At 41.2% G+C, this 51,766-nt stretch overlaps 1 protein-coding gene across 2 annotated transcripts; it reads right to left on the bottom strand.

Annotated features, from left to right (window-relative positions):
* Positions 1–5,897: 5,897 nt before the first annotated feature.
* Positions 5,898–25,583, bottom strand: LOC311275823 (uncharacterized protein). 2 transcript variants are annotated; one of them, XM_084385074.1, is made up of 7 exons: positions 25,482–25,583; positions 24,084–24,184; positions 23,704–23,898; positions 8,539–8,634; positions 8,279–8,462; positions 6,527–6,721; positions 5,898–6,400 (listed from the first exon to the last, which is right to left on the bottom strand). In XM_084385074.1, the coding sequence occupies exons 2-7, from the start codon at positions 24,180–24,182 to the stop codon at positions 6,360–6,362; spliced, it is 810 nt and encodes a 269-aa protein (XP_084241200.1). In that variant the 5' UTR covers positions 24,183–24,184; positions 25,482–25,583; the 3' UTR covers positions 5,898–6,359. The 2 variants fall into 2 exon arrangements, with proteins under 2 accessions (XP_084241200.1, XP_084241201.1); XM_084385075.1 differs by having other exon boundaries at positions 5,904–6,397; positions 25,482–25,569.
* Between the last annotated feature and the right edge of the window lie 26,183 nt (positions 25,584–51,766).

Genomic DNA, 51,766 nt, shown 5'->3' with positions numbered 1-51,766 from the left:
CATGAATCACTCTGTGTCTGTGGGTTAGCCCCCAATGAGGGTATGATAAAAAAAAAAAAAAAAGTAACTCTTTAGTTCAGGGTCTAATACTCACTATTAACTTGTTTCATTAATATGCAGATGGCTGGGTTTTTTCATCACTGAGGTCCCGAATGTGAGATAGGATAGTCAGGGGGGTCGGGGGCACCCCCGAGAAATGTTTTATTTCTCTGATCTACATATGTGCATTTTAAGATGTTTTGAAGGCCAAAAAAATTGGATAACAATAGCTTTAAAACCATGTCAGTGGGCAGCTGATTATTTTTCTCTCCTCATCAGCATCACACTCCTATTCTCTTTGTTTTTCTCTTGCTCTGTCTCTTCCCCTCCTAAAGCTGAGCTTTGACCGATAGAGGCTTTTCATTTTTGTCTGTCAGTGAAGAAAGTAAACAAAAGGTCAACTTGAATGATTTATGAATCATTTTCTCAAATGCATTAATTTACTGAAAGCTACTAGGAAAGCTAGGTAGCCTATAAGTTTATTAAATTCATTCACAATATGTTCACATTCATTATTGATCTTATTCCTAATACAGGGCCGTAGACAGGGCTTTATAATCAAAGAGGTCCTAACATTTAAGGTTATTGGGGGTTCAAATTTTTTATTTCTCTGATATGTCCATTTCAAGACGTTTGAAGGCCAAAAAATGATAAGAAATCGCTTTAAAAACCATGTTAGCAGGCAGTAGATGATACCTGCTCTCACTTCTTATACATCACTCTTTCTTTTTTAATTTAACTTTTTTAATTTACTGAAGGCTACAAATTGTATATTAATTCTCAACATGTACACATTAATTATTAATCTTGTGCCTACGATGAAAACGGCTTTGTTAATGCTAATGTCCCCTCACAATGACAGTAAACTAATTATTAGTCACGTTACATAGGCCTATTTTCAGTTCAAAATGGCGAAATTCGACAAAAGTATATTAATTTGCCTGATTATTTTTGTCATTCGTTTCACATTTATGACCTAAAAAAGCTATCAAATATGAAATGTTTAGTTTAACTACTTACATCTTATCTCGCTCTTTACCGTAAACTGAAGCGTCAAGTGAGTCGCTCTGCTCAAATTCGCGCTCAGCAGCTTCTTGTGAACATAAAGCCCGCCTACTTTGATTTGATTGGTCATCAAATTTTCTGACATTGACGAGCACCACAGACCAATGAGTGACAGACCAATGAGACTCAGATGAACACACACACAGGCCTCTGTTTCTGACGTTCGCTCTGCTCGGCGCCGCTGCGGATTGAAGATGAAGAACGCGCTGAATCTGATTATAAAAAGACTGAAGCGAACACGATTTCAGATAGCCCGTTGGGCAGGCCGGTTATGCATTTTGGTAGCCCGACCGGAAAACACAATAGCCCCGGGACGTCGGGCAGGTGATTTTGCGAGCCCTGATTCCCCTACATCCTGTGTTATTACTAACGGCTTACGGTCAGATCCCTTCCCACTTGCTAGGTGCACCAGACAGGGCTCTGTCACTGAGCCCGCTCTTGTTCACGCTGGCTCTGGAACCTCTAGCGGAGGCTATCAAATAGCATAGAGGAATAAGGGGTATTTCAATGATGCTTGCAGAGCACAAAATAGCATTGTATGCAGATGACATTCTGTTGTTTTTATCATCACCCAAATTATCTATACCAACAATTCTGTCTTTATTTGATGAGTTTGGTTTAATCTCAGGGTACAAAATTAACTTTAGTAAATCGGAAACCTTACCATTAGGCAATTTTAATACTGAATCTTTGATTAACTTCCCCTTTAAATGGTCTAAATCTGGATTTGTTTACCTTGGGATTAATGTGTCAACTGACCTGAATTAATTATGGAAACTTAATTGTGCCCCGACTATTCATACTGTAAAAAAAGATTTAAACCGCTGGCAAGCTCTTCCTCTTTCACTGCTCGGTAGGATAAGTTTAATCAAAATGAATATATTTTTCCTCGATTATTGTACCCTCTTCAGATGCTGCCCTCATGGTTAAGCAGGAAAGTCTGGAAAGTGCAGATTTACATGGAATAGCAGGAAGCCTAGACAAAAGATTAAATCTTTGCAGTTGCTAGTAGAACTGGGTGGTTTAGCTATGCCTAATATTTTATATTATAATTGTGCTTGCCATGCCAGACTCATTTGGGAGTGGTACAGGTCTTACTGTGATCTGTGTACTAGTGTGGATTCCTGTGCTTGTTTCCCATTCTCTATATGGAGCCTATTTGCTTGCCCCTACAAGCGTGTTAATATTTCATTTCATAACACTTTATTTGTCCCCAAGGGGCAATTATTGAGGCCATGTAGAGTCACGTAAACAATATACATAAAAACATCATACATTAAATAAATAATAACAGTGTGCACGGAGTACATATTAATAAAAATCCACTTCGTGGATACCTAAAAACAAAACAAACAAAAACACACAACTAGTCCATACCATATATAAGAATAAATAAATACGTAATAATAATAATAATATATATATATATATATATATATATACACACTCACCTAAAGGATTATTAGGAACACCTGTTCAATTTCTCATTAATGCAATTATCTAATCAACCAATCACATGGCAGTTGCTTCAATGCATTTAGGGGTGTGGTCCTGGTCAAGACAATCTCCTGAACTCCAAACTGAATGTCAGAATGGGAAAGAAAGGTGATTTAAGCAATTTTGAGCGTGGCATGGTTGTTGGTGCCAGACGGTCTGAGTATTTCACAATCTGCTCAGTTACTGGGATTTTCACACACAACCATTTCTAGGGTTTACAAAGAATGGTGTGAAAAGGGAAAAACATCCAGTATGCAGCAGTCCTGTGGGCGAAAATGCCTTGTTGATGCTAGAGGTCAGAGGAGAATGGGCCGACTGATTCAAGCTGATAGAAGAGCAACTTTGACTGAAATAACCACTCGTTACAACCGAGGTATGCAGCAAAGCATTTGTGAAGCCACAACACGCACAACCTTGAGGCGGATGGGCTACAACAGCAGAAGACCCCACCGGGTACCACTCATCTCCACTACAAATAGGAAAAAGAGGCTACAATTTGCACGAGCTCACCAAAATTGGACAGTTGAAGACTGGAAAAATGTTGCCTGGTCTGATGAGTCTCGATTTCTGTTGAGACATTCAGATGGTAGAGTCAGAATTTGGCGTAAACAGAATGAGAACATGGGTCCATCATGCCTTGTTACCACTTGTTACCACTTGTTACCACTGGTGGTGGTGTAATGGTGTGGGGGATGTTTTCTTGGCACACTTTAGGCCCCTTAGTGCCAATTGGGCATCGTTTAAATGCCACGGCCTACCTGAGCATTGTTTCTGACCATGTCCATCCCTTTATGACCACCATGTACCCATCCTCTGATGGCTACTTCCAGCAGGATAATGCACCATGTCACAAAGCTCGAATCATTTCAAATTGGTTTCTTGAACATGACAATGAGTTCACTGTACTAAAATGGCCCCCACAGTCACCAGATCTCAACCCAATAGAGCATCTTTGGGATGTGGTGGAACGGGAGCTTCGTGCCCTGGATGTGCATCCCACAAATCTCCATCAACTGCAAGATGCTATCCTATCAATATGGGCCAACATTTCTAAAGAATGCTTTCAGCACCTTGTTGAATCAATGCCACGTAGAATTAAGGCAGTTCTGAAGGTGAAAGGGGGTCAAACACAGTATTAGTATGGTGTTCCTAATAATCCTTTAGGTGAGTGTATGTATGACAATATATGGCAATATCAGAAATATGGTGGTGAGTAAGTTATATTTAGAAATATAAATAACAGGCAATGATAACAAATAGAGATTCAAAACAAAGCTATATGGAGCTACAAACACAGACCACTGAGCATTGAGGCAGACAGGATCAATGTGTGAAAAAGAGACCAAATGAGAAACATAACCAAACAACAAGGCCCACAGACCAAAGAATACACCGCATTGGCAAGGGCAACAGCAATGGGCCATGATTAGCACCCTTAATAATTACAAATAAATCACATGAAAGAAAATATTCAAGACAAATTCAGCCACAACAAAAAGTAATACATATGAAAATAGGAAAAGAAAAAAGAACCAAACCCAATAAAATACAAATCAATTAAAAGGATCACAAACTGTGATTTTGACTGTTAAGCTTACATGTCAGCACAGTGCAATATACTGTCTGATAAGCACAATCAGTCAGAAGTGGGATGGAAACAACCATGCTGCGAACCGAGTTACCAACCCAGCCAATCGATGAGTGTCGTACTAATTAAAAAAAAAGAAAGAAAGAAAGAAATGAACTGTGGCTATATGTTTACATGCCATGTCATTATGCTATTTCTACGTCATTGCACATGTGCAGTCCTTTCAGTTTAGGTTTTCAATTTGATCAAGTGTTTACACGTCCTCTCAATCAGATTAGAAAAGGAATAAAACACCTATTTCAATCCGACCGAAATTTCATTCGGATCGAGCTCAATCGGACTGATAAAGATACTTGAAATGCGTGATAATACCAGGTGTAACAGTAAGGCATCTTGGCTGACCACTTGTGATCAGATCACCGAAAACGCATCTTAATACCAGGTATAAACAGGCTTTCTTTTTGCTCCAGAAGTCCCTAAGCCTATAGGGGCCTGTGTAGACCCTAATCTGCCCCTGGTCCCAAAGCATGATTCTGCACGCTTTACCATGGGTATGGTGTTCTTTTGCTGATGTGCTGTGCTGTTTTTGTGCCAAACGTTCCTTTTGCAATTTTGGCCAAAAAGTTCAACCTTGGTCTTTTTTGAGACTGAATATATGGTTTAGCAAGTTTAGCCGAGCTTTGATGTTTTTTGGTCAGAAAAGGTTTCGCTCAAAACTCAGACACGGAGAATATGGGGCATAGGGGTGAATTCAGGTTGATTTGGACACTTTTTTCCAGTCATCTCAATGGCAAAAAGTGTCCCAATCAACCTGAATTTACCCTAGTTGTCACTGCCAGAAAGAGCTGAAATTCTTTTAATGTTGCTGTCAGCTTCCCTGACCAGTTTTCTCTTTGTCCTCTCATCAGTTTTGGAGGGAAAATGTTCTTGATATTGTCACTGTTGTTTCATGCTTTCTCCAGTTGTTGATGACTGTTGTCATTGTGCTGATATAGATATATGGTATACCTAATGGCTTGGAAATTTTGTTGTAGCTTGCAACCAAGATGATGTCAGAAACATCTTTCAAGAACAGCTGAGATTTATTTGGTGTTAATCAGTCACTTCAGGTGACAGGCGTGTACTATTACACATGAGCTTGATTATACATTCTTTCAGTGGGATTGCATAGGTTATTATTACACATTAAAGGTGCAAAAGTTCCACTGTACATGATTGTAAGTTGTACTAACTTTTTTTTATGTTTTAAAAGCTATTACAATTATGACAATATAAAAATTTTTTTGGAGAGTTTATAATGTAATACATTTCTCATAATATAAAAATGATTACATCATGAGCTCCAGATTACATTGAGAAAATAATTACATTATAAACATTTTATTACAATTATTATGTAGCCTAATATTTATTACGTTATGCACAATTTTTACATTATGAGTTGCTAGGGTCAAAGTAGACGTTTGAGGACCATGGCATTATGCAAATGTGATCCGGTGTTACATATGCAGGTCACGGAAGTGAGACTGGAATTCCTGACGACTCGTTAGTCTGTTCTTTCTTCTGGGAGACAATGACTTTATTTATCGTGCACTTTTGACTTTACAACTTTGCAGACCGTTTACATTCACAGACAGCTATATTACTGCATGAAATATTCGAAAAAGCATAATAGAGGCACTTTAAAGAGACATCACAATAAACATTTAAGTTTCAAAGTTGTTTTTATTTATATTACGTAAAGATTGACCAACAAAATGTTTTAACATTTTAATAACATTGTAATTAATGATAGATACTGTACCTGTAGATATATATATGACATTTGTTATTTATGTATAATTTTAACACATCTTTAAAGTAACTTTGAATCTCTTTCAAAATACAAGTGTAAATTTATGTGATCATTTCTACTATCAGTAAATAATGTTATCATAGGATAATTAAAACACAATAAAAAAGTAGGCTTTTATGTGTCCAACATATACCTTACACCATGTAAATGTCAAACACACATGGGTTTCTTTTATGTTTGTGAATAGAAAGGATCAGAAAAAGAAAGGAAATGGAAATAAGATTATTATTTTTTTGTGGAAAACATGCCAACGTTACTACATATCCATATACTACTCTAAAGCATGGTTAGTCCTCAGGTCTCTCTCGGGTCTCATCAGATCAGATACAAGCAGATACTGAGAAGGCAAATTGCTGCTGTAAGTCATAACAAGAAAAGAGAGAGTTATTTGAACTGTATGCATTGAGAAAAAAACATAAATGTTATTGTTGAATAAATTGTGATTAACACAACATTGGAGAACTTTTGAGAAATGTATTTACCACGACTCAGAAAGCTGAGTGAGATGCTGGCATTTGATTTAGCTGTGGTCCTAGCTATGGTGGCAGCAGTAGTGCCAGCTGTAGTGCCAGCTGTAGTGCCAGCTGTGGTGCTTACAACATTAGTAGAATTGACATTAGCTAGATCAACCAGAACAGAGGACTCAAGTACACTTGTTGGTGCTCCCAGCACAGTTCCTTTAAAAGAAATTGCAAAATGATAGTATAATCAGCTCAGAGTTTATGTATGTACAGTTGCAACCAATAGTCTGAGGCCACTACTAAAAATGCTACTATTTTGCATTTTTCATATTTATTATACATTTTCCCCACTACAATTTATATTATATAAACAATTTGAGTTGAATAGTTGAATCAAAAGTTAATAGAAAAAAAAAAAATCATATTTCCTCATTTTGAGTATTTGGTATGCCCACCTTTTCCTTTAATGATAGGAACACTTAAGCTGACATAGACTCCTTAAACAAAACATAATGATCCATGCAAAAAATCTAAAAGTTTACATGGTCATGTTACAAATTTGCTGTAAAAAGTGACCTAGGAATAGTGCAAAGTCTACAATATTGAACTAATTTTTTATTAACTGTTTTACCAAAATAAGTAAATGTTATTTTTAAAGCACATGTAGTGTTCCATTGCTGCACAAATGACATAAAACAACCCATTACAGGCTTTGTAAACAATTAGATAAGCTTAAAATGAATTCTAAAATGGACAGGGAGCCAATCAAACAAGTCCAGAACTGAAGTAATGTGAATCCTTTTTTTTTAGTACCAGTCAACAGTCTTGCAGCTGCATTCTGAACTATCTGTTACATCTGCCAGCTGCGGGTGCCATCATGTACCAGCAGATGGCAGCCTCGTCCCTCACTGTTTCCATAGAATCTGTTATTCCCTGACTTCTTTTCCCAGAACCCTCTGCTCATTATTAGTTTATCTGTTTCAGCTGTGTCTTGTTTCATTTGATCATTACCCCTGTCTATTTATATGCCCTTTGCCTTGCCTTTGTTGTGAAGTCTTGTTTGTTTTTGGTTAGCGTTCTCTGTCAGCATTTCGAGCAGTTCTTGTGTTCCTTAAGTTTATCTTTGCCTGAGTCTTGGAATCCTTGTTCCTGTCTGCATTTCATGGATTGTATGTGTGTTTGGACTGATTACATGTGCTTGACCCTCTGCCTGGTATGGACCTTGGATTATACTTGTTTGAATTATACTACTTTGGATTATACTTGTGATTAAATTGCGTTGGGATTCTCACTCTCTCTCTGCTGTCTTACCACAACCACCAAATCATAATACTCTGCAAGTGTGTTAATGAAGACTGGGGATGTGGGGAAGACCTAGATAATTGCAATGGTCTGCTCCTGATGTATATAAGCATGGAACCTTTTGCAAATCATGAAGTCAGAAATTATTTAAGTTTGAAATTAACTCTCACCTGGTAGAAACTATTTTTAATTGACAAAATGGTTTCAATCAAGTCAGAGATAATGAATCAAATATAACACCCAGATTGGTTGCTTATGGCCTAACTTGCTATGAGACAGTTTCTAGACTTGGAACAACCAAAGAAGATTTATCTATCTTTGTGATTATTGAAAATAATTTTTCAATGTCTTTGACACTTGGACCCCACTGTATTTGAATTACATTATTATTTGAATTATTTTTTTAGTGAAATGTATTACTTTCAGCATTAGCTACATATCCTATAACAACCTGTAAGGTAACAAACTCACCATTGTTTGAACCCTTCCAGATGTCAAGGAAGATGAGAATTTTGGAATTAGCAATGTCGCTGATGTTGAAATGTGTGCCGTTGTCACTGCTTAGGAAGGATTTGACGTTTTCATCCATGGGGATGCTGAAAACACACTGAATCAAGCTTGACTGTATTGAACCCTGGGAATTGTTTACATAAAGCTGGGGAAAAAAAGATTGATTATTTGATAATTATTTGATAAAAAAAAGTACACAAACAATATGCTCAAATCCTTACTAAATCTGTGATCCTCCATGTATTGTTGTAGAGCATTGCATTTTGAAAGACAAAACTGCCATTATTATTGCCACAGACAAAGATGACATGACGGTCCTGCAAAAAGAAGAAAAAAATGAAAAAGATGGGGGGGTGTTGTTATGAGAAGGAGAAAATGGACGTAGCACCAAGCAGACTACTGGCCTTGGCATTTTATGCTGGAAATGGCAACATTTATGTTATAATTTTTACATGGTCCCTTTTTGAATAAATAAAAATAAAACCAATAAAATATCTAAACCTCAAATAGCAGACTGCTTAAACTGTCACGGTGTGGTTACAACAAAGATGAGGAAGGATCTAAATTCAGCAGTAAAACTTTAATAAACAATAATTTAAAATAACAAACACTATGTTTAACAACAAGCAGGAACAGAACCACCACTGAAAACAAACATATGCTGCGTCTCAATTCGTCCTACTTATACTCCTCCCTAAAAGTATGTACACTTTTTGTGAAGAAAAAGTAGAACTTTAGTAGACAAGCTTTGGGACAAACTATCACATAATAAAATAGCACCTTTAACGGATGCTCTCTGTCGGTTATGATTGATAGACCTGTCAATCATCTTGTCAAAGACAAAATTCTCCACATTTAATATAATTTCCTACCGTATCGGAGAGAAATGCAGAAGCACGTTGATCTGCCAGTGCGGAGACTCTCCTCATTTTCATGCATACCATTGCATTTAAAAGTTAATGGTCAAACGGATCTTTATACAAGTAAATGGTGTTGCAGGTGAAATATAACACGGATGACATTACATAAATATTTTTATCAGCTTAAATGTTGATTATTGGCCACTCAAACCCCATTATCTAAACCTCTCTACCGTCGGCCGTGCATATCCGCCATGTTTTGTTGTTTTCTGAACTTTTTACTCATGTTTGTAGTTCTGAACTGGATCCTCCTCCGAAGCGCAATGGGCTGTGGACAATATTAGCTGTTATAGTGAGCATGGATCCACCCTTCGAAAATCGACCAGAAATGGTAGACCATCCAGGACTTCTCACATACTCTTTTCAACATACTATGCTTTGGGACACACTTATTTTATTCTCATATACCGTTTAGGATGGATAGTATGGACATTGAGATGCAGGGTTACTATTAGATGTAAGAACGGACAAGGAACTAAATTAAACAGGGAATAAATGAGTAACTTAACAAGGGGCAGGTGGACACAACTGGTTGCTATGGTAACAAACAACTAGAAAACTAGGCCACACTAGGGCTACGTCTACATTAATCCGGATACATTTGAAAACGGTGTTTTCATTTCAAAACGCTTTCAGTCCACGCTAGCATTTTCTGTATTTAAAATGTAAATTTTTGCAGGACTGTGATATGAGGAGTGTACAAAGTAACATTATCTTCAGCAACAGTGTGAAAGTGAATAGCACATAGCAGGCACAATAGCGGTATAAACATACATATCAGATCAATATGTGTCACATGACTTAATGTGTCATTCTTTTTTAAATACCTCTGTTTACAGTCAATGTGAAAACCGTTTTTTTCAAATTTATTTACTTGGGAAAGCATTTTCAAAAAGCTCCGTTTTTTTTTTCAGGACGTGTCCTGTCAGTGTGGACAGACGGCCAAAACAGAGAGAAAAAGATTCATTTTAAAAACAAAACCGTATTAGTGTGGACAATGCTAAGGGGCCGTTTACACGACACCTTTTTCAAATAAAAACTTGGATTTTATGCATTTTGGCCGTTCATTTACACGACAACAGCGTTTTGGCGGGCTAAAAACGCAAACTTTTGAAAACGGGTTTCAAAGTACAAGCTTTTGAAATTGAAAATGATAGGTGACGTATTACATTTACACTATAGGCATGAGCGTTTGGCGCGAGTGCTCTGTGAAAGAATCCATCTGTGCGAAGACGCATAGTTTTTCTTTACAAAGTGACATCAACTACTTGCCTTGCCAGATCTGTGTGAAAGGGGATCGTTTTGATAATGTTGTCATCTGTACAAAAAAAAAGGTTCCGTTTTTAGTACATTGTTCTCATGTAAACGTACCCAAGTAAGAATGGAAATAAACACAGGAACTGGGAGCATCTAAAACTAAAGCAAAACAGAACCTAACCCTGACATAAACCTCTGAATGCGCAGTCAGATTTACTTTATAGACATTGTTTGTGTATCTGTCACTGCCTGTTTAATTTGTGTTTAATCAAGCCCATAATGGACCTTATTTCAAGCAAAGTGTGAGTAGTTCATTACAGTATTTGGTAACACTTTACAATACGGGTGCACTAATCTGCATTAATTCATGCTTAACTAATGCACAGATAATCATGTGTTCTCTTACGAGAGTTCTCTCGTACTGCGTCTTAGCTAAGACGCTGCGGGAAAAGTCTCTTTTCACGAATATTGAAGCAAAAAATTATCCTTAATTTTAATATTTGTAAAACGCATTTGCCACAGTATGCAGCCATAGGCAAGACGGCTCGTTTGCTCATTGGCTGTTGTACTAGCAAATGCATAAGCCTATCGAGCGCAGGCTGATGCAACATCAGACCAATGAGGCCACTTCCCGCCGACGCGGGCGTGGCCTCGCCCTATAAAGGTAGCTCGAAAAGGCTGACTCACTTGATTTTTCACCTCTTCAGCGAACCTCTCACATCGCTGGATCTCGGATAGGAAGCAAGCGTCGTCTGAGTGCAAGCACATCAGCGGGACGAGCCATCTGAAGTCGCTGGCCTTCGCCGCCTTCCACTGCCGTACCTGCTGCGCTTTCCGGCGCTCATATCCTTTTCTGTTTCTCTGTGTGTGTGTGTGTTCGCCCTGTGACACACACTCGTAAAAGAGCTCGCGTCTTTTTAAAGATGCCTTCCTGCGGCTCGTGCCGAGCCCCACTCAGCGAGGGAGACCGTCATGTCATCTGTGTCTCCTGCCTGGGTGAAGATCATGCAGCGCTCGCACTCGCTGACGGCGGCTGCCCTCACTGCGAGCTTATGCCTTTGGCGACTCTGCGGACTCGCCTGGCACTTTTCTCCGAGCCTGCACTCCCCGCCGCGTTGCCGCGCCGTAAAAAGCGCCGCTCCCAGCGGATTCCGGAGCCCTCTACAGCCCGACCGAGCTCGCCGGAGCGCCCGCTCGCTTCGCCGGCCTCGCCTGTATCACTTCCTGATGCTCAGCGCCCGCAGTCTGCCGCCGCTTCATCAGAGGAAGTCGATTTCAAAGCCGCGTCGGGGGATGAGGACACGTGCTCTCTGTTAGCTTCGGGCAGCGGCGATTGGTCGAGCTCTGAGGATCTCGCGCTCGCTGCTCGTAAGCCTAGCAGACGAGCCAACATCGAGAAAGAGTTGATGCGGGTGCTCTCGCTGGCCGCGACGAGTCTCGGCCTCGAGTGGTCTGCACCAGCACCTCCCTCTCGTACCCGGCTGGATGGTAGCTTCCTTCCCGGTGAGCATGCTTCTCCTGAGTCTAAGCCCGCCCCCTTTCTTCCTGAGCTTCATGAAGAAGTGGCAAAGGCCTGGAACGCTCCCTTCTCAGCACGAACTCGTTCGTCTGTTTCTCCAGCATTCTCCGCCCTGGACGATGCTAAAAACAGAGGCTACCAGTCACTTCCGCCGGTTGAACAGGCGATAGCGACGCACCTTTGCCCGCCCTCTGCTGGACGGCGGACGAAACCAGTGTTGCCATCCAAAGCCTGCCGCACGACGTCATCGCTGCTCGCGCGAATCTTTTCCGCTGCTGGGCAGGCTGCGTCTGCACTACACACCATGGCCACGCTGCAGATTTTCCAGGGAGATCTCCTCCGTAAGTTGGACGAGATGGGACCTGATGCAATCTGCCTCGCGGATTTGAGAAGCGCTTCGGATCTCACCCTTCGCGCTACTAAGTCTGCCGCTCAAGCTATGGGACGTGTTATGGCTTCCGCCACTGTGGCTGAAAGACATCTGTGGCTGACGTTTTCAGACATGGCCGAGTCTGAGCGCACCGCGTTCCTCGACGCCCCGCTGAATCCCACTGGCCTCTTCGGATCCTCTGTCAATGAGTTCATAGAGAGATTCGCAGAGGACCAGAAAGCGTCACAAGCCTTCAAGCACTTCCTGCCGAAGCGCTCCAGTTCTGCAGCGAGTCGTGCTAAGCCGACCCAGCGGAGCTCTCAGCCACAGCCCCCTCCTCCTGCTGCGTCATCACGACAGCAACGCAGCGCGAGACCCCGCTCTCGCTCTACCAGCCGTCGCCCCGCGCCGCGTGGCCCACGGCAGAGGATTGTGGTGAAACCGGAAGCCCCGAACACATCCTAGCACGCCTAGGAAAGCGCCGGTGTACAAGTCCCGCTGCGGCCGGACTCACACCCAAGCGCGCCGCTGTTTCAGTTCCAGGTATTGCGACTGTCTCAGCGTCTTATGCAACGCGCAAGCCCGTACAGTTGCCCGCTTGCCTGCACACAAAAGCCGTTTTCACGGCTACCCAGATATATCCCATAAAGAGTGTATTTTCTGGTGTCCCGGCCACGGCCGATGGTGCTATAAATGTAACGCTGATGCCCACTTCTCAGTGCCCATCCGTACACACAAGCACAGCCCTTCACACAGGGCTCGCGCCCATAAAATCGACTCAAGTCGATCGCGCGCACTGCATAGTAGACGTGTCCACTCCTCAGTGCACACGATCACTATGTCACGCACGTCTGACGGTTTCTGTAAAAACGAAACCTGTGCACGTTCGCTCTGCTCAGGCAGACAACGCGCCAGAAGTAGTAAAGGTGCGCGCTTCCAGCCCACACTTACTCACAGACGATATGAGTCCCACGGGACCCGTTCAGCCCTCCCTCACTCAGCTAAGCGCCATAGTGGGGTCGAGGACGAGCGCTCTGCCCGCTGTCATCAGCGCGCCCCACGCCTCGAATTCCACAGACATAACGCCTGTGTTACAGCACACCGAAGCGCTTCCGTTGCTCAGCCAACAGAGTGCGCTTCGCATCCAACCCTTAGCCATCCATGCAGATGCATGGGCAGTGCTTCCAGGGGTTTCGGAATGGGTGCTAAGCATTATAAAGAGAGGCTACTCGCTACAGTTTTATCGACGCCCTCCCCGCTTTACGGCGCGTGTCGAAACTACGGTGAATTCGGAAGTAGCACACCTACTCCGAGCCGAAATTTCAAAACTGATGAGCAAAGGGGCTATAGAGCCTGTATCTCATGCTCAAAGCGAACGGGGGCTGTACAGCAGATACTTTCTGGTCCCCAAAAAAGACGGGGGCTGCAGACCCATACTGGATCTGAGACAGCTGAACAAAGCATTAGTGAAACGCAGTTTCAGAATGCTTACGACCAGGAAAATCCTCGCGCATATTCGCGAAGGAGACTGGTTCATGTCAATAGATCTGAAGGACGCGTATTTTCAAATACAGATAGCGTCACGTCACAGGCAATACTTGAGATTCGCCTTCGACGGTCAGACATACCAGTATACAGTCCTGCCATTCGGTCTGTCCCTAGCACCTCGCACATTTACGAAGTGCATGGACGCAGCGCTCGCCCCTCTCAGACTCAGAGGCATGCGAGTGCTGAACTATTTGGACGACTGGCTGATTCTGGCTCATTCACGATCAGAGCTCGTGGAGCACAGGACCATGTTACTCGATCACCTCGAGAAACTCGGTCTCAGAGTCAATTGGACGAAGAGTTCACTGAACCCCAGTCAAACGATTTCGTTTTTGGGCATAGTTCTGGACTCACAGTCTATGACGCGCACAGCGCGCGCTCGGCATTCAGCGCGCAGCGAGATCTCTCCGCTGCGACGCGTCCTTCCCGCTCAAGACGTTTCAGAAGATGCTAGGTCTCATGGCCTCAGCATCGCCAGTTCTTCAGCTGGGCCTGCTCCGCATGCGCCCCCTGCAGTTCTGGCTGAAAGCGCGGGTACCACGCAGAGCGTGGACTTCTGGTCGATTGCGTCTCAAGGTCAACCAGAGCTGCGTTACAGCTCTAGAACCTTGGACGGTGAACGACTGGTACCAAACAGGTGCAAGCCTGGGGACTTCCTCGAGAGTGAGAGTGGTGTCCACGGACGCCTCCACCTCGGGATGGGGAGCGCTGCTCGAGGGCAGACCGTTATATGGCCTGTGGTCAGAACGGGAAAAGCTCCGACACATCAACTGTCTGGAAATGCTGGCAGTAGAAAACGCGCTGACACGTTTTCGTCCCCAAATCAAGGGCCACCACGTCTTAGTCCGTTCGGACAACATGTCGGTGGTGTCCTACATAAATCGCCAGGGCGGTCTCAGATCCCGAGATCTGTACAGGTTGGCGGAACGCCTCCTGGTATGGGCTCAGCACAACTTGCGCTCGCTAAAAGTAGCTCATGTGCCTGGGATACAGAATGTGGGTCCAGACAGGCTGTCCAGGAACAACATTCCCGCGGGCGAATGGTCTCTACACCCACAAACAGTCCAGCTGCTGTGGGAGAGATTTGGCAGAGCGGAAGTGGACCTCTTCGCGTCCAGCGAAAACGCTCACTGCCCCGCGTTCTTTTCCAAGAGCGAAAGCGCGCTGTCCCAGAGGTGGCCGCGCCGCCCGCTCTATGCTTTTCCCCCCGTCTCCCTCCTTCCAGAGGTGATAGAACGTGTGAGGGAAACGAAATGCTCAGTGCTGCTTGTAGCACCACTCTGGAGGAACCAACCTTGGTTTCCAGAGCTGATGCAGTTGGCAGACACTGCCCCATGGCCGGTGCCATTGAGAAGGGACCTTCTCTCGCAGGCCAGGGGCTCGATTTGGCACCCTCAACCGAAGTTGTGGGCCTTACACGTGTGGGCTCTCAACGGTTACCCGCTGATTTCTCAGTAGGAGTGCTAAATACTATCACTCAGGCTAGAGCACCGTCGACTCGACGGCTCTATGCCTCAAAGTGGTCGGTATTCTCCAGTTGGTGTGGGGCTCGGGGATGCTCACCCCTCGACTGTGAGGTAACGGAGGTTCTCTCCTTCCTTCAAGAGCTGTTGGATAAGGGCAGAGCCCCATCCACGCTCAAAGTTTATGTGGCGGCTATCGCAGCGTTCGCTGAGACAACGCTCGGTCAGTCGATAGGAAGGAACGATTTGGTCATCCGCTTCCTCAAGGGAGCTAGGAGACTGAACCCTCCCAGACCCCCGTCGGTCCCTGTTTGGGACCTCTCTACGGTCCTGGAGGCCATGAAAGGTTCCCCTTTCGAGCCCATCCAGACGATTAGTCTCAAACATCTGTCATTTAAGACAGTGTTTTTGCTGGCCCTTGCTTCAGTGAAGCGCATAGGGGACCTGCACGCGCTCTCAGTGAGCCCGTCGTGTCTGGAGTTTGGGCCTAGTGACTCGAGAGTCATACTCAAACCTAGGCACGGCTATGTGCCGAAATCCCTCAACACGCCGTTTCGGGCTCAGGTTATATCCCTGTCCGCCCTGCCGGTGTTAGAAGAGGAAGGAGACTTGGGCTCTCTCTGCCCTGTCAGGGTTTTAAGAGCCTATGTGTCTCGCTCTGCTGCCTTTAGACAGACTGAGCAACTATTTGTCTCGTTCAGTGGACGTTCCAAGGGAACGGCTGTTTCGAAACAAGGCCTATCCAGATGGATAGTTGACGCCATAGCGTTGGCATACACCTCCAGGGGTCTTCAGTGCCCGCTGGGTGTCAGAGCGCACTCCACGAGAGGCGTTGCCTCTTCGTGGGCCTGGTCTAGTGGAATATCTCTACAGGATATTTGTATGGCGGCAGGCTGGGCCTCGCCGTCTACATTTATCAGGTTTTATAACCTCGAGGTTCCCGCTTTGCAGGCTAAGCTGTTATCGGTGTAATTGAACACTGAGAATGCAAGCACAGTGCGTTACTACTATCTTACGGGCAGTTTTACGTAAGACCCATATTCCCACTTTAGTCAAGAGTGTCTTGTCTAAGTGATGTCTTATATTACGTCTGCAGACGCAGCCACATATCAGAACGGAGAGTTCCTCCTCTTGTTCTAGGACTCTATGTCAGTCCCTCTGGTGATTGTGCACTGTAAATCCTGGGTCAGCCTCCAGGTTTATGGTTGTTAATCCCTGCACGCACGGCGTCTTACATTGGGTTCCCGCAGCGTCTTAGCTAAGACGCAGTACGAGAGAACTCTCGTAAGAGAACGTACTCGGTTACTAACGTAACCTCGGTTCTCTCTAGAAGAGGGAACGAGTACTGCGTTCCCTGCCGTGCGTACGATTCACTTTGGTTCGCTTCTTCGTTGAAATAAATCAAGTGAGTCAGCCTTTTCGAGCTACCTTTATAGGGCGAGGCCACGCCCGCGTCGGCGGGAAGTGGCCTCATTGGTCTGATGTTGCATCAGCCTGCGCTCGATAGGCTTATGCATTTGCTAGTACAACAGCCAATGAGCAAACGAGCCGTCTTGCCTATGGCTGCATACTGTGGCAAATGCGTTTTACAAATATTAAAATTAAGGATAATTTTTTGCTTCAATATTCGTGAAAAGAGACTTTTCCCGCAGCGTCTTAGCTAAGACGCAGTACTCGTTCCCTCTTCTAGAGAGAACCGAGGTTACGTTAGTAACCGAGTACGTTAATGTATGACTCATGAAGAACTAAACCCATAAATGGCATATTACTTAACAATTAGTTAATAGTCATGTGCCTCAACAAGTAAAGTCATAACATAATGATACATTTGCAAATCATTAGTTAATGATTAATTAAAGCAGACAGCTGGAAGTTGAAGTACATTGCTTTGACCAACTGTGGTAATTAACACATTAATTTACACTTTTAGTTAATAAAATAAGTTATTAAGGAATTAATACATTATGACACATTTAATTAATAACAATTCATTTATTACTTAATCTATTAATCATTTAGAATCTTTATTAGTTGCTGATGCAGTAATCATTAATTAATGGTTTAGTTCTTCATGAGTCATACATTAACACATGATTATCTGTGCATTAGTTAAGCATGAATTAATGCAGATTAGTGCACCCGTATTGTAAAGTGTTACCCAGTATTTTGCTGTTTAACACACTATCGGTCAAAAGTTTGAAATATTTATTTATTTATTTATTATGCTAACCAAGGCTGTATTATTTGATCAAAAATACAGTAAAAGCAGCAATATTGTAAAATATTACAATTACAACAGCCATGGTACTTCAAACTTTAGTGTCACATTATGCTTCAGAAATAATTCTAATGAAGTTTTATTAACTAAGTTCGGGAGGAGCACGTTCAGATAATTAACACAAGTGGAGAGCACTCAGCAATCAATGATAAGAGGGTATATATAGACTCAGCAGTCTTACCTCGATCCATTGACAGTTTGCAGCATCCCCCCACCACCCCTTCTCCACACTTCTAGTTCTAAACACTTACATACGGGGGGAGTACTCTGGGTTCGGGCTGAATTCCGAGCTCGGAGCCCTCCCTCCGGACAGCACGCCAAATACGCATTAATCTTACTCCCTCAAAACTATATGTAAGTGTGAACTCGTGAAATATGTAAATGTATTGCTTTATTATTATTAGGGGTTCAAGCATGAAATGCTGAAACCCTATTGTAATTGTAAGGATTCGTAAAACGCATCGTGCAGGCCAAACCGTAAGGCCTAGAGACTTGAAACCTGGCCAGATGGTAGGCCTCAATTTGGGGACAACCTATCAGAGTATGACCCCAAATGGCCCATAGGTGGCGCTACAGCAACCAAAAGTTCAAAATTGCTCATAACTCTTAGACCGTTTGTCCCAGGATCAAGTGTCTTATATCGTTGGAATCCTTGGCTCGAGGCGGACAAAATGGCTATCTCCGATTTGCTCGCCCTTCAGGCGCCAATTTCGAGTAAATTGCATTTTTTTGAAAAACTTATTTTTGCGAACTTCTCCGAGGTTTTTCGCCCGATCAGAACCAAACCACTGCAAGAATATTCTCTGGAGTCTGACAATCAATAATCATCCAAAAAATTCTAATTTTCAATTAACGGTCAATAAGGGGAACCAAAATATTTGATGGCACCAGGGCCACTTTTACTAAAACGGTTATAAATTGTTAACGGAAAGAGATTTTTTTGCTTAACTTGGGATACATCTTCCTGAGCTCAATTTGAGATCACTTGAAAAAAATCCCAACAATTGGCCACTTGGTGGCACTATAAAACGGTTATAACTTGTGAACTGAAAGAGATATTTTCGCAAAACTTGGGACACATGTTCATGAGCTCATTCTGAGGTCACCTGAAAAAAAATCATGACAATTGGCCACTTGGTGGCACTATAAAATGGTTATAACTTGTGAGTGGAAAGAGATATTTTCGCTAAACTTGGGACACATGTTCATAAGCTCAATCTGAGTTGGCATGAAAAAAATCGTGACAATTGGCCACTTGGTTGCGCTATAACAGTGAAAAAAATCATGAAAATAGCTATAAGCGCACCCAACTGTTAGTCTACTGAAAACTGGCACGCAGTGTCTTTGTCCAGGGTGCCATGATAGTCTATGAGAACATTGGTGTATCTAAAAAAACTCAGTATACGTCATTGGCACAATGCCTTGAAGGAGCCTTAGAAGTTTCAAGCCAGTGTTTTTTCACAGGAGTGACCTCCTAAGACTCCTGAATCCTTGCCGAGTCCAATAATACCAAACATGCCAGGTTTCGCCTTATGGTTTTGTAAGTGTCATTTAGAGCTTTAAAAAATTGTGTTTATCTTCAAAGCCGTTAGTCCGATCGAGACAACAACAAAAAAAAAACAAAGGAAATTTGAAAACATAGGTAAATAGCTAAATAATAACGCCAAAATACTAAAATTATGATAGGAACTGACAAAAAAAATAATTAAATCCAATCAATTTCACCCATGGATCATTTTGATGCTCTCACATGTTTGAAACGAACAATGATGGATTGTGATGAAATTTGTTTTGAATTGGGAGTGGCGAATCCCCGTCCATACTGTCATTGACCATTCGCAAAGACCCGCCCACTTTACTTACTGTTGCTATGTCTGACAAGCGACGCCACTCTCACACCACACCAAGTTCTCACGCAGTGAAAAATACATTGCGGGCTGACAGACAAGTACTTTTGATATGAAACAAATGGCACTTTTCCACTACACAGTACCAGCTCGCCTCGGCTCGGCTCGACTCGACTCGGCTTTGTTTGGTTTTCCACTGTGTAAAAGTTGTACCTGTACCTGCTTCCAGGTACTTTTTTTCGTACCACCTCCGGCGAGGTTCTAAGCGAGCTGAGGCGATACTAAAATGTGACGTGAAAACACGGCAGACTGCTGATTGGTCAGAGAGAATCGTCACTATTCAAGCGCCAGACGGAGTATCCTGAATAAAAAACTGCAAAAACAAAAACATCCAAAAACAGCATACACTCGGTTTCCTCCATTGTCCTGTGTGTGTGGCAGCGGATGTATCTCGCGTAGAAGATTAAGTCACGGCAGTTTCCTGCGGTGTCGCTATGACGACCAGGTACTATTGTGGCGGTACTATCTGCAATGGAAAACGGAGCGAAAAGCGAGCCGAGTCGAGTTGAGTTGAGCTGGTACTGGTAATGGAAAGGCGCCAAAAGTCTCACCTTTCAAATGTAGTCATTTTTTAGAGACATTTAAACAATAAATACCGTTTTGTGACTCTTTAATGTGTCTGACAGATCGCTGTAGACTCGAGGCTCAGTTAAAGCTGCTTGTGAACCGATCATCTCTTCCTTCTAGTTAATTTATAGCATTAAAATAAACATGAATGAACATAAAAGGAATGTTGTTTTAAAGTGCTAAGACGTCAGTACGTACACTTTGTTTTTCAAATTTAAATCCTCCAATGTTAATCTACTAACTCTCCTGACTGCTTTGTGGGACAAAATGGCGGATTATGATTAGTCTGTCAGTCAAACTCCCTGCGAAGGGTCAATTAGAATGCCTGTGCGCACAATCCTGATCTAATCGACAACTTTGCAGTTGCACATATGAAAGTCCGGAAAATCCCGCTATAATGTAAGAGAGCATCTTTTTTATGTATTTGGAGTCCAAATACATAAAAACCTAGGCCTAACAATGTGTTATGGTGCGCTGTCACCAGTGTTTTTTTTTTTTTTTTGGAGCGTAGGCTCCTCCTGATTTTGTAACTCATCTCATCTCTTATATGCTGTGTATGATCATATCCTGCCCTATTCATGGTAGCCTACTCGCGGACATTGCGTCATCAATGTCATCAATTGCGTCATCAAGGAGCCCGCCTTGATAATCCTACTTAAGGGCCGGGTGTTGGCTCGTTACGCCACTGAATATAATTGTCTAAACTCCTTATCAAAATTACATATTTACAACAAATTTGACACATATATATAGGCACACTTTGAGTACTACTAATAAAAGTGGTGGAGATCAGGCAAGACTGTAAGAAGACTCAGGCAAAAAGGTGCTATAACTGTAAAAACGCTTTAAAACCATATATTTCCTATGGCAAACTGCCTGTATTGGCTGCAAATTGACTTTTTCATCTATGATGGCAGTTGTTAAATGCTTGCTAAATAAAAGGTAATGTCTTTTGATGCTTGTGTGCTTAAAGGCCTTAACTGCTTGAACCCCGAAATGCTGCTTGCAGCTTTAATTATTATTATTATTGATGCTCAATTATTAATCATTCTTATCAAGAATGTTGAAAAAATGCTGTCTGTTGTGAGGTTACATTCAGAGACTTGACTTGACTTGACCGGGAAGGGATATGTTCGGTTCACTTATTTTTGTTGTGGCTACAAGATTTTTGTTGTGGCCACAAGTTTAATGCGTAAACAAATCTACGTGACATGGGATTTTCAGAAATGGATATTTGGAATTTATGTAAACTTCTTCTTATCATTCTTATCAAAACATATTACATGTTTATTATTATACTTAGTATAATATATAGACTTTTGATGACTAGCCGGAATGAAATGAAATGAATATTATAGCATACTATTGTTAAATTCCTTTAAAGTGAAGTTAATTCATTTATTGCCACCTACTGGTGCAGGCCTGGAGAAATAATCATAGAATCAAAGCTTTACTGGCATGATTGTCAGGCATTTACTGTATTTATTTGTATATGTATGTTTTTTAACATTTTTTTTTTAATGCTGTCACAGGCATGTCTACATTGTCTACATGGAAATGGAATGGAAGTTATTTTATTTGAAACAGGGACAATGCACAAATAAACATTAAACTTTTTAAACAAGAGAATATGTCTTGGGCCAGGTTATAGCAACAATTGCTAATTTCCACCTGTAGTCCCTGGGCAGGTATGACAAATTAAAAAAAAATAACGATTTTAAAATTTCACAGGATAATGGATAAAGTGATGTCCATTGTAATTACAAACAAGTTTGCAAAAACAGAAACAGGGAGGCCATCAGCCCATTTACATTGTGCTGAATATAATATAAAATATTATAAATTAATATAATATAGCCATGTCTTCATGCTGAGCTGTCTTTATGCCATTCTTAATTATAAATAAAAAGTCAGTTTAGTAAAAATATCCCTTTATTATTATCCCATTTTGCTATGGTCACACAGGTTTGTTTATGTATTAAACTTGTGGCCATGAGAAAAATATGCTGTTCTCTCAACATGGGATCCTGAGGCCACGAGAAATCACCTGTAGGAGAAAAACAAAGCAAAAAAAGTCCAGCAAATCCGTAGCCACAGTTCTCCAATCCGTCCCCTCAGTTTATAAACCATTCTTTAATTGTTCCCTCGGTTTAACAAATCACGTCCACTGATTAATAAACCATACCCGCGAATTTCCAATCCTGTGCTCAGATTTGTAAACCGTACCTTCGGTATTTCAGTCCGTACCCACAAATTCATAATCCATGCACACGCTTTCACAATCCGTTTTGCAAACTGTACTCAAGGATTTGTGGCCTGTCCCTCATTTTAAAAATCTCATCTACAGACACAAGAACAGAACAAGCTCCCAGTTCTGTTAACAATTCTTTCTGTATATTGTTTTATTGTGAATAATTAAGATGAATATAACTGCATTAACTGCATGCTTCTTGGCTATTAGAAAGAAGCTATTTGGCAGTGGGGTGAAACAGACAACAATTTATTAAGAATTATGTGCGTCATAATCTTATTGTCCATCTATTTATTTATGATATTCTAAATACTCTCACTTTTTATAGACTGGGGTTGGTGTACTTTCAATACAAAATACTTTTTACCAGCACTTTTGCTAGGCTACAAAATACATCAAGCATTTCCATGACAACTTAAGTCGGCCAAGGAGCAAAAGCCTTCATTCATTCTTCAAAACCATAGGATTTATTATTAACAATAATCATTATTATTAATAATCATTAGCGCCGACCCGTAGGTGTTCGGCCATTTCCAGAAATTTACATTGAGCGCCAAATGCATCGCTTCATCGACATGGAGAGAGCCTTGAAAAATAATTCCTTCAAATTAGACATGCCACATTAATCAGTCAGGTCAGAAGCGGCCAGTGAGCGGCTTCCTGAACCGACATGAAAGCAAAAGAGCCAGCAGGAGAAGGAAAAAACTTCCAGACTCCCAATCGATCCCAACCTGCCGCCTTGGCGGGACCCGAGCCTCGACTCTCATTCCTCAAGAGATCGTACAAATACTAGATTCATATCACTTGTGAGAGAATCAAACAAGAACAGAGCTTCTTACTGCAAGTTTATCATAATGAGTGCATTCAGCTCCCTCGGGAGTCAAACATTCTCCAACAGAGTAGTATGTTGCACATACAAACAAGTGGCTCTTGAAGACCAAAAAAAAAAGAAAAGAAAAGCTGATAACATGTATTACAGGTGCCCCTTATACTCTGCATGAGATGTCATGGACTGCCGTCTGCCAATGATTTATTGACGTGTGTTTAGATGTTCTTCAGACACCGGTCACGCTGATGGCATCTCTATAGGATCAACACCATGACACAGCGCTGAAGTTCCTCTTCAAAAGGGACCTAACTTACCCTAGACTTACCAGTTTCCACAAATATATTAAGCAGCAAAAACTGTTCCCAACATTGATAATAATAATAAATGTTTCTTGAGCACCAAATCAGCTTTCAATTTTATGACTTTTGGTCAACAGAGGCATTGAAGTGTGTGTGTTGTAAAATATGCTTTGTTTACCTGAGAGATATTAGATGCCACTCCAGCTGCTAAAGCGATGTATCCGGCAGAGTTGCTACTGAGCTGAACAGTAAGCCTGGTGTTAGTTAAGATAACTGAGGTGAAGAAACACTGGGAGCTAGCCAAAGGATCACATCCTTTAGGGTTGTCCAAACACAGTTTGGTTTTCCCACACTCACTGCGGGTGATATTGGACTATGAATAAGAAAAATCAGAAAAAAAATATACATATTAGTGATGCCTTCGTCAACATCAACAGCCTAAACTGCTTTCATAACAATCACATCTTGATTCTAAACAAATTACCTATTTGTCTGTAATTGTTTAATAATGTTTCTTTGAACCAAATAATTGTGGAAAGAAGTAAATGGTATTCTTACAGTCAAAGTTGTTGGTGTTGATAGATTGCTTGAAGCCTCAATGAAAGACACTGCACAGCCTATCACGCAAACCACTAAAAACATCCGCTTACTCTCCATGTCTGAGGAAAAGATTATATATGCATTAAATAAAATGAATTTGAATTAGAATGATACATCTGATATCATACATATTAATGGAATTAACAATTTATGGATTACAATTACGATAAAACATTTTATAATTAAACTAAATGTTGTCTATAATAAATACTATTCTGCAAACAAGCATGTGTTTCTCAACAATTAATTGTTCAAATAACAAATGGATAATTGTTCAAGAATAGAAGGGTTTGATTTAAAATAAACAGAGTTTTAGGGTTCTGAAAAAATGTAAATTAAAGAAACATTACAAAGCAAAAGATTAGATTTTAGCATAAATTTTGTTTCTTCTACTGAAGCACGATCTTGTACAAACCTGTGGTATTCATGCCAAATTAAATGAAATTATAATCGTGTACACTTTCTGTTCAATATAGCAAATAATTATTCTGATAATTAAATTTGTTATGAAAACTATATTTATCTAAATAAATGATTTAAAAATATAAACATTTAACATAACATTTAAATACATATATTTTTCATAACAAATTAAATTATCAGAATAATTATTTGATATATATAATAATTATGTTTTATTTATTTAAATAAATATAGTTTTCATAACAAATGTAATAATATAAATAAATATAATAATAAATAAATAAATAAATAAATATATATATATATATATATATATATATATATATATATATATATATATATATATATATATATATATATATATATATATATAATTATAAATATATGCCCTGGTTTCACAGACAGGGCTAAGATTAATCCAGGATTAGGCTTTAGTGCAATTAGGACATTTAAGTAGCTTTTATAAACTTGCCTTAGAAAAAAAAAATATATATATATTGGTGTGAGACAAAATAATGATACTGACATATTTTAAGATATGTCCGTGCAAGTTGTTTTCTGTTAAAACAGCTCAAACATGCAGTTTAGTCTGGATTTAGCTTGTCTTTCGGGGGTATGTGTATTAGTATATTAAAACTGCAAAACATAAAAATGCAATTTACTATACACTATAACTACACTGTAAAAAAAAGAAAAAGAAATTCATATATATTAGTAAAGTAAACTTAATTTAGTGTTTCAATTGATTTATCCAATGCATTTCTATTTACAAAATCCAAAAAGTTCTCTCACCTCAAGTAAAATTCAACTCAAGTAAAAGTTTTTTTTTTTTTTTTACAGTGGTCTAAGACTTTTGAATATATTAACTTCAAAAATTGGCATGGATTAAATAAACATCAAAATACTGATGAAAATTAAATAAATTACACAAACCTTAATCAAAATCAAACTTTGCATAAGATATGCTTCTTTTACTTCTTCTACCTGTTGATGTCTTCACCAGTAGATACGTTGATCCTCAATCCCTTGGAAAATGAGTAATGAATTTCTTTGTGTATACATTTTACATAGAAGTCAAAGCCCACAAAACCGGATGGGAAATGAGCACACCCCATTGAATGAAAGTGAAAATGACATGTTAAGGTCAAGTATGGCCATACTCGGAATTTGTCCTCTGCATTTAACCCATCCCATTAAATAAATAAATGTTCTTCCTTAAAATACATGGTGCATAAAGTGTGTACACCCCTATGTTAAATTCCCATAGAGGCAGGCAGATTTTTATTTTTAAGTATTTTTAAAAAAAAAATTTTAGGATACTATGCATCCTGATAAAGTTCCCTTGGCCTTTGGAATTAAAATAGCCCCACATCATCACATAGCATTCACCATACCTAGAGATTGGCATGGTTTTATTTCAGTTAGCCTAATAGCTAGTTTGATTTGCATTGAGAGATGATCTTATGGAAAGTACCCCATGCCAATCTCTAGGTATGGTGAATGCTATGTGATGATGTGGGGCTATTTTAATTCCAAAGGCCAAGGGAACTTTATCAGGATGCATAGTATCCTAAAAAATTTTTTTTTTAAATACTTAAAAATAAAAATCTGCCTGCCTCTATGGGAATTTAACATAGGGGTGTACACACTTATGCACCATGTATTTTAAGGAAGAACATTTATTTATTTACGATACATTATTCATTCACAAAGAAAATTGGTGTCCTTAAAGGTTGGATTTTTTTTTTAAATTAAGGCATTAAGTTCAATTTCCAAAATATGATTTTTTATTCCTCTTTTTAGTCAACTTTAGCATGGGTGTATTCACTTATGCATAGCACTATGTATATACAGAGTACAAAAAAAATAAAAAAAATTCTCTAAAATTACAACTTGGTAACCCAGGGGGCCAGAGATGGTTGAGAATTTAAGAGCTGCACTGATTTTGGAACAAAGGTTGCCTTTCTCCTTTGAGTCCTACAACATGGACAACGAAGCCGTCGCCCTGAAGGGAGCCACTCAAAAACAGAGAACATGACATGTGAAGTGTCTTGTAAAATCCTTCCAGCCAATAGGCCTTATTCGCAAACACCGGAAGTAGCTAACCGCGGCCATATTGTTGACATGGCATCTGTCCTGCCCCTAGCTGCACGCAGGTTTGAGTTGAGGGGAGCAGTAGCCTAATGGCTTCATCTTGTCGGTATCAAGAGAAGATAAGCTTGATTGGTGTGGACCCATATCAAATAGACCCAATAGCCTTAAGTAAAGATCCGTCCTTATTGCCAGCCGTAACTTATCCGGATATTTATCAGAGCTGCATTCACCGTGAGACACACGCAATTGACACTTTTCCCACGCTCTCACGCCACACATCCTCACGCACAGAAAAATCGCGAAGCAAAGAGGACACTGAAACCGACAGACTAGACAGAGCAGGTTACTTATGATATTAAAAAAATCTCAGCTCTCAGGTTCTGTCACTTTTATTACGAAATTCAAACAATAAATACCATTTTGGCGCTTGTAAATGTGACGCGACAGATTCCTAGCGGCACGTGAACCGATCATCTCTAGCTAGTAAATAAACACGAATGAACAATGTTGAAAGATAGGCCTACAGTACAACTTACCGAAATGTATACGTTATTCCTCATACATAATATCAATCAAACAAAGGGGTCAATAAAACAGCTGGAGAACAATTATGTCACATAACATTTACCTCAGGAAAGCCATTTAATGACCATAATATATAGGCTATAGCACGTTAGTTGGCTAGAAACAAAGAGGTAGAGAGTATTTTGCTAAATATGTGTACTATATTACATATTTATTATATTTTTACTTATATCATTAAATAAAGTTGTTATTATAATAAAAAACGCATTATGTTAAAAAGGCCCATTGTGAATTTTGTATTGAGTGTGAGACTTGCTCTGGCAATCAGCCAATCTCAGAGCACGCTGTCAAATCAGCAACGTGATAACAATGGGCTCCACCCATCTCCAGCAGGCGGCATTGATTGGCATTAGCAGTAAATAGCTCTGCATGTGAGTGTAGCAAACAGACTCTGCTTTCTTGCCATTGATGTGTGCATGTGCGTATCTTATACAAGTAAGTTGGTTTATGTATTTCAACTCATGTCAACTGTTTAATGAAATGCATTTGTTTGATATTATTTTGTTTACTCATTGTTTAAGGATACTTCACATATAATTAGGGATTTCATTTGTGTTTATGCATTCGCATGATGTTGTTTACGTTTCATGGAATCATTTCTGCTGCATCACATTGTATGTATTTATTTTGTTATTGAATTGTTTTTGTTATGTTATATTGATATATATATATATATATATATATATATATATATATATATTGTATGCTTTGTTTTAGACCACACCCATACTCATGGTCTCAAGAATATACTCATCTGCACTCATGTGCTAAGTTTATTGAAGCATTATGAAATTGCTGTGGAGAAAATAAAGCTACAAAGAAAACTTTCTGCTCCTTCTTCATGTCTCTAACCGGACATCTGTGGTGAACTAGTCCCCCACTGGCAAACTCAAACTGATTGCAAACAACAGTTTTCTTTAGGCCCTATCTTGCACCCAGCGCAATTGACTTTGTACACCGACGCATGTATCATTCCTATTTTGCACCCGCGCAAAGCGGACTTTTCCCTCCACAGATGCACGTCGGTTAACTAAGAAATACACTTGCGGTTAACTAAGAAATACACTTTACACCGGGGCGGTTCAGCGCAAAGAGGAGGCGTGTTCCGGCGTAAACGTTCCCTCATGCTGTTTTACAGGTTTAGAAAACAATTGCGCCACTGACCGAAAAAAAAAACAGTTTAAAGTCAGTGGCGCGTTGCGCATGTTATTCATATGCTATTTTAAGGGCGCATGCTTGGCCTTAATCAATGTAGCGTGTGCACAACGCGCATACACTTTGATTCTCTCATCTACACACAGACGCAGCAGTTATCATTTTTGTAAATCATACATTATTACGATAGATAGATAGATAGATAGATAGATAGACATTTTATTATAAAAGCATACATCTAGCTTACACATTTACCCAAATTATCATACGCCTGTTTAACCGAAGTTAATTTGGGTGTGTTTCTCCATCCCTAACGTCCCTGACGAGAACGTCAGTCTCCTCGGCTGTGAACCGCTCCTGTCGTGCGCCAGGCAAATCCGCCGTTATAATAGGAATCCGCTTTAGAACAAGCGCGCCTGCTCTTAAAGGGAATGTGAGATGTCGCTCTGATTGGTTTATTTCACGTTACGCCCAAACCACACCTATGAATAATGAAGCTACTTCAGACCAACCCCTTTTAGAATTGCGCCAGGCGCAAGAGTCATTTATCCCGCCGGGAAAATAGCAACAGCGCCAAGACCCGCCCACAAAGTTACTTGCGCTTTGCGCTTTGACACTTGCGTTTCAGATCGTTAAAATAGGGCCCCATATCTCTCTCTGTATGTTTACAGCATTAGGTGAGTTGTTTTTTTTCTTGAGAAAAATGAATGCCTATCTTGTGTAGCCTACCTAATATTTATCCAAATGATGGGAACAGACTTTGCTGTGGGGAAAGTCTCTCCTGCGCTGGCTCAACTCCTCTGTCTCCTTCCCTTTACATTTTCTGACAGTCGGTATATCATAAAAACTAACTCCGGGGTTCTTATTGCTGTTGTTAGAACAGCCGTGTATTACACAACACACCATCGCGCTGTTTAAAAAAAAAGAAAAAAAAAGCGATAATGCCATGTATAATACCGACGCTGACTCGCTTGTCAATTGACAGTCTGACAGTTGCCGTGGTTTCTATGTCAACAACATGGCCGCCGCGAACATTGATGACGTAGATCGAATAAGAACTATCTCAATGTTTGCTGATCACTTATAGTAGAAAGAGCTCTAATAGGGAGTCCAATTATTTTTGAGAAGACTTTAACCGTGCGCTCCAGACTCTATTTTGGAGGCTAATAGAATGAAACCAGCAGACAATGGGAAATGTAGTGACACTTTCAATGTAGGAGTAGTAGAACATGATAAGAATGTTCTTACTAACTCCAAAGGAATTGAGCTTCCTTAAAAGGTACTGCCGCTGCTGGAATTTCCTCAGTATCTCCTCTATATAGTGAGGAAAAATCTGATACTTTACAATTCGATTCAAGTTTGGCGACAGATCTCAAGGTTCTTTGGGAGAGGTGAAATTATGTTTATGCCAGTCCAGTTTACTTGAATCAGGACTTTGCCGCGGGCTTAGGTTCGCCTATCTTTAAAGCATGGCACATGAATGGGATTCGTGTACTGGGGGACTTGTTCCAGGATGGCTCCCTAATGTCCTTCCAACAACTGATCTCCCAAAGCAACACCACTTTGGTTATTTACAAATTTGGCATTATGTTTTTTCAAAGCAAAGATCTGTGCTGTATTCACTAGCACTTAGCAATTTGGAGAGTTTCCTCTTCAACACAACTAATGCTGCTCATTTTTTATCTAGGTTTTATTCTTTTATATGCCTCTGGACTCTTGAATACAGTGGCTCACAAATGGGGGGAAGAACTGTGCAATGAATATATACACTGAACAAAATTATAAACACTTTTGTTTTTGCCCCCATTTTTCATGAGCTGAACTCAAAGATCTACGACTTTTTCTATTTCTTCAATATTTTGAAGATTTTCTGTTAAGGTATTTCTATTTCCCTCGGGAAGGCATGTTGTACAGTGATCATGCTAACACTGAATAAACATCAAAAAAAAAAAACTAAAAAAAACATCACACAGTCATAGTTAAAATAGGTTCATACGGTCAAGTATGGCCATACTCGGAATTTGTCCTCTGCATTTAACCCATCCAAGGGTATGTTTACACAACAACGATGTACCTACTAAAAACGGACACAATTGATCTGGTTACCATGAAAATAGTGTCATGTGCTGGACGCTCACTGCTGCTTCAGCCGTCACACGGTAGAAATGTCTAAATGGCAGTCTCTGATACTGAGCCGCGGCTCTGGGAAAAGTGACCTTCAGTTCGATTAGTTTTATTTTAATATTTTATTTTATTTCAACACACAACTAACAAAATCTAATTCCTAGAAGTTTGTGTTTTGTTGTGGCTGAGTGCAATATCTGCTAACTCGCAATGCTGTTCAGTTTTCTCCATGAATGATGATGTGAGTTACAATGGCAATTCTGATACAGCATGAATGACCTACAATTGCAACATTCTCCACAATCATGACAGAAAATCAAAACACTCACTAGCAGTAATCCAGCGTGATCTTCCTAAAATGCAGTCCAAACAAGACAGTTACTTTAGTGTATTTCTTGAAAAGTTTTCATTAAGATATGTTTTACATCCTGTAGTGTAAAACTCAGAGAAGGTCTCAGGTCACAGAGTTCAGCATGTCTCACTTGAGCAGACACCCAGCACAGCTGTACCAACCACTATGGAACATCAGATGTTTTAATATGAAGATCCATATATCAAGCGCACTGATGCAAATTACAGTTTTCTATATGTTGCTTTGATGATAAACCAGGTGACGGCTCTCCACTGTGGATCCAAGCAAGAGATGATTTATTGGGGAGGATGGGTGAACAATAATTAAAAATGAACTAATGAATGCTCATTGGCTGAGCAAAGTTGGGGGTGTGGTGTAAGAAACTGTATACAAGTGAGGGTCTTGACTGAGGTTGTTAGATGTTCTAGAGGCATCTCAGCTTTATTGTGTCCACCAATAAAGACTACGTTTTTGGAATCTGGAACTCTGTGACTCGAGTGATTTCTTAGAAAAATGAGAAGACTTTTTCCACGACATTACCCAGAACTCAACACGGCGTGACATGCCATTCTGTGGCCTGAAATGGTGCAATAGTTGATTCTTTCCCAAACATTGTGTCTTTCTGAGAATGATCTTCACTGAACTTATTAAATAAAACATGTTGTGCATTTATATACAAAATCTTCATTTTGAGTTAATTCCTGAACTACTGAACCCCAGCAAGCAAGGTGAAAGTGTGTCTTCAGAGTGGTGAGCAGCGATAAGCAACAAGCATGTGATCTATGTGATGTATTTTTTTTCATAGAAGTCAAAGGTAACCAAAATGTTTTGGTTACCAACATTCTTCAAAATATCTTCTTTTGTGTTTCACAGAAGACAACGTTTTTTCCGGGGTTATGAAACTCTGCTCCGGAGCAGGGTTAGTACTGCTTTTACAGTGTTAACCCCACATTAGAGTGCCAAATCTTGTAAAGTGAGAAATTAGTGAATGATACAGCTAAATGCTAATAGCAACCGGCAACCATATTCACATGCTTTGGACAGTCACAGAAACATTGTACATAACAGTATAGTTTCAGCATTTGAAGAAGAGGCTATTTCATTCATAGCTTTATAGTTATGGATATCCATTATGGATATACTTGTGTGATAAAAAGAGTGTTTGGGATATAAATTATTCAATTTGAAAAAACTACACAACACTGTTTTGTACAAGATACGTTTATTCATTGTTGTTTTTCCACAGATCAAAGTCACATGGAAGGTGCACATTCCAGTGTGACTAATGTTAATTATTCTCTGTATCTGTAGTTCTGTAAACAAGAAATCATCAATTGCAAGTAGACAAACGGTGCTTTGTTTAATAATAATTTTATTTTGTCTTACCTTCTCCTCTGAGCTTTCTAATAGGAGAGGCCCGCAAACAGGAAGCCACATACACTCACCTAAAGGATTATTAGGAACACCTGTTCAATTTCTCATTAATGCAATTATCTAATCAACCAATCACATGGCAGTTGCTTCAATGCATTTAGGGGTGTGGTCCTGGTCAAGACAATCTCCTGAACTCCAAACTGAATGTCAGAATGGGAAAGAAAGGTGATTTAAGCAATTTTGAGCGTGGCATGGTTGTTGGTGCCAGATGGGCCGGTCTGAGTATTTCACAATGTGCTTAGTTACTGGGATTTTCACACACAACCATTTCTAGGGTTTACAAAGAATGGTGTGAAAAGGGAAAAACATCCAGTATGCGGCAGTCCTGTGGGCGAAAATGCCTTGTTGATGCTAGAGGTCAGAGGAGAATGGGCCGACTGATTCAAGCTGATAGAAGAGCAACTTTGACTGAAATAACAACTCGTTACAACCGAGGTATGCAGCAAAGCATTTGTGTAGCCACAACACGCTCAACCTTGAGGCGGATGGGCTACAACAGCAGAAGACCCCACCGGGTACCACTCATCTCCACTACAAATAGGAAAAAGAGGCTACAATTTGCACGAGCTCACCAAAATTGGACAGTTGAAGACTGGAAAAATGTTGCCTTTTCTGATGAGTCTCGATTTCTGTTGAGACATTCAGATGGTAGAGTCAGAATTTGGCGTAAACAGAATGAGAACATGGATCCATCATGCCTTGTTACCACTGTGCAGGCTGGTGGTGGTGGTGTAATGGTGTGGGGGATGTTTTCTTGGAACACTTTAGGCCCCTTAGTGCCAATTGGGCATCGTTTAAATGCCACGGCCTACCTGAGCATTGTTTCTGACCATGTCCATCCCTTTATGACCACCATGTACCCATCCTCTGATGGCTACTTCCAGCAGGATAATGCACCATGTCACAAAGCTCGAATCATTTCAAATTGGTTTCTTGAACATGACAATGAGTTCACTGTACTAAAATGGCCCCCACAGTCACCAGATCTCAACCCAATAGAGCATCTTTGGGATGTGGTGGAACGGGAGCTTCGTGCCCTGGATGTGCATCCCACAAATCTCCATCAACTGCAAGATGCTATCCTATCAATATGGGCTTGTGATAGTGATTAGAATTTTGTACATATTTTAAAAAAAGTTATGAGGTGGAAATGACTGGGTGTTGTGGAAATGACAATGAATGGACGTCCATGTAGAAAAACAGAAAACATTTATTTGAAACCCATTTAACAAATCATTAGTCAGTAGTCTGTTTGGTTCCATAACCAGATGAACAGTTACAGTCTTACTGTAAACAACTTTAACCACAAATAGTCACATGAAAAATGTAAGTTACGCATAAATTGTAATTGTAAAATTGTAACATTCTAATTGGTTAGATGAACACTGTTTTGAATTTTGGAATACTTAAAAAACACCTAAACTTTAGTCATGTCAATGCATTGTAACATGAACTATAAAGCATCTTGAGCATGCACACGCTGTATGTGAGTTAGTTTGGTATTGTAAAATTCTAATCGGTCTCTTAGATGAACACTGTTCTGAAGAGAACATTTAAAAGACACCTTAATTATACCATATCAATTATCATATAACATGAACTGTAAAGCACCTAGATCACGAGGGCTGTGCATGTATGAGAGAGAGAGAGAGAGAGAGAGAGAGAGAGAGAGAGTGTAAACATGGAGGTTTGTCCAGAGGGCAATTATGGTGACCAGACGGTATGTGTGTGAGAGATAATGTGCATGAAAGTCAGGTAGTGTGTGTGAGAGAGAGAGAGAGAGAGAGAGAGAGACAGTTTATGAGAGAGGGAGTGTGTGTGTGTGTGTGTGTGTGTGTGTGTGTGTGTGTGTGTGTGTGTGTGTGTGTGTGTGTGTGTGTGTGTGTGTGTGTGAGTGAGTGAAGAGAGAGAGAGAGAGAGAGAGAGAGAGAGAGAGAGAGAGAGAGAGAGAGAGAATGTGATTCAAGGTCAAATCTTGCAGATTTCTTTCCAAACTTCCGTCTTAATCTCCTTGTGCCGTTTTGTAGGCCTGTACCTTAAGACCTTTGTTCATCTTCTCCCGATAATTTCTTTGATTGGTTCTCCATTGTCTCCTTCTTTTGCGTTGTTCGCGCTTTGACAAATCTGCAATTGGCTTTACAACCCCTCTTTCTTTTTTCTTTATGTATCTCTCCCTGTCTCTCTTCAGTCGCTCTTCATATTTGACAGGGTCCTTGTGAGAAAGTGAACCTCACTTCTCACTGTTACGCACTCCCGCATTGACTGTGAATGGCGTTTGCACACGCACACACATACACCCACACGCTCCTTTATAAAAATGATGCCTTGCTTAGGCTAATTGTGTTATTTTGTGAAGGTATATGGATGGCTAATGAACACGGGGGGGGGGGAGGTTGTGTTTAAAGAGAAGGCTGGCGCGGGGCTATGCGCCATTAACGCATTCGCGTTGATTTGTTTGTAGCGCGGTTAGTCCGCGATTTCATTCACAACACTCAAAACTAATTTGTCACTGCTTATAACTTCCTACTTTACCACCTCCATGACATGTAGTGCGGTGCCCACTAGTTCATGTCCCATTTACTCCCTGTTTCTGTCTAAAATCCTAGTTAATTCATACATATTATGACTCACACATTTCCTGCATCCCGGTCCGATTCGACTGCTCCTATGCGGATGCGCGCGCCGCTATAGGGGCGGTATTTATTCCTGTCATAGGGCAGAGGGTGCAAAGCATTGTTCACAGGGGTGTTTGTTTGTAATAATGTTTTGTATGTATATGTGTGGTGTGAATAGGTGGAGTAAATGTTGTATTAAATGGTAGTGATATGATGATAATATTTTGTTTTCATGTAATGTTTATTTTCTACTTAACTTATAGCTTATTTATGGCCTTAGGCTAAAGATAATACCCTGAATGTTGGTATGGTCCAATTGGCCCTGAATGGGCCAATTTGGCTTAATGCTTTGGCCTATTTAAGATGGCCTCATTCTGCATTAGAGAGAGGGAGGGTGAGTACTAGCTTGTTGTGAGGCTATGTACAAAGTGTTTACTATACTATTGTTGGAGGTTAAAAGCATTGTGCTATTTCGATTTATTTTTGATTATTTTGTTTTCTTGACTTCTGAGTTAAAATATAAATAAACTTTATTTTATTTTTGGAACAATTGAGATCTGGTAGCCGTCTTTTCCACCTCCACCATCGCAAGCCAGTGAGCCTACACATCCCAATACTTGGGGTGACGCTCGGTACCCCACATTTGGTGGCAGCGGTGGGATGGTACGCTGACCGACACTGGCTAATAGAGGAGGAAAACGACACCAGTCCCGGGGGAGAATGGCATATCGGCGGATAGCCAAAGGTGACCTGAAGGAGGTTGAGAAGGAGACAGATGAACTCCCAGATGGTGATGCTGGGACCCAAGCATTGGGCGGAGACCAGACAGAGGGGACGGACCTAGCAACCCTGCGTCATCTCCTTGAGAAGACTCTGCAGACACATGAGAGGGAGGCGTATAAGCAGGAGCAGCGCTGGAGGAGTGTGCAGATGCAGCTGAACCAGTTAAGGGATGATGTGGAGGCAGAGAGGAGGCATCCGCCTACAGCTCCACCAGGGCCTCAACCAGGAGTGCCAGTTCAGCCGGCAGCACAAGCACCAGCGGCACCAGCGGCGCCGGTGGCACCAGCACCGGCACCGGCACCAGCAGCTCCAGTTCCAGCTCCGATTCAAGCTCCAGTGGCGCCGGTGGCACCAGCAGTACCTGCATCTCCAGCGGCCTGGGCCAGATCGGCCATTCCAAGGTTCGAGGAAGGGGACGACATCGAACAGTACCTCACCACGTTCGAGCGGCTGGCCACAGCTTACCGCTGGCCTAGAGAGGACTGGGCAGTGTTTCTGGTGCCATACCTCACTGGGAAGGCCCGCAGCGCCTATGTGGCCATGGGTATGGACCGGTCGATGGAGTACGACAGTGTGAAGGAGGCAATACTGCACAAGTATGAAATCAACGAGGAGGTGTACCGGAGGAGGTTCCGTGAACCGGATGTCAGGCCAGGAGAGACCCCCCGTGAGCTGTACACCCGCCTCAGGGATTTATTTCAGAAGTGGATTAGGCCGGCAAATAAGTCGGTTGAAGAGATTGCTGAGATGCTCATAATGGAACAGTACCTCCGCACTCTGACACCGGACATTCGAGTCTGGGTGAAGGAGCACAATCCCCAGAATGGTCAGAGGGCGGCGGAGCTGGTGGAGAACTTCATGGCAGCCCGACGGGGTCACAAACACTTCCGTCTGGAGTCACAGCCAAGACCAGCGGCCCGTGGTAGGTCTGAGGGCTTTGGTCAGGGGAGTGGTGCAAAGGCTAGTGAGCTCAGGAGAATGCCTGCCCGTAACTATTTTGTCCCAACCAAGCCCAGAGATAGCCTAGAGCCAAGAACCGGAGGTCCTGTGGTATGCTATTTTTGTGGTCAGGAAGGACATATAAAGCCTGAATGCCCGAACAGGAAGCCCAAGCACTCCAGCCATAGCTGTATTCCCCGTCCAGAAGAGGGCGATATAGGTTTTAAGGGAAGGCTACAGACAATGCCGGTCCTAGTTAATGGGAAAGATGCTACTGCCCTGCTAGACACAGGAAGTACCCAAACACTTGTGCAGCCCCACCTAGTGGAGAAGAGGGACTTTGTGCAGGGTAGGAAGCTGAAGGTTCTGTGTGTCAATGGGGATGAACATGAGTATCCGACAGCCGAAGTATACCTATATATTAGAGGCCAGACATACCAGATGATGGTTGGTGTGGTAGAGAGGCTGAGCCATCCTGTTGTAATAGGCCAGGACATTATTGTGCTACCAGAATTAGTGCAGTCCAGCAGGCCAGTGAATATAGTCGTTACTCGATCCCAGAGCCAAGCACAGGACCCTGAGAAAGATGAGACAGATGAGTCGACTGAGCCAAATAGCCTGTCAGAGTTGCCTTTTCCAGAGGGGGAGAATACCCCTCCAGCCAAAACAAGGTGCCGAAAGACCAGAAGACAGCGGAGGCAGGCTAGGCTAGTGGGCGCCATGGAGAGAAATGAAGAGCTACAACTTACCCAGCCAGTGGATGATTGGGGTGAGGTCCCAGATAATTTTGAGCAGCTGCAGAGAGAGGACCCCACTTTGCAGAAAGCTTATGACAGGGTTACACAAGTAGATGGTATGTCCACTGCCTACTTCACTGTCTGGGGAAGGCTATGTAGTGAAGGAGGGATTGCTTTACCATGAGCCAGGAGAGGGCAGAGCAGAGCAACTGGTGGTTCCTAGGCAGTGGAGGGAAAGGGTGTTAGCCATGGGGCATACCATCCCTTGGGCAGGTCACTTGAGCAACACCAAAAGCTATGAGCGTATTGCAGCCAGGTTCTATTGGCCAGGGCTTTATAGTGAGGTGCAGCAATACTGTAAATCCTGTCCCGAGTGCCAGTTTACCAGCAAGAGGAAAACTAGCCCTTACCCCCTTCAGCCACTGCCGATCATAGAAGTTCCCTTCTCTCGCATAGCCATGGACATTGTAGGGCCCCTGGAAAGAACCCAAACAGGGTTCAAATACATATTAGTCATTTGCGACTATGCCACCCGCTACCCTGAGGCGTTTCCTTTGCGCAAGGTTACGGCTGGTCCAATTGCGCAGGCCCTGTTGCAGCTATTTTCTAGGGTAGGCATTCCCCAGGAAGTTCTAACCGATCAGGGCACCGCCTTCCTGTCAAAGACATTAAAACAGGTGTATAGCTTGCTAGGCATCAAAGGCATCCGGACCACCCCATACCACCCTCAAACAGACGGGCTGGTTGAACGCTATAACCAGACTTTAAAGGGCATGTTGAGGAAGTTTGTAGCGGCCAATGGTAAAGACTGGGACCGCTGGTTGCCTTACTTGCTCTTTGCCTACCGGGAGGTCCCCCAGGCCTCCACCGGCTTCTCGCCGTTTGAACTTTTGTATGGGAGACAGGTGAGGGGGCCTTTGGATGTCCTGAGAGAAGCATGGGAGGGACCTCAGACCCCCAAGTCCCACAGTGTCCTCATGCATATCCTCAAAATGAGGGACAAGATGGAGGAAATGACTGAGCTGGTACGGGCTAACCTGGAGCAGGCCCAAACGCACCAGAAGGCCTGGTATGACAAGACTGCCAGGCAGAGGCACCTCAACCCAGGCCAGAAAGTTTTGCTTCTTCTGCCCACCTCGGAAAACAAACTGCTTGCTAGGTGGCAGGGTCCGTACGAGGTGGTGCGGAAAATGGGTCCGGCCACCTATGAAATTGACCTTCCTGGGAAAAGAAAACCCAGACAGACCTTTCATGTCAACCTCCTGAAAGAATGGCATGAGAGGGCCGTACAGCCAGGATTACAACTCCGGGTGCAGGCAGTGATGGAGGAAGAGGAGAGTCCTGAGCAATTCTTCCCCACCAGTCAGCCAGCATCTACCCTGGAGGTATCCCACTTGACCTCCCAACAGCAGAGGGAGCTAGAAGGAATCATCCCTCCTGACCTATTTCAGGAAAAGCCGGGATTTACTTCTGTGGTGGAACACTCCATTCCACTCAAAGACACTACCCCAATACGCCAAAGGATGTACCGGGTTCCTGAGCGTCTTCTGCCGTCTCTCAAAGCCGAGGTGGAGGAGATGCTGGCCTTGGGGGTAATTGAGCGCTCTTCCAGTGAGTGGAGTAATCCTGTGGTGCTAGTGCCCAAAAAGGATGGCACTATGCGCTTTTGTATTGACTTTCGGCGGGTGAATGCCCAGTCTCACTTTGACGCTTACCCCATGCCTAGGCTCGAGGACTTGATCGAGCGCCTCGGCAAAGCATCCTTCATCACTACCTTGGATTTATGCAAGGGATACTGGCAGGTACCTTTGGCCAGGACAGACCGCCCGTACACTGCATTCCGGACCCCGCAGGGTCTGTTTCAGTTTGTGGTGATGCCATTTGGCCTGCAGGGGGCGCCAGCCACTTTTCAAAGACTTATGGACATTGTGTTGGCAGGGACAGACTCTTTTGCTGCTGCATACCTGGATGACATAGTGGTGTACAGCGCCACCTGGAGGGAGCATCAGCGTCATCTAGGTGAGGTATTACAGCGCATTCAGCGAGCGGGACTGACCATCCACCCAAAAAAGTGTACCATAGCCCAGGAGGAGGTCAAATACCTTGGCCATGTTCTGGGTCGTGGGGTGATCCGGCCGCAAAAGGATAAAGTCGAGGCAGTACAGGACTGTCCAAGGCCCCAGACAAAGAAGGAGGTTAGGTCAGAGCCCTGACTTTGGAAAGCACTTCACTGTCCAGACTGACGCATCTGGTGTTGGTCTTGGGGCGGTGCTGCTCCAAGGAGAGGGTGACGACAAGAAACCTGTGGCTTATATTAGCCGGAAACTGTTCCCGAGAGAGACCAGATATGCGGCCATAGAACTTGAGTGCCTGGCCGTGAAGTGGGCGCTTGACACTTTGAAATATTACTTGCTTGGTCGAGACTTCACCCTAGAGACTGACCACCGCGCCTTGCAGTGGCTAGGGCGCATGAAGGACTCCAATGCTAGAGTCACCCGCTGGTTTTTAGCACTGCAGCCCTACAGGTTCACGGTGCAGTACAGAGCGGGCAAGCAGAATACTGTTGCAGACTTTCTGTCTCGCCACCCTGTTGGCGAGACTCCAAAGGGGGAGGGAAATGTGAGAAAGTGAACCTCACTTCTCACTGTTACGCACTCCCGCATTGACTGTGAATGGCGTTACACGCGAGAGCAGGAGAGACTCTGGACATTTGCACACGCACACACATACACCCACACGCTCCTTTATAAAAATGATGCCTTGCTTAGGCTAATTGTGTTATTTTGTGAAGGTATATGGATGGCTAATGAACACGGGGGGGGGGAGGTTGTGTTTAAAGAGAAGGCTGGCGCGGGGCTATGCGCCATTAACGCATTCGCGTTGATTTGTTTGTAGCGCGGTTAGTCCGCGATTTCATTCACAACACTCAAAACTAATTTGTCACTGCTTATAACTTCCTACTTTACCACCTCCATGACATGTAGTGCGGTGCCCACTAGTTCATGTCCCATTTACTCCCTGTTTCTGTCTAAAATCCTAGTTAATTCATACATATTATGACTCACACATTTCCTGCATCCCGGTCCGATTCGACTGCTCCTATGCGGATGCGCGCGCCGCTATAGGGGCGGTATTTATACCTGTCATAGGGCAGAGGGTGCAAAGCATTGTTCACAGGGGTGTTTGTTTGTAATAATGTTTTGTATGTATATGTGTGGTGTGAATAGGTGGAGTAAATGTTGTATTAAATGGTAGTGATATGATGATAATATTTTGTTTTCATGTAATGTTTATTTTCTACTTAACTTATAGCTTATTTATGGCCTTAGGCTAAAGATAATACCCTGAATGTTGGTATGGTCCAATTGGCCCTGAATGGGCCAATTTGGCTTAATGCTTTGGCCTATTTAAGATGGCCTCATTCTGCATTAGAGAGAGGGAGGGTGAGTACTAGCTTGTTGTGAGGCTATGTACAAAGTGTTTACTATACTATTGTTGGAGGTTAAAAGCATTGTGCTATTTCGATTTATTTTTGATTATTTTGTTTTCTTGACTTCTGAGTTAAAATATAAATAAACTTTATTTTATTTTTGGAACAATTGAGATCTGGTAGCCGTCTTTTCCACCTCCACCATCGCAAGCCAGTGAGCCTACACATCCCAATACTTGGGGTGACGCTCGGTACCCCACAGTCCTCTTTTAGTCTGTCCATATGTGACCCCGCCTGTGAAACCCCGGCTAAAGTCGCAGAATCGAATTATGAGTTTACAAGCGTCAAAGTAGTCATAGCCATAAAAATGACCAAAATAGTCCATGTGCGTTTATTGCTGTAAATGATATCAGTGGTCTCCAACATGGTGCCCGCGGGCACCTGGTAGCCCGCATGGAGACTCTGAGTCGCCCGCCGAGCACGTTCTAAAAATAGCCTGAATTGTTATCTTTCATTTTCTTTTTTCTTTTCTTTTTTCATGTTAATGACATAAAATGAGAAAATAACTAAAATCATTCAATAATTTAAAATATTTAGAATCTGCAATACGCATTACAAACCGAACGATACGTTGAACTATTTTTCCTGCTGACCAAAATTTAGAAAGCTGGCGCGAACACAACAACGCTGCCCAACATCAAATGCAAACTCAATCATGCGCTAATCATTTGTGCTTCTGCTTCACTGACCGTTGATCAGTTTGGACCAATGTCAGTGCAGCGCGAGCCGATCTTGATCAAGCGACACTGTGACTACACAGAGATACAGTAATTTGAATTCATTTCATTTCAAGAAGCATTTGAATTCGCCACAGAAATAATAACATCGCTGCGAGATCTAGTGAGAAGCATTCAGATTTCTCCGTTATTACCCGTAGATCTCTATTAGATCAAACAGCGCTGCCGTGGAAACCAGGAGAAACATTGTGCCATGAAATAAGAAACATTCACGATGGATTTAATGTAGGTTAGTAGGCTAAAACACTAACTGTCACCATGGAAGTTTGGCAGGAATAGTAAAATGCTTTCAAGTACATCACATATATTTTCTAGTAGGCTACTTCAAAACTCAAATATGATCATATATTTAAATGTTATTTTTAATGTGATGACCAAAACATTATTTTGTTCATCTTTCAAAGATTACCCCCCATTTATAAAACTAAAAGTTTCTAGATGTAGGAAAAAAACACACTTATTTAAAAATAAAAAAGACATTAATTTCCACTCTCAAATATTTATTTTTTAATCATTTTGCTTTTGAATTATTTCGACATTATGAATAAAATTGCTGCCCTCAAATGTTAACCTGGAGCCTTGCAAACTTAAAAAAAAATAATAATAATAAAAAACCTTTGTTTATAACTAGGCTACTACAACAATACATTTCATTTTTTATAAGGAGCGGTTTTTGTTTTATATGTTGCTAAGATGACACCCAGAAAATGGGTCAAGTATAGCTCCATCATTGTTCAAAGAAAAAAAAGATCATACTTTATGATGTTAGTTTTAATAAAAAAAAAATCTTTAAAAAAATAGATTAAAAAATCAAGGAAATTTATCTGGCATTTCTTTCTTTTTGCTGTATCGAAAACGTACCGAACCGTGTCATCACTGTATCGTATTGAACCGAACTGTGAATTTTGTGAACCGTTACACAACTAATATATAATTATAAATTCAATTGTCATAATATTTAACAATATTACTGTTTGTTGTTGTATTTTTCAAAACTTGAAAGTGTGTGTGTGTGTGTGTGTGTGTGTGTGTGTGTGTGTGTATGAGTAGCCTATATCAAACAAGTAGCCCTCTAGATTATTTTATTCCTTCAGGGAGCCCTCACTCACAAAAAGGTTGGAGACCCCTGTGATAGATTATACCAATAGTTTTGAGATGCAATACTTACATTTTCATTTATAACATGATAAATACTGAAATTAATGATTTTATTGACACTATGTTGTACTTTTGCGCAAAAAAAAAAAAACCGGACGTGGGCTTCCTAAACATTGATTTCAATCGTTTCTGGGTTTATTTCGCGCAACAACACTGCTGATTCGTGTGCCATTCGGTTCAGGAACTTCTTTTCTGTGTCTTTTCTATTAGAAAGAGTAAAAACAGACTTTAATATCAATCCGCGAGCGCCGGTAATCAGGTCAACACAATGGAAAAAAAAGAGAGATGTCAGCCGCGTTTAGATGTCTGTGGTGATTTTTTCTTGTCATAGCCAATATTTTAAGAACTGCTTATTTGTTTTGTAGCTTGGTATTCTGCCAATAATATTAAACTTATTTGAAAGACATTTTTGGCCTGCTACGTGTTATTTGCTGGATGGTAACGTTAATGCGTTGTTTTGACATCTGACATGGCCATGGCTTCGCCGGCGACACCGAAGTATGAGCACAGCATGAACGGAAAAATAGCTGCTTGCTTAAACAGCTTGCTTGATATTAATCTCGGTGGAATTGCCCCAAATTATGATTTAACCGGTTTTATTGCGGATTATTTTCTGGAGGATGATTGTGATGATGAACAGGACACATTCTTTGACGAAACTGACGAGGAATTTGACGGTAAGTTTTTTTTATGCTAAATATGTAAATGTATACTGTCAGTGTCCAGCGAATGTAATGCTAACACATATCTGTGATGCAAAAATAGTGGATTTAAATGTTTATTACATTTGTTGATGGGGATTGAGTCAGTTTAAATTAATTACGTTTATGGCATGATGTTTATTTGTCTCATTAGGCTACACTCTGAATTGAAGTCTGCTTACCACCTATAGGCTGTTTCTTATTCCTATGCCCTCCCCTCAATTAATCAGATCCAGTCTGACTAAACTGAAAAAATATTTTCTGATATTTTCATATAAAATGCTTCATTATCCATTTTAAATGTGTAATTAAACCCACTTCCCATTCTTGCATGTTACGCAATCATGTTTTTAGGTATCTTGCTTTGAATTGAAAAAAATGATCTTTGCTTTTTCAGGCAGTGACCAACATGATGAGGAGGACAAGCCAGTTTTGATGATTGAACCCCAAGCTATTTGTCTGGCGAACATGAATAGGGAACACCAGCACCAACACCATGCTGGAAGTCCAGATGTGAAACTGAAAATCAGTTTCTCTTGCAACTGCAAGTATTTAAATGGGGAAAAGTGTACTTTATTTTTCAAGGAGTGAGAGTTGCTGTCACTCAGGATTTTATTTTGCATTTAGACAATTTTATAATGTGTACAAAGTTTGAGACTGACCTGTTAAAGGGATAGTTCACCCAAAAATGATTTACTCATACTCACCCTCATGTTATTCTGATCCTGTATAAGTTTCTTGCTTCTGTTAATAATAAGATATTTTAAAGAATGTTGATAACCAGACAGTTGGCGGCACCTGTGGAAGTCAATGGGTGCCGTCAACTGTCTCATTACCAACATTCTTTAAAATATCTTATTATTAACAGAAGCAAGAAACTTATACAGGATCAGAATAACATGAGGGTGAGTATGAGTAAATCATTTTTGGGTGAACTATCCCTTGAAATTTTTTTTTTTTTTTTTTTTTTTTTTTTTTAACTCAATTACACCGTGGGCCAGTAAGAGAATGATAATTTCAGAGAATGAGAAATGTTATGTTATTTAATTTATATATTATTGACATTTCACTGATATTACATTTTACTAATAAAGTTATACAAATCATTCCACTGAATTGACATGGTAATTGTTGCTATGATCAAGCTCTTGTGGTTCCCCCATTCGTTTCAATGTGTTTATGCTTTTAGCTTTTTGGACATGTACATCATAATAAATAGATCTGTTTTACAAAACTTTAAGAATTTTTCCACTGATGGGTCATATATCACTAAAAAGGGGAGAATCTCAGCTTTAATGTGTTATAAGGCACATATGCAGGATAACTATGGATCAATTGTGTTGCAGTTTTAACAAATAACTTTTTTTTAAATTGGAATTTCTCAAAAATATGATTTTCTGAGCCCGAACTTTAGCAAATCTTTGACATGGCCTTACTCAGTCAATATTAAAGATATCAAGGTTATATTTTCACAGAATGTTCTTTACATTATGTAGGATGATTTTATGTAGAAAACATTGAATCACAAAAAAATGACTTTAGCTGGGTTTTCACAGGCAGGGTCACATATAGGACTGAGACCTTTCTCCAGTTGACTTCCGTGGCATCTTAAAAATAGATGAAAAGGCATTTCAACAAATATATATTTGAATAAATACATTTGCGTTGTACATTTCAATAAATAAAATATTCATATGTAGCCACTCAATCTATGAATTGCACCTTGTAAGCATAAATGTCATTTCCACCTCACCTTTGTCATTTCCACCCAAGAAGGTAATGTGGTGGAAATGACGGTGGTGGAAATGACAATCCTACAGTATTTTGTAAAAAAATCCAAGCTAGTATTACAGATTAGCTATGAATTGGTAGCTAGCGTTGCATGCATGCAAAATACATCTATTTGTGTTAAAAAATCTGTTTATTTACAAACTCATTTGATGTTACGCTTGGAATGACATACAATAAAAATATTTTCATTTCAAGCAATTTACCTTGAGTTTTCTTCTCCAAGTTGCTGAAGAAATTTAAAATCTCCTCCATGTCAGACATGTGCTGTGATGTCATTGTTCATCTCCATAGAAACTACCCAAACAATCTTTCAAAAAAACTTTTTAAAGGGACATTACAGCGTTGTGGTGGAAATGACGGCAATACATTTTGTATATAAAATCACATTAATAGTTGTCTGACCTTAAATACCTCAATTATGTTTTGATTCTTTTACTGATACTTTATTCAGTCATAAAAAAAAGTTAGAAAAAGTTTTTACACTTCTTTTTCATTATTGAAGATCAGAAGTCTGGGTGTGGGACAAGCACAAAACAGCAATATTTGCATGTATAATGATGTTTAAAAAGGTGAAAAAATCATCGTAGACTACCGGTAAAAAGTTCCTAAAGTACTTTCATTGTAAATTGAACTATGAAAGTGTGAATTGTTCAAAATTAAATGTTTTTTTATAAAATATGATCAAAGGACATGAAAGTGCCCATAGTCTAAGGCTCAATCCCAATTCACCCCTTGCCCCTACCCCTTGGCCCTACCCCTCCGTTTTGCGCGTTCCCGTGAAGGGGTAGGGTTGTCTCGATTCTCTTTTGGTTGGAGGGGTAGGGGTAGGGGGAACGGCCAGATAGCCCTTGAAACGAAGATTTTTCGGGACCACACTTCAAACGAAGGGGTATGAGAAATGTACTGCATACACCGGCTACAGAGGCAACATAGCTGCCAATAATCATTTTCTTTATGTCACATTCAATCTTGTGTTCACATTTACGGTCATGTTCTTCAAAGAAACGGTTGCAAAAAAAAAAATCGCTAAAGTTCGTTAACAATATGACGCGTGTAAAAAGCAAAAGTTTGAAGCGAAGTGGACGGATAAACGCCTCATTCGCGCCGCAAGACCTCCAGACGCGCGTAAACGCGTTTTTACATTGAAATCACTCGCGCAAGACGCTCTATTCGCGTTTAGTGTGAACGCAGCATTAGGCGTCGAAGATATCGTCATCTCCGTTGTTTTCTGCGAACTTCAGAAGAAAAATGCAAAAACAAAATAGCTGTAACTCACGCAGTTGTGATGACTACAGCTGAGGACGGTATCTTGGAAGTTTGTGATAAACATTGGTGCATCTCCTGTGACGTAGGCGCTAGCGACGACGTATAATGACTTGTAACGGTGTAGTAGTGGTGTCCCGTTTCTTAGGGGAATATTTTCACCCCTACGCCTTTCCACTCTGTTTCAAGGGACAAGGGTAAGGTGTAGGCGAAGGGTTAGGGGTAGGCGAAGGGGTATAAAATAGAATTGGGATTGGGCCTAAGAATTGCCCTTATACATCCAAACACTGAGCAACTGCCATGCTTCGCTCGTTTGCAAGCCGTGATGTCTCTCGAGGAAAAGCCAATATCGCGCTCGCGTAGCTCATTTTCTCATGGGCGGGCCAAATTCTCCTTGCGGGAAAAGCAGAGAAAGGGGAGGTCATGACGACATAAGGGGAAGCTTCCAGATTCGCCCGTCTGAGCTTTCATTTTCTCAAAAATACCCAGGGCTTGGTTTACACCTATCAAAATGTCTAGCCACTGGGGGACCATATAGATGGCTAGGGGAACTCATATTAATGTTAAAAAACCTCATAAAGTGAAATTTTCATGTCATAGGACCTTTAAAGAAAACGTCAAAGATTAAGCTATAGATTTGTTGAGATTCGATGTGCGCTCACATGCTCTGCTGTACTCATCATCTTGACTTCAGGTGTGCCTGCGGTGGCAATGAGTGATTCGAATTTTAGTTGCTATAGCGAGTTACGAATTCTGACTGCTACAATCTAACCGATCGACACCTGTTGGTTGAGAGACGAGGCGAATTAAGAGACTTTTGCAGAGTATTTTGAGATTTGAAGCTCAGATTCAAGTTGGAGGAGATTCAAGCTCAGATTCAAGTTTTTGCAAGTTGGAGGAGGATATCATGGCTCACATTGGTGACAGATGAGGTGATTATTATTATTATTATTATTATTGGTATGATGTTGTACTTTACAATGATAGACTAATTTAATGTTGAATAAACTTGTGTGACAGAACCCATTTGATCCCTAAATGTTCCCAGCTAAGTGACCACATGTATTCAATTCCTTGCATATGAAATAAACTTTTCTATTTGAGTAACTAGTAACAATTTTTAATTGACCACTGGCATTGATTATTGATTATAATTCAAACTACTAACTATGTGATGTCTGAAATATTCCAGCCTCAGGCCGCTCCAGATCCAGCAGAGCTGCTTCCACTCAGACGGCTGGTCAGGAGAGACTCGGTTCTGATGATCGCGATCAGGATCCGCTGCTAGACCCGACGCAGACACTGAGCCAGAAGCTTCCTAGATATTTAGCACTTCTATCTTCTGTGTCCAAACCGCTGGTCAAATGTGACTACAGCTTGATTATTAAATTGTTTAACTAAGGTTTATTGCTAGTTTCCATGACAGAGTTCAGGATAAATATTTTCAGTTGCCAGATTGCTAAGTTTAAAATTATTATTAAACAGCAAACACAAACTATGCAAAAGCGGCAGCCCTTCCGTTGCACTCAGTGTCCGAATTCACTCGTTTTCATTCAAGTGGACTATATTAGTGGAGTAATATAGGGAATAGCAGCCACGGCTCGTCTGTATGGGCTGGTGGGGCAGAGCAAGGGGGCATTTCCCCCTCAGATCTGATTTGTGTCCCCTCAGGTTCAATTTGTCTACTCTCCACCCCTGAAAGGCGATCGACCCATTTCTGTCAGATCCCTCCGATGAACATCTCTGTTCCCTCTTTCAGGGAACGTGGGTTACCATACGTAACCAAGACGTTTTCTGTGTTTTTTTAAGTATGGAGGTGCTTGAAAAACCATTCAGTTTTCTGTGGGAAAAGTGTTTTCCACACACCATATTAAGATAAAAAAGAAGTTCGAAAGCACGTGTTAGAGGCACGGAACTACTTTTAGCTTTAGGTAAGTGTCTATTTCCAACGTGTGTGTGTGTGTGTTTGCGCACGTGATATCAGAAAGATTACAGGGTGGTGATGGCGGTGCGTAAATCGAGTTACACCACCCACTTCTTCTAGTTTTACTGAGATTGCTTATCTTGTGTGAATTGGCCATTAATATTATAGACGTCGTGTGGTAAAATTACATTACTCCATCTACCCTAGGGTGACCATATTTTAGTTTTCAGAAAAGAGGACGGGGGCATGGTTGATGGGTGGGGGCGTGGTTGGGGGTGAATGCATCAAAAAATACCTGACAAATGCATTCACAACCTTGCAACTATGTTATTGTACTTTAATACATAAAGTAATACATCCTTTCCAATCAACGTTTGACCCGCAACCAGAGGTGTAAAAAGTACTCAAAAATGTTACTCAAGTGAAAGTACAAGTACTGAGGGAAAATTTTACTCAATTAAAAGTAAAAGTATCTGGCCAGAATCGTACTCGAGTAAAAGTAAAAAAGTACCACATTAAAATTGTACTTGAGTATTAAAGAAGTAAAAGTAACAGCAATAATGTAAACTAGAGATTCTTGTTTAAGCTTTTAATCTCTAAAATCATGAAGTGAATGAACCACATACAAGGTTTTATCCTGCTTTAGAACTGTTTGTATTTAATTGTATTTATTTATCAAACTATAAGACTACTATCTAATGCCAGTATGCAACATTTTTTAAACAATCCACTAAACATGCTTTTACCACTAAAAGAAAAGAATTCGCTAAGGTACGGCCACGGGTGCTCTTGATCCTGTGGCTGATTTTGGACTGTGTTCGCAGCTGAATCACGTTCTTCCTCCATTTTCTTCCACTGATTGACCATAGACAGTATAAGAAATGGACACAGCGACCCCATAGATTTCAACAGAGAAAAGTAAAGCAAATTAGAAGCACTCACTTCCTGATGGCTGAGCGTACTGCGCAGACTCTAACTGAGCTTGATGGCGTAGATGTGACGTGAGCAACCTGTCTGACCGTTGTAAGTCTTCTAGTAGCTGTGCCAAGAGAAATCTAACTTGCAGAAAACAGAGTGTGAGTAGGAGCTGTCCATGAGCTAGGAGCAGGAGCAACTTTATGACTCTCTATGGGCTTCTCCCTTGACTTTATGCCTCCACGTCCCCCCAATTGACTGTGAGCTTCTCCTCCTGTCTATACGGTAATTTCCAGAGAGTCGCGTGGTTATGATGCAATTGTTAGCCTATTTTTACAAAAACTGCTTCTAAGGGGCCATAATGTAAGATACAAGGTAATGGAGCCTTTTATACATTTTCGTGTTTCTTTAGAAATAAATAATGGACAAATGGAGTCTTTAAACGTCTCAGATGTAAAGTTATTCGCTGTCAAAGTGATGCCAAAATGAATGGGAGTCAATGGAATGCTAACAGCAGGTGATGGCTCGTTAGCCAATGGCGGCCCCCGGGGGTGGTACGCTTTTAGGCTGCTGGATTGACCCATAGACAGTATATAAACTGGACACAGCAACCCCATTGGATTCAACGGAGACAAGTAAAGTCAATTAGAAGCACTCACTTCCTGGGGGTCGAGCGTACTGCGCAGACTCAAACTGAGCTTGACGACGTAGATGTGACGTGAGCAACCCGTCTGTCTTCTAGTGGCTGTGCCGAGAGAAATCTGAATCACTCCCTTCCGAAACTCGCAGAGACGGAGAGTGTGAGTAGGAGCTGTCCATGAGCTAGGAGCAGGAGAAACTTTTGCTAAGTATTCTGATTAATTATTTTGTCATTTTGCCTCCACGTCCCCCCGATTGCCCGCGAGCTTCTCCTCCTGTCCATACGGTAATCTCTCTACTGTGCGACAGAGAGTCGCGTGGTTATGACGCAATCGTTAGCCTATTTTTACAAAAACTGCTTCTACGGGGCCATAACATAAGATACAAGGTAATGGAGCCTTTTATACATTTTCTTGTTTCTTTAGAAATAAATAGTGGACAAATGGAGTCTTTAAACGCCTCAGATGTAAAGTTATTCGCTGTCAAAGTGACGCCAAAATGAATGGGAGTCAATGGGATGCTAACAGCAGGTGATGGTCCGCTAATCAATGGTGGCGTCCGGGGAGGCTTCAATAAAATATGAAACAGTGCCCCCCTGGATTGACCCCCTGTGATTGACTGTTATAATTTCTCTCATTTCCAGGTCAAGGTGCTGTGCGTTGTGGTAATAGATGCGACATGATGTCACTTCCAAATGACCAATGAACATGTCTGACCAATTTGGTGAAATGTGAAACCGAATCTCATTGGCAGAATAAATGACATTTAAATTAAACAGCATCAGCACAATTCAATTGGTTTGGTAATAGCAAGGGAAAATAGAATGAAGTGATCTCCAAAAAATAAGTACTTTTTGACTATAAATAGAATTGTAAGGAGTAAAAAGTACTTTTTTTTCTTAAAAAATGTAATTAAGTAAAAGTAAAAGTACTGATTTTTAATTGTACTCAAGTAAAGTAAAAATCCCCAAAAATAATACTTAAGTACAGTAATCAAGTAAAATTACTCAAGTATTTTACACCTCTGCCCGCAACAATAGAATAATATAGGCTATAAAAAAAAATAGTTTAGCTTTTAACACCTTTTACATGACACTGTTTCTTTTCATGGCCATAGGTTCAAATAAAATAAAAAATCTACTACACTATATCAGAAAAAAATAATTTAAATCTTCCTGATGTTCTCTTGTATATGTGTCAGTTTGCTCTCTTAAGCGCAATACAATACCAATTATGGCACAAAATAGACTACGCCACCCCGGGAAATGGGCTGGGAATTGGGGATTCAGTTCGCCTGCCCGGTAAACACTGCAACTATTAGTGCTCTCACCACACAGCACCCAATCACCCTCTGTGAACACTGCAAGCGATAAGCACACCACCACCACACCAGAGGACGTGGGCGTTGAGCTGGCAGTGTTCACAGAGGGTGATTGGGTGCTGTGTAGTGAGAGCACTAATAGTTGCAGTGTTTACCGGGCAGGCGAACTGAATCCCCAATTCTGAAATGGATAAGTGCTATGGTTGACATATTTATTCTAATGTGTGTTTGTATTATGCCTTTTGGTATTTTTCTTATCTGTATTTAATAAACGATTCGAAACGTTTCCTTGTTGTCTGTTATCTGACCCAGTCACCGCGTATCTGTGTGCTTTGCACTTGATGTACAAGCAGGTCCCCGGCCCATTTCCCGGGGTGGCGTAGTCTATTTTGTGCCATAATTGGTATTGTATTGCGCTTAAGAGAGCAAACTGCCACATTTGGCGTATAGTCGGCAGGGTGT

Source organism: Rutilus rutilus (assembly GCF_951802725.1).
Source record: "Rutilus rutilus genome assembly, chromosome: 17".
NCBI classification, from domain to species: domain Eukaryota; kingdom Metazoa; phylum Chordata; class Actinopteri; order Cypriniformes; family Leuciscidae; genus Rutilus; species Rutilus rutilus.
This window is presented reverse-complemented; position numbering and strand designations above follow the sequence as displayed.

Excerpts from the sequence above, each read along its gene's own strand:
- LOC311275823 (XM_084385074.1), bottom strand. The coding sequence starts at position 24,182 with ATGGAGAGTAAGCGGATGTTTTTAGTGGTTTGCGTGATAGGCTGTGCA. Across the intron at positions 8,463-8,538 it reads CATGGAGGATCACAGATTTA|CTTTATGTAAACAATTCCCA; the intron begins GTAAGGATTTGA and ends TTTTTTCCCCAG. Across the intron at positions 6,401-6,526 it reads ACTCAGCTTTCTGAGTCGTG|CAGCAATTTGCCTTCTCAGT; the intron begins GTAAATACATTT and ends TATGACTTACAG.